This window comes from Phyllostomus hastatus, unplaced genomic scaffold (genome assembly GCF_019186645.2).
Source record: "Phyllostomus hastatus isolate PE091 unplaced genomic scaffold, TTU_PhHast_1.1 phas_contig_133, whole genome shotgun sequence".
Lineage (NCBI taxonomy): Eukaryota > Metazoa > Chordata > Mammalia > Chiroptera > Phyllostomidae > Phyllostomus > Phyllostomus hastatus.
In genome coordinates, this window is record NW_025333577.1 from 1,996,169 (window position 1) to 2,068,257 (window position 72,089).

The window sequence follows — 72,089 nt, forward strand, 5'->3', positions numbered from 1 at the left end:
TTGTTGTTGTGCTTATCAGTTTTCACTAGTGTTTGTGTATTTTATGTGTGGCCCAAGACACCAAAAGGTTGGATACCCCTGACCCTAAAGCAACCTTGTGGCCCTAAAACAAAGAACTGTTTGCAAAAATAATGAGAAACCAATCGTTATTATTACTGGACTCATGACTACCTGACTGAAAATTATAAACACTGTCTAGAATTAGTGTTATTATATTATGTAATCTGCACCAATAGCAATCCCTTCTTTCCACTGATGTAATTGTTCCCCTTCCCTTTCTCATAAATACCCCTCGCCTTTGTCTCCCAAAGGGAATATTACTTGGGCTTCTGTCTGAATCAGTGCTTCCAGAATAGCTATTGTCATTGTTCTCAAATAAACGCTTGTATCCTCTCACTTTGAAAAGCTTTTTGTTTTTAGGTTAGCAAGCAGATGTTCTTCAGGTAGTCACTTGCTCCAGAGAGCCCCAACCTCACTCCTCCTCCTTCCATTCCACAGGCCTCTATGGAGACAACTCTAAACTACTAACCAAACTGAATGTACCAAAACTAATTTAAAGCTTCCTTCCACACATATTTAAAGAAGAAGGACAGGCCTGGCTGGCGTAGCTCAGTGGATTGAGCACGGGCTGCGAACCAAAGTGTCGCAAGTTTGATTCCCAGTCAGGCCACATACCTGAGTTGCAGGCCGCGGCCCCCAGCAACTGCACATTGATGTTTCTCTCCCTCCCTTTCCTCTCTAAAAGTAAAAAAATAAAATCTTTGGGGAAAAAAAAAAGAACAAGGACATAGGAGTGAACTCAGCGACATTTCATGTGGCACTCCGATTTGGTTCTGTAGCTTTGGGAATATCTGAGAGAATACGTCCATAAACATTCCTTCCACCACGCGTAAGAGGAGCGAAGTGGAGGGACCACTTCCCAGCACCCATCGCGGTACCGGAGAGAGTCTGATTCAGGTACAATCCAGAGCGGACTACATTACCCAGAAATCTATGCGCCGCACGGTCGGGGAGCTTTGGTAGGCATTTCCAAGTGGGCGCAAGGTGCCTGGGCGGGACTTCCGGCGTCTTCCTCGCGGCGGACATCTTGTGGCTCTAGGATGGCACGGTTAGAAAGCTGTAGTTCAGTTCTGAGGTGACGAAAGCGAGGAGACCCCGTTGTCGCTAGGAAGAGTCTCTGCGGTCGCAGCGACCACGGGGATATGCGTCAGGACTCAGAATCCTCACAGCTCTACGCTGTCTAGACCGTGATGGGGGCGCCTGCGGGGAATGGGCCCGGCCTAGGTAGGTGCTGTGTCCCGGACCTTGATTCAGCCTGATTCTCATTTCCGAATACTAAGCCCTAGAATGAATGAGCGGTCGCTGTTGAAGTCACTGTAGCCCAGGCAGTTTGTGGATGGAGACTCCGTATACAACAGCTAGTCGGATGAGACGTGGGAGGAACAACCGAACCTGGAGCGTTCTAGAAACTGCAGTCCTGGCCTGTGCCAGAGTTGCAGCGTGTGAGCACTAGTCATGGCCGGCCGGAGTGGCAGGATGAGGCGAGTACTTTAATTGCGAGGACGCAAGTATTCCAACGGACTAGGGTGGGGTGGGGATCCTGAAGATGGAGGAGGGTGGCCGTGAGGAGGCAGCAGAAACCAGCAGTGTGGTGTTGGCAGTACCAGAGCAGGGGCAGGAGGGGTTGAGAGTGGGGAAGTCATTCAATCCTAGAGAGGTTTCCCAGATAGAAGCAACAGGATTTGCTACTGGGCCAGATAATGGCTGTGAGTGAAAATAGGGCATGAGGGGCTATTCCAAGTTTTTTTGTTGGTTTTTCCCCTGTACATCTGAAGACTGGGAATGGGTAAGTTGGAGCAGGGAGCACCTTTCAGGGCTATCAGGAGTTAGATTTTTGGACATGATAAGCCTGAGGTGTCTCACAGTGGAGGTGTTACATGGGCAACTGGACGTGCAATTCTGCAGAGTGAACTGTGCTGGAAACCTCTAAGGGATGAGGCCTCAGGTCAAACCCTGGAGATCACATTTAGGGGAAGAATATTAAGGATGTTATTTTATGTGGCCCCTGAGGTGAGAGATTTGAGGGCATGGGAGAAGGTATGGATATTCCTGAGATTCCTTCCGGAAAGAAGGGGTCCTGTCATTTGAAAGGGATCTGACAGATGTGAGCAGGAGAAGAGTGCTATAGGGTATTAGGAGCCTGACCTGGAGGGAGAGTAAGGTGTGAGGTGCTGTAGATTTGCCATGGTGTGGACTCATCATGCCCCATAAGCACTGCCTGTGGAGCAGAGGAGAAGTCTACCAGGCTAGTGGAGCAGAGAAAAAGTCTACCAGGCTAGTGGAGCAGAGAAAAAGTGTGCCAGGCTAGTGGAGCAGAGAAAAAGTCTGCCAGGCTAGTGGAGCAGCTCTAGCCCAATTCAGGGCCTTGGTACATCAGTTTCTTAATTTTGCGGGTGAGAAGATATGATGAACATCTGTAATGAAGGACCACTAGCAGGCTTACTTTCAGAGGTGTATGTGCCAGGTAGGCTGGTTTGGTGAAAGACTAGTGAACACCTGGCAAGTATACATGCATAAGCAGGCAATTAAATGTTAACATATGTAAATAGGATAAATCAGATTTATATCCATCCTTAATTGATTGAAGTTCTTTCCTCTAAATATCTCATTACAATGAGAGTCTCAAATATCACATTTCCTTAAAAGATTAAAAACAAACACTTTCAAAAATCACTTCATTTGCAACAAAACTGTTTGCAAGTGTTACGGACAGTAAAAGCTAATTCAAAGGTACTTAACCTGTACTAACATGTCTGATATAAAACAGCACCTCTGTTAGGTGGAGACCACTGTAATCACAGCTTTACAGATGAGGACACTGAGACACAGATCTTTGTTCAAGGTCACACAGATGGTAGCAGGTGACACTAAGATGTGAGTATCTGAAGTCAGACAGCCTGAAATCATCCTCACCAAAGGGCAGGGAGGAGTTAGGGAAATAGTCCATGTGACCCCACTGTGGAAACTCCCAGCTCCCTCATCCTTCAGGTTGCTGTGGCAGAAGTGCTCGAGATCCATGCATAGATGACTGGAGACTGTGCAGGTGGTCCTCATTCAACCCACCATCACCCATATATCTAACAACTTATTATAGTGAATGGTGTCCCAGGACTCTGAACCTATCTTCTATCTGCTACTGAGTTTGGGGCTCCCCATGTCACCAAAGGTCTTGAGCCCTGACTTTATTCTTGAATTACATGAAAGGGTTTCCATTTCTAGCAGTAATGGGATGAAGCTGGGAACAATGTCCCAGGCACAGGAACTAGAATATGCAAATGCATCACCTGAGGTTGCACTGGAGTGTTCAGAAAACCTCAGGTCTCCATTATGTTTGGTGTGATCAGAGAGTGGGCGACAAGATTCAGTTTTGGAATGACACCCTGTTGAGCTGGACTTATGTTCTGAGAGTGGTTAGAGCCATGGAAGATTTGAAACAGTGGAGGGAATGATTTTCTGATGTGGAGGGGAAGAGAAAGAAGGGAGGAGTTAGAGACCACCCTTCAGTTTTTGGCCTAATAAGCTGTAAGGATAGAAAAATTCTCAGTTGAGGTGGTGAAACATCTGAGTGGAGTTGTCAAATGGACAGCTAGACCCATGGGTTTAGAGTTCAGAGGAGGGATTCAAGTTGGAGACATCCACAAGGTAGCAGTCAGTATGTGTATTAGGATAGAGTTGTGTATTAGATTTGTATAGAGAACCTTTATGTTATGGTGGTATTGCCATTAGTGGTCTGGAAAGTAGATGGGCACAGAAGATTGGGAGTAGGAGTCACCTGAGAGACAAGAAATGGGGGGGGGGGTTAGTATTTGTGTTCGTGTGGGGGTTGGGGGGAAATACAGGTGGTGAAGTCTTCCAGAGAAAGAGTGGACATGAGATGCATGCTGGGGTGTGGTAGTAAAAGAGATGAAATGAAAGTGAGGCCAGAGCTGATGCTTATTGCCCTCTCTGTGCTTCCCAGGCTTTTGTGGTGACATTTGATGGGACGTGGAGTTTCAATTGAGCCGGCAAATTAGCTCAGGGGCAATTGAGTCGGTTGGTCCACAGTTGGTGGACCACTACTCATGGGATAGAAGGCCAGTAGGTGTGGCCTTAAATGAGTGTTTAGTGTTAAGCCTCTGACTGATGAATGATATAGCATCCTCAGTGTGCAACATCAAAGTACAAAAGGGCTGGATGTGTCTGATAGTGGTGCATGGTTCTGGATTGCTGAAGTTCAGTGAAGTAGCAGAGGATTGAATAGCTAGGTTCACAGGGCCTGAGTTGGTTAGAGTCTCAGCCTGATACATCACGGTTGTAGGTGACCATAGATAAAAGGGAAATGTGATCTGAACTTAGAGTGACCATACGTGGAGATGGAATCTTAATTTATGGTACTGAGGGTTTTAGGGGGAATGCTAAGCTCAAAATTTGTATATGAGAGGCATAATCTCTGGACTCCAGAGAAGGGTTGGGCCCTGCACGCCAGTCCCAAACTAGGCAGTGTCTATCTACCTGTCCACCAGCCTGGTCTAGGCTGGACAGAATGATTCATGGAAAATGAGGAAAGAGCAGGCACCAGTCACACAAAGGCCCTGTGTCTTGTTTGACTTGGGCAACTAGAGAGGAAGGTGAAATATGATGGATATACCAGTAGTCCTGGGGAGACAGGCTGCCCTCATCATGTGGGGTCATGTGACTTTTAAGGATGTGCTTGTGTTTTTCTCCTGGGAGGAGTGGGGATTACTTGATAAGGTTCAGAGACTCTCTTTGTGTGCTTTGCCTTTTTGGTCATCCTGGGTAAGATTCTCTGTGTTCTAGTTTTTGAGTCTGTGCTCTGCTCTTTTTTTCTCCTTTTTGTAGCTGAACCATGGGCACTGCTGTTTTCCCTCATTCCCTCACATGGGCCCTCAGGGTTTGGCTGTAATGTGTACCATGTACTGTCTCTTCCACTTCCTGTGCTCTCCAGCACCTGCTGCCCCAAACCATTAGCTGAAAGGGTGTCACGGTCAGGAGTTGTGTAGTCAGCCCAATGGATACTACCCTGCTTGACTTCTTCCAGGCTGAATTGCTTTGTCCCTGACCCCTTTCTTTAATTGATACTTTCCTGGACCTATCTGTGTCATGAAATACAGTCATGGTTATTACTTGTGGGACCCATTGGGTTGTTTCTTTAAGATACTGATTGCTGATGGGTAGGCTGCCCTGGGGAAGTACTTTCTCACTCAATGGCCCTTTTTCCTCTATGACTTGTATCTTCCAGATCATCTGTGGTTGCTGAATAGTAGCAAGGGAAAGAACTCTTTGAGTACCTGACTGACCTGAGGTCATGACTCTAGCCACAGCAGAGGGGGCTTGGATGGGCCCTGGTAAGTGACAGCCTGGGAAGTGTATGACTTCAGGGTTGGGTTCAAGTAGCACCAGAAAACTATTGTGTGCCCACTATTGTTTGGTGCCCAGGCCATACCTTATTTCTGTTTTTCCTCCCCATTGTGGACACTTTACATGCTTGTCATTTCTATTCTGACTTGTGACCCAGAGCTCTCCACCCCACTCACCAGTGTGCTCTATTGCTCCCTCTGTTGTCATCTCCCATATTGGACAATGCTCATGTATCGGAGATGTACAAGTATCTTTAAATAGTTCTTCACTACCAGTTACTAATTTTAAGTCAGGTTTTCCTGGGCCTAGACATACATTTCTGTATAGCACTCACTTGTTACTAATAGGCCCTTTTAAAAGTCAATTTGCAAGGAGGAAGTGGGAGATCCTGCCTGCTTCTCCCTAAGCTATGCCTCAGCCTTGTATCTTTGTCTTTTGTGAGACCTTCCCCATTCTGTGATCCTTAGAGGCTAGTAATGCCCAGCAGCTCTTTAACCTGATCCCAAATCTGTCTTCCTGTCAACCACTTATTTCATGGACTCAGTTCTGGGTATGCTAGACACACTTTTGTGATGGGGTTGTCCCTCTCACCAGTCAGTGTGCGCTTCAACGGTGTTTTTCTGCTCTCAGGTTGTTGGCTTGAAGTGAAGGATGAAGAGGCATCTTCTGAGCAGAGCAAGTCTGTGGAAGTGTCACATGTTCATAATACTTCCAAGGCAGGTTCATCAGTCCAGATGGCTCATCCTTGTAATATATGTGGCCCCATCTTGAAGGATGTTTTGTGCCTGGATGAACACCAGGAAACACACCATGGACTGAAACCTTACACATGTAGGGCATGTGGGAGACAATTCTTATTTGGTGCAAACTTCCTTCAGCACCAGAAGCAGTACAATGTAGAGAGATCCTTAAGGAGAGACAAAGGCAAGACCTCATTTGTGAAGAACTGCAGAGTTTGTGAAGAACCTCATCTGTCAGAGACATCATTTACATGTGCGGAGGAACAGAAAAACTTCCAGACCTGTTTGGGCAGTCACCAGCAAAAGGCAACCCGCGGCAAGAGGAAGACAAGTGGCAATGAGGGTAGGGAGGCCTTTCACATTGGACAGATGCCTTACAGCTGCAGTGAATGTGGGAAAGCCTTCAGCCGCAAAGACACGCTTGTTCAGCACCAGAGAATCCACACTGGAGAAAAGCCTTATGAGTGTAGTGAGTGTGGGAAAGCCTTCAGCCGCAAAGCCACACTTGTGCAGCACCAGAGAATCCACACTGGAGAGAGGCCTTATGAATGTAGCGAGTGTGGGAAATCCTTTAGCCGCAAAGACAACCTTACACAGCACAAAAGAATTCACACTGGAGAAATGCCTTATAAGTGTGGTGAATGTGGGAAATATTTTAGCCATCACTCCAATCTGATTGTGCACCAGAGAGTTCACAATGGAGCAAGGCCTTATAAGTGTAATGATTGTGGGAAAGTCTTCAGACACAAATCTACACTTGTTCAGCATGAGAGCATCCATACTGGAGAAAATCCATATGTTTGCAGTGATTGTGGAAAATCCTTTGGCCACAAGTACACCCTCATTAAACACCAGCGAATTCACACTGAGACAAGGCCTTTTGAGTGCACTGAATGTGGGAAATTTTTTAGTCGAAGCTCTGACTTTATTGCACACCAGAGAGTTCACACTGGTGAAAGGCCTTTTGTGTGTAGCAAATGTGGGAAAGATTTCATAAGAACCTCCCACCTTGTTCGGCACCAAAAAGTTCACACTGGAGAAAGGCCATATGAGTGCAATGAATGTGGGAAATCCTATAGCTTAAGCTCCCACCTCATTCGGCACCAGAAAGTTCACACTACAGGAAGGCTTTAGGAGTGCTGTCAACAGAACAGCACTCATATGGAAAGGGAATCTGTGATTTCCCTTTGAGAGGAAGGCATTAGTCAGATGTTGATCTCCATATATCTGAACATTAACATTGGGGAGATACTATATAACTGATGGGTATAAGGAAAGTTTTCAGGGGCTATATTGCACTTTCAGACCTGCTCAGGCTCCTTGCTAGATTTCTCAGTGTCAATGTCTGGTGGAAAACATTTTAGCTCTATCAGCTAAGTTGTCCTGATATCCTCAGAGAAGGCAGAATGTTGTTACTGTCTCCAGTCTCTGGGAGAATTAGGATAAACCTGAGTTAAGTGAGGAAGGGGCCTCATTTCCTCCCTGCTGACTGGTAAAGGTGTGAACACAACCCATCTTTAGCCAAGAGGACCTGAGTTATGTTCTGGTGGCATGAAAGGTTTACTTTCCTCATGGACATTGTTTGTCTTGTGATAGTTTTAATGGATTTTTCCAGCCTTCCAAGCGACTCAGCCTGAAGAACTACTTGCCTCATGTTGCTCTGATTTGTGTGATAATAAAGACATTATTTGAGCCACCTTTAGTTTTGGAGGTTGTTTTCAGTGTTTCAGTGGTTTGAAAACAATTAAGCTCTGCCAGATTGAAGAGGTGAAGAATGTAGATGCCTCCAACTTTGGGTGCCTCAAATGGGACTGGGACAGCAGGTTGGTAGAGAACACTTCTCAGTCCATCAGTCCGTCTCTGGTGTTAATTTCCATTGCTGAGAAAAGATTTTCTTTTTTAACAAATTCTCAAGAAGAAATACAAAATTTAAAAACAACATATTGGGCACTGGCTGGTGTGGCTCAGTGGATTGAGTGCTGGCATGCGAACCAAAGGGTTGCTGGTTTGATTCCCAGTCAGGATACGTGCCTAGGTTGCAGGCCAGGTCCCCAGTAGGGGGCACATGAGAGGCAACCACACACTGATGTTTCCTCTCCCTTTCTAAAAAGAAAGTCTTTTTAAAAAAATTGAGATTTTAGGATACAGATAAAGTAGGTATCATTACAATGAAAATGTGTAAAATAGCTAATTCCTAAAACAAACCAAGGAAAAGTGGGAAACAAATGTGACAAAAAATTACAGTAGTTCCCTGGCTGGTGTGGCTCAGTGGGCTGAGTGCATGCCTGCAAATCAAAAGTGGCCTTTGATTCCCAATCAGGGTACATGCTTGGGTCATGGGCCAGGTCCATGGTGGGGTCATAAAAGAGAGGCAATTATACATTGTATCTCCCCCTCTTTCTCCCTTCACCTCCCTCTATAAATAAGTAAACAATCTTTTTAAAAATTAGGAAAAAAGAATTAAGAAATGTGGAAGTGCTTTGAAAAAATAGAGAAAATAGTACTAATCAATAAAAAGGAGAAAGCACAAATATATGTAATTAGAATTAACAGTTAACCAAAGTAGAAGAATAGTATCTCATTGGAATTTCTAACCTTTTTTAAAACTAACCCTTACTCAAAATTAAATTGTTCACTATTTAGATATAGTGAAGAAAACCAGTGTAAAGAACTTTAATACTAGGTTGCCTAGAGAAACATTGGATAAAACAAGGTTTATCAGAGGGCAGAGTTGCCTCTTTTTTTTTTTTTAATTTATTGGGAGTGACGTTAATAAAACCTTACAGGTTTCAAGTGTACAAAACAGTTGCATACTACATTGAGTTCTCACTTCCCAAAGTAAAGTCTCCCCATTTATTCCTTTGCCTTCTTCCATTTGCCCTGACCACCCCCTTGCCCTTGGCGTTGTCTGTGCATCATATGTATGTATGTATATTTTAAATCACCTTTTCCACCCAACCTCCTTCCCCTCTGACAGCTGTTACTCTATATAGCTATTCTGTTTCTTTTTTGTTAGATTATTTTGTTCTTTAGATTCCACACATAGTGAAGTCATAGGGCATTTATCTTTCTCTGGCTTATTTCACTTAGCATAATACTTTCTAGGTTCATCACAAAAGGTAAGATTTCCTTTCCAATGGCTCAGGGGTATTCCAATATGTAAATGTACCACACAGTTTTTGTTTAATCTGTTCATCTACTGGTGAGCACTTGGGCTGTTTCCAGATCTTGGTTATTGAAAATAACACTGCAGTGAATATAGGGGTGCATATATCCTTTCAAATTAGTGTTTTGGATTTATCTGGATAGGTTCTCACAAGTGGTATTGCTGGGTCAAAGAGCAGTTCCACTTTTAATTTGCTGAGATTACTCCACAGTATTTTCCACAGTGGCTACATCAATCTGTTCTCCCACCAACCATTCATGAGAGTTTCTTTTTTCCACATCCTTGCCAGTGCTTGTTTGTTGATTTATTGATGATCACTATTCTGACAAGTTGTGAGGTGGTACCTTACCATTTTAATTTGCATGAGAAAAGCTTGTTAGGTGAGGATTCAGGGCTCGAACTGATGTTCTCTGCATTTCAGAATTATTTGAGAGCTCAGACATCACTTTAAGGAAGGTGCTGTTGTAACAACCTACAACATGTTTGGAAACAGCATGGATTGAGTGTCTTGTTTCTAGCATATGACCCATATCCCCAGCACTGTTGAGTATAAGCTGTCCTTTACAACCTGAAAAGCGTGATATGCCCTGAAGGCCAGAATCTGGTACACTGCCTGTAAGATCTGTTCTGTCCAGGAGGGAAACAATTGATACAGAAATGCTGAGTGTGAATAATTGGGATTGTAGAGACTGCAGCAAAAAGGAGTGGCTGTACCCTTTGTAAAAACACATTGGTAAACACATCTGTCACCATGGTCATATGAGATCTGGGTGTATGGAAATTCTCAGGACCTCCAGGCTTCTCACTCATGACTAAGGTCAGCAGCACGGTAAAGAACTGTGAAGTTTCCCTCAACACCTGTGCCTCCCTGGGCTGTACCCGATGTCTTGGCTGCAGGGGCAGGAACCCTGGGACTGAGAGTAGAGTGAAATTGTGGTCCAAGGATAAAGATTTTGTGACTAGCCAGTTTCTGGTGACTCACTGGAAACAGCCTTCATTTCTTATCAGTTTTTCTTGCTACTGAGGAAGAGATTCTCTTCACAAGGCATTTGGGATGAGATGGCAGAGTGACTATACTGGTGCTCAAACTTCTGGTTTTCCGGTAGAAATGGGGGACCCAGACTTCTAGGTAGAATAATTTTTTAATACTTTCTTTGAAATGTAGTCAACATACAATATGAAGTGCACAATTTAGTAAACCTTAGTATACACATGAAAGCATCCTAGCCATAATTCTGAACATAGCTATCACCTCCAGTGTCACCTCATGCCCCTTCATTTGTTTTTCTTCCAGATCCTAAATATTAAAAATAAAGCTGCTGCAAATACTCATGTACAAGTCTTTTTATGGACATTTAGCTCAGGAACTCAACAACAGTGTTGAAAATGACCTTGTGTCTTCTTACTGATTGTAGTAAAGTGTGACAGGGAAGAGAAAAGTATAGGGAGGAACTGTTGAATAGAAAAGACTTGATATGGGAAATTCTCAACCCATCTTGATTGCAAAAGGCATTGCAATGAAGAGATTTGTGGTAAAGAAAACATGTTCTAGAGAAATAGCCATGGATGTGGCTGTACACCTTTTGTAGTATCTCAGAAAGGTTTTTTTAAAAGTATTAATTCATATAAAAATCGGAGAGCATCCAGGAGGCTTAAAGGTGTCCTTTAACCATCTCAGTAAAAGCCAAAAACAGATACGGAATTACTTAGGGGGAAAAAAATCTGTCAACCAACCTTCTATATGATAGAGTGAATCTCTTGACATAAGACACCCACAAACTTCTTGAAAAGTTTATTGTGGTAGAAATACCTTGGATCTAAAGTGCTAGTATGAAGCTTTGGCTAGTTGACTTGGTTGGTTGTAGTGTTGTCCTGTGGACCAGAGGGTTGTGGATTCAGTCCCTGGGAGGCAGCCAGTCAATATCTCTCTAATTGATGTCTGTCTTTCCCTCTCCCTTTTCCCCTCCTATTCCCTCCCTTCCTTTCTCTCTAAAAGCAGTGAGAATATCTTGGTTGGGGAGGGAAGAATAAATAACTAAATAGTATGAAATTAAAGGCTGTTGACCTTCAATGCATATATGAAACTGGCTGAAAAAGATGAGCTGAAACCCTGTGTTACCTTTCGTGAAAACGGAAGCATGACTCAGCAGAGCAGAACCCAGAGTGGGAAGCTTCCAGCCCAGTGGGCAGGGCCCTAAACCACATATCATGTTCCCAGGGCTTGATCTTTAACATAGTTTGCCAAGCTTGCTTTCAAAATGTCTTGGGAATCACGTCTCCTTTTCCCTTCCATTTTTCTCCCCTTTTGAAACAATGTATGTAGCTATCATTCTTGGTCTGTTCTACCATTTTATTTTGGGAGCAGTTACCTTGATTTTTAGTATCAGACCCACAGAGGGGAGATAATGCACCCCAGTGTGCATTACAACCAGCATCTCACCATAACTGATTTTGACAGTTTAGATGATGAGGTGTAGGGTAAACAGTTAGTCTGAGTCCCTCACCCAGGTGTTTGGGTAACTAAGATAAGCAGTTTCCCATAAGTATGGGCCTGATAAACTGTTCCCATAACCTGGAGTGGGCCCTCACTCATAGAATGGAGCGCTGTTGTATAATGTTTCGGCACCTTGCCAGCTTTGTGTGCATGTAATATATAAGGGAGTTGGGACTTCCCGCTATGTGACATGCAGGAACATGCTGGGGGACACATGGCTTACAGTGTGCATGGATCGTCCCACCCAAGAATAAAGGCATGTCAGATATCCCGGCAGCTCTGTGAATTTTCTTCCACCTGCCTGAATCCAGAGTGAACCAGTATAGCCTTGAATGGTCTTGAAAAGGTCACAACACATGAGGTTTTGGACTTTGGGGCTCGTGAGGTTTCAATGTTGAGTCCACATTAGAAAGAGACCTTTTAGGACCTTGGGTTAGGTTTATTTTGCAAGCAGAACAGATAGGAATCTGGGGAATAGAGGATAAACTGTAGTAGACAGAATAATTGCTCCCAAAATGTCCATGCCCTAATCCCGAGAATCCGTGCAGGTCCCAGAATGGCCAATGGGACTTTGCATATGTAAGTAATGTTATGCTCGTTGCAATCAGACTTACCTCAATTGAGCTCAATGTAATCACACTGAGCTCCCTCCCAGCTGCAGGGAAAAGAATGCAGACAGAAGAGCCGGACACATGTATGATCAGGCTGTCTGATGCCCCCTTGCTGGTTCTGGGATACAGCTGTGTGCTAGGACTGCAGAGGAACCCTAGGAGCTGAGGCCAGCTCTGGTCAGCAAGATCAAAAGGACCGAGTTCAGACAGACAAAATGAAGAAAGTGACTGTGACTTCAAAACTCTGCTCCATATAACCAGAGAGCCTCTAGGGAGCTTAGAGACATTGTTTCCTACAAATACAAGGAACTGGATTCTGCCAATGACCCAAATGAGCAGAAATCTGAATTCCCCGGGGCCTCCAGAAAGGAACACAGCCCACCAACATCTTGGAATAGCTGGAGCCCCAGGGACTGCAAAAGCTCCACCCCTGCCTCTGGGTGTGAAATATTGCAGGGGCAGGCCAGGGGTTTTGGTCTTTAGTTAGGAAGGGAAGGAAGCCAGACCTTTGAAATCTCAAAACTGCTGGCTTAGGGAGTCGGTGTCATGCAGGGGGGTATCTAGACACAGAGCCCAGAGAGAGCTCTGGTCTAACTGGCTTAGGCCCCCTAGTGCTATCTCTTCTGGACTCCAGGAGCCAGGTTCTGCTGCCTTTGATGCCGGCAATCCTCAACAGCCTGCTTTTGGGGTCTCCACAGCCTGGGGAATTCAGTGTTGACTCCCTGGCCCTCTCTTGCACTCCTGATGTACCTGCGCTCATCGCTCCCCTGGCCTCTCCTGCATCCTGGCAGCTGGCTCCCTCCACAACCCAGCCTCAGCCCAGCTTTGGACTCACCATCCCCGCACTTTCCTTTCACACCTGCCACCTGTGTTCCCAAGGCAGCTAATTGCACCTGCTCCTGCACAGATGCCCACTGCACCTCTGGCTTCAGTGACTCACCTGGCATCTCCTGTTGCCTGGACTCCAGCTCAACCTGGTCTACAGTTCAACCTGGTCTCCAGCCTGGGCCCTCTGCTCTAGTTCCCAGTACCTCAAGTTTTCATTGTGGCTCCTCTCTGCCTCCCTGCCCTAACACAAAATCACTCCAAAATAACAAGAATTGTAGCTCTGTTAGGTCTGGAGTGAGAGAAGTTGGTGCAGATGGACCGGGAAGTGCAGACATCCTCTAGGTAAGCAATCTTGTGGGCAATCCTGGGCTGTATGGTACCAGTGTGAACAAGAGGCCTACATCTCATTCAAGGGTAGCAGCATCTTTTTCCAGTGCATGTTCACCTAATTCAGGGTGAGTTCTGGGGGAGACATTTTACTAGGTACCTTGAATAGGAAAAAGTGGAGGTCACCCTCGGGAAAATGCTCAAGACTTTCCCTCAGCAGCAAAAACTGCTCTCAGACTGTGACAATTTCATTTTCTGGTATTTAGTTTTTTCTGTGCCTGGCAAAGATCCTTGTTTATTTTGTTTCCTAGTTTTTTGGTCAAATTTTTGGTCTTCGTTTCTGGCTGTTCCTGGCTTCTTAAGAAATTCAGAAGTGGCCACTGGGACACTTTGTTTCCAGGAGGGCAACAAATGAATGGAGCCCTGTGATTGCCCTGCACATAGAGCCTAGGGCAGAAAAGGTGAAAGTCAATGTAACCAAAACTCAAACAGCTGAAATGAGAGGGTAGGGAGCTAGAGATGAGGTACAGCCCTGACTGGGTGGCTCTGTTGTTTGGAGCATCGCCCCATGCACCAGAAGGTTGTGGGTTCAGTCCCCAGTCAGGCACATACCTAGACTGAGAGTTTGATACCCAGTCAGTCAGCACACATTCAAGGGGGCAACCCATCAAAATTTCTCTGTCACATCAATGTTTCTCTTGCTCTCCCTGTCTTCTTTCCTGTGTCTCTAAAATTTAAAAAAAAAAAAGAGAGAGAGCGATGAGGGACACATGGAGAGACAAGAAGCAAAGAACTGAGGAGAGACCCACTGAAATTGTTGGCTGTGTCCTGATGCATACAAATGTGATGAGTGAAGTAGCTGAAGTTTGGAAAAGTATCAATAGAGGGCAGTATACCAAATCATTCCTGAAGATCACACAGACTGGAGAGGGGTTTGTTGTCTGCGGGGAATGGAAACACCTAGTAGTACAAATGTAGGACAGCAGGTAAGATCCTCAGAAATATTTCACCTAGAGAGTGAGGCTTAATTATACACAGAATCAAACCTGCTCTGGACCCACTCTGAAAATAATTAAAAGCAAGCATTCAGCCCTGGATGGTGTGGCTCAGTGGATTCTGTACCAGCCTACAACAAAAGGGTCGCTGGTTTGATTCCCAGTCAGGGCACATGCCTGGGTTGCAGGCCAGGTACCCAGTAGGGATCCCAGGAGAGGCAGACACACACTGATGCTTCTCTCCCTCTCATTCTCACTCCCTTCATCTCTCTCTAAAACTAAATAAATAAAATATTCTTAAAAAATACAAGAAAGCATCCAAAGGAAAAGTTGCAGTCCAGTGCCTTTACTGAAAACCATGTCAAAATCTGTCACTTTTTAAAGGTATACAAGCAAGTACACCACCCAATATACAGTTTTTCTTGTGTGGTATCCAATAAATAATTGCTGGGCACACAGAGAGGCAAAAATACGATGTATAGCATATTAGCATAAAAACCAATAGACACAAGCATAAAAAATAACAGAAATTATAACATTAGTAGACAAGTATGTTAAAATAGCTTTTATAAAATATGCTGTATTTTTTCTTGGAAGTATGGGAAAGGCAAGAACTTGATTAAGAGAGAACTAGATGTAGGCCCTGGTGGGATAGCTTAGTTGGTTAAAGTGTCATCTCAATATTGTGAGACAAGGTTGTGAGTTCAATCCCCAGTCAGGGCACGTATAAGAATCAACCAATGAATGTATAAGTAAGTGGAACAACAAAGCTATGTCTCTCTCCCTCCCTCTCTCTCTCTCTCTCTCAAATCAATTTTAAAAAGAGAGAAATGGATGTAAAAACAGATATAAATATAGACTTATATGGAACTTATAGGGAATACAATATCCAACACAAAAAATATACTTACTGCATGGTATGTATGAAAAGCAGATGAGATAATGCAAAAGAAGAGATAAGAGAATTTAAAGATATAGTCATAGAAATTATTCAAAACAAGCCACAAAGAAAGGGGGAAATGAATAAACAACAATAGCAATAGGGACTTGTAGGAAAATAACAAATGGTCTAATATACGTGTATTTGGAATGCCAGAAGCAAGAGCATACAAAGAGAAAGAGGGAGAGAGAGGGAAGGAAGGAAAGCAGAGATATTTCCCTATTTGTTTACAACTAAAACCTAGACAGGAACCATCTGAAACTAGGAAGAAGCAAGGAAGGAATCTTCTCTGACACCTTCAGAAGAAGCATGGCCTTATCGACATCTTCATTTCAGACTTCCAGCTTCCAGAACTGTGAGAGAATAAACTGATGGTGTTTTAAGTCATTCAGTTTGTAATAATTTTTTACATCAGCCATAGGAAACTAATATACCAACCAACTTGGTCTAATGGACATTTAGAGAGTCATTTTTTCTAAAAACAGCAGAATATACTTTAGGGTCCACAAAGAATATTCACAAAAATGGACCATATTCACTCTGGCCAGGTGGCTCAGTTATTTGGACTGTTGTCCTGTACAACAAAAAAGGTTGCAGCTTCGATTCAGCCAGGGCATAACTGACATTTCCTCATGGCTGACTGTGCCAGGAATTCATCACAACAGAATCACTACATAGTGGACCTGGTTGTTCTTACTCTACCTTCCTTGTGTGCTTAGGTGATCTCAACTGAGGCTTGCTGCTCAGCTGTCTGGGAGCCGTGTACTTGCAGAGCTGGGATTGTAGGACGAGCTCTGGTTCCTTCATAGGACACGGCATCACGGTCTCAGAGGAGCCTGGCTCTGACTGGGAGAGTCCTGACCTGAGGTGTGTTCAGATTACACCAGAAACCAGTCCTGAGTCCCCAGGTGGAGATGTTACTTGGCACACCTCATTTCTCCCTTTTCTTTCCCATACTTGACATTCTGTTGCTCTGTGGTTTCATCTGTCACTTCCGCCCCCTGGACATTTGCCTCTTCTTAACTCCAGTCTCATTTCTCACCACTGCTTGCTTTTCAGTGTTCTCCAGTTTCATTTTGTTTTGCTTTTATCCTCACCCAAGGATATGCTTTATTGATTTTAGAGAGAGAGGAAGGGCTGAGGAAAGGGAGACAGAGAAACATCAATGTGGGAGAGAAACATGGCTTGGTTGGCTCCCATACATGCCCTGACTGGGGATCAAACCTGCAACCTTTTGGTATACAGGACAAAGATGCTCCATCTAATTGAGCCACCCAGCTCAGCAGGGCAGTGTTCTCCAGTTTAGACTCACATTTTAAAAAATTTTGTGTAGGACACAAAACTACTTGAATGAATGTTACAGGAATCAACTTCTCAATGTTTCTCTCTCTCTCAGATCAATAAATGTATCCTCAGGTAAGAATTAAAAGCAAAAAATAGATTAAAAGTAGATTATCTTGCATTCAGGTAATTAAAATTTTTCAAAGTAATGCTATAATTACTTGTATGAAATATTGAAGCAAATGTCAAAATACTTAAGATATTAAGATCAGAATAAAGAGCAAAGACACACTATAGTCTAATAGAAAAAAACTACTGCAAATAATTCAGTTCACGAAATATGTATTTTCTTAAGTGGCATTCTTAAATTCCACTACTAACTTCAAGGTATTTTGAAAATTAATAAAAGTGAGCAAATTTAAAATATTTTAATGAAGAGAATTTGCCCTGATGATGTTAATGACACATTTTACTGCTATAGAAATCTACCTTTAGTTCAATGAAACAACAGGATATCTGTAAACACACATGCATACACAAATAGAAAGTCAGTTAAAATGTTAGTTGGGAAAACTATAACATATAAACTATATGTTAACTAACTAACATATATATATATAACTATATATAGTTATGTATATAGCTGTATGGGTATATATGCATATAGTTTATATATATTTTAAAGATTTTATTTATTTTTTTAGAAGGGAAGAGAAGACAAAAGAGAGGGAGAAAAACATCAATGTGTGGTTGCTTCTTGTGTGTCCCCTACTGGGGACCTGGCCCACAACTCAGGCATGTGCCCTGACTGGGAATTGAACAAGCAGCCCTTTGGTTTGCAGGCTGGTGCTCAATCTGCTGAGCTACACCAACCAGGGCAAACAATTTATATATTATTAAAATTTTAGTCTTAGTTTGAAAAAGTGGTAAATGTTGACATTATAGATTTAAAAACAAGATCTAAAAGTAAAGAATGAGAAATATACTAGATAAAATAGTATATTTTTTATAATCTGGGATAGTGGAAGTCATTTTCACTTATGGCACAAATCATAGTCCATTTTATTTCATAAACATGAAACAATGAAAATAGAAATAGGCCACAAATTAAAATTAAACCAGAATTAAATATGTAAATATGGAAAAAGTAAAAAAAAAAAAAAACAAACTATGGATAATCACTTCTAGCCAGTGAGAGAAATCATGAAGAAAATGCTGCCCTACATATGAAGAGTCAGTACTGAGAAAAGAATATGTCAATCTCACAACTCATCACAAATATTAAAAAATTGAAATACTAGTCTATTATTTTAAAGTAGAACATATGACTTGTCTTAAGTTTTATTGTAGGTTAAATACCTTGATAGGTGTTTTACATTTTTTCATTTCCAACTGAAAACCATATTTAATCAATTTGTTTACAACTGATAGGCCTTTAAAATAGGCTAAACATTTTAAAACATTGATAACCTGAGTACAGAAAACTCATGGATTTGTATATTTACACTTGTAGGAATTTACCACCCACTTTTAACCTCAGTGGCATTTCTTAAGGGCCTCAATTTTTGTTATAAATTCACTTACTTTAGGATTTATAGAAATAAATATTTTTATAATCATATTTTGGTATTTCCATTACATTATAAATTATATAATTGAAATAAAGAGGGCAATAAACATTAAAGTTTTGGGGGAAGTATTTGTGACTTCATAAACATGCAGTTTAACCAGCAGAAATTCCAGTGCAGGGCAGGGGAAGGGCCGACACTGTGTGGTCCATGGACATGACGTCTCAGTTATAACAAAAATATATCATAGAGCTAAAACAATGAATGGAAATAAGAAAAGGAAGAAGGGCAAGGACTAGGAGTCAATTTGAAAAGAAACTATAAAACGCATTTAAATAACAACATGTAGGCCATTAGACATGGTGTGGGAGGTAGTTTCCTTACATGAGAAAGACCACACTACTGTGGTATTGAACACTGCAGCCCTTGAAGAACTGGCATCATTCACAAGCAATGACAGCTTACAATTTCCCCTGGTCACAGGGGTTCTGTGGAGACACAGGGAGGATTCACTTAAGCACATCCTGCTCTCGAGGGTAGGTAGATGAACTTGCCTGTCAGTCAGGGTCTGTGGTCAAAATGTTTTGATTGAATACGAATCTTGTAATACTATAGGTAAGTGGATGGAGGAAGAGACAAATTTGGAAATTTGGAGGGGTGAATGACAAGAGCAAAGTATTTTAAAACACAACGAACTGAGGGGCCATTTTTAAAGTGTCTGATCTTATCACAATCTTTAGGAATATTTTTATACATGATTCAAATACCTGAAATGAGAAAGCAAATGAGACTTTCATTCCTCTAAATGACAATATCACGTAGACAGCCTCTGCTCAAGAAAGATGGAGACCTTTCCCACCATAAGAAATGCACATACCAGCACCTGTCACTCAGACACAAGGTCTCTGCTCAGTCCCTGAACATTATCTTACTGCTCTTCACATAGCTACAGTGCAAAATTGTTAAGAGTGAAGGGTGTTAGGTTCAGGGTGTGTACACGGAAAGAAGATTACAAAGAGGGTGTAACTGGAGGAGAGAAGGGATAATGAGCAGAGTCAGGGCTGGTGGAGAAGATTGGAGACAGGTCTGTTTCTGTCAGCAAAGATCTTCCCAAAATATATAAGATGTATGTGTGCTCCAACTCCAGAAATCAGAAAAATTTTACTGAGTTTTTTCTGAATTTTCTGACATAAAATTCTAAGAATGTTACTTCTCTTAAAAGAATCGCTACTTGCCCATTTGTCACTTGCTCTCAGAAAAGTAGGTACAGGGGTAGCATCTGAGCCTGTTCAGCAACTGATCACCAAGGTAAAGGATTTCAATGTCACAATACCCTGTCCTTTTGGGAAGTGATTATCATGTCACCTGTAAGTGCACTGACAGTGTCTGCATGGGGACTGGAGATTTTCTCTGAAAAACAGTTGTGAATTGTTTATATTTCTGAACACTTAAAATACATTTATTTATTTGTTAGAGAGAGGGGAAGGGAGGAAGAAAGAGAAAGAGAGAAACATGATTGGGTGCCTCTTGCAAGCCCCCAGCTGGGGACCTGGCTCGCAACCCAGGCATGTACCCTGACTGGCAATCGAACTAGTGACCTTCCAGTTTCTTGGACAGCACTCATTCCATTGAGCCACACCAGCCAGGGCCTCAACACTTAAAATATAATGATTGTCAACAGATGGGGCAAAACCTGGGAAATTTGTGGTGGAGGGGAGTTAAAAAGGGATAGCAAGACAGGTACACAGCAAACACTGAAATGTTAAATGAGAAAATGTAGCTGAGCAAATGACAGCTGTATTTACAAAATAGTAAATAGTAAATAGTAAATCTTCAAAATAGAAGATTTTTGTTTTCAAAATATGGGTTGTCAAGGATTTCATTTTGGGGAGTTATGACATGGCATTCTTCATTTTATTCTCTCTCTCTTTCTCTTTTTTGGCTTTGTGAACAATATATTCTTTTTTATTGTTTTTTTTTTCATTGCCATTCATGCCCCTTATACCCTTTCCCACATTTACTCTCTCCCCTCCTTTATAATCACCACACTGTTGTCCATGTCCATGAGTCCTTTTTCTTTTTTCTCCATCCTTCCACCCCCAAATCCTACTACCAGAGCTCTCAGCCTCCTCTCTAACTATGAATGTGTTTCTATTTTGAATGTTCAGTTTGTGCATTAGATTCCACATATGAGTGAATCATATGGTATTTGCCTTTGTCTGACTATATTATTTTACTTAGCATAATATCTTCCTTTTATTCTAATTGAGATTTCTTGAGCTTTTAACTTCCAACAAATTTGAAAATGTTTCAGCCATTATCTATTAGTTTTTTCATACCCCTTTCCTCCTAGTATTCCAAATCAGTGTATTTTTTATATTTCTACAAGTCACTCATGCTCTGTTTTTTTTCTCTCTCTCCTTCTCTGTGGTTCTATTCTCATAATTTCCATAGCTACATCTTCAAATTAACTCATCTTTTGTTACATACAGGTGTGGGCAAAAGTAGGCTTAGGCTTGTGAGTACACAAAACAGAGTTTATTCTTGTATTATAATTATTGTATTATTGATTTGCATTATTTGTCTTTTTCCATTGAAACAACTGTAAACCTACTTTTCCCAACACCGTATTGTGTCTTCTGCTGATCATCCCATGCAGCTTATTTTATAGTTTAGATATTTTGCTCCTTTAAGTCTCTGTACATTTGATTTAGGTCTGCTTTTACATCTTATATTTTTATCTTTATTAAATTCTCTTTTTCTCTTCTGGCTGGTGTGGCTCAGTGGACTGAGTGCAGGCTTGCTAACCAAAGGGTTCCCAGTTCAATTCCCAGTTGAGGCACATGCCTGGGTTTTGGGCCTTGTCCCTAGTGGGTGGTGTATGACAGGCAAACACACATTGATGTTTCTCTCCCCCTCTTTTTCCTTCCCTTCCCCTTCCTCTAAAAATAAATAGATAAAATATTTTTTTAAAAATTATCTTTTTCTCCCTATACTACCCCAAACAAATGTAAGCTATTATCATCTGTTATATTTGTGCTTGTTCCCATTTGATTTATTTCTGATGTTGACAGGTCTTGTGTTCCTGGGTATTTTTGGGTATAGGCATTCTGCATTGGATACCAGACATTTACCCAATGTATTTACACTGGTGGGTGTTGTGAGTCAAACCAGAAACAAAGATGAATCTCAAGTTAATTATTTTGTATGATTAAATGCAGATGAAAAAGAGTAAATAATTTTTATTCATTGATCAAAAAATTCTAGAAAAGCAAAATAAGTTAGTCAAAGATATCAATGATTGCTCAGGTTTTGGAAGCTGGAAAGGCAGAGAGACTTCTATCTTACTCAACTAAAGAAAGAATGGCAAATGAGCCTAAATCAAGCAGCAGAAACTACAAAAATAGCACCTAAATCAATGAAGTTGAAAACAAGTAAACAACAGGAAAAAGCAATGAATCCAAAAGCTGTTATTTTATAAAGAGACTATAGTGCTCACCTGAATCCTTGCTCTCAGGGTTTACTTCCCAGAGCTATTTCCAATATCTGAAAACCATTATTGCATATATTTTGTCAGGTTTTTTATTCGTTTGTGGTTAGTAGGCAAATCAGGTCCATTAGTCCACCATGGTTGGAATGAAAAGCCCTTACCTGAAGATACTTAAGTTACTTTTTCAAATAAATAGTAGGAAGTATAGGGACGGTTATGATCATTATTTTGAAAATTTCAGGTACACAAACCGATACATACACTAGTTTTTTCGTAACAGCTACCTGGGTGCCTGTAATGGGCTCTGGTTCTCTACTTCCATAAGAGGAAATATCTGTGCGACCAAGGGAACTTGCGTGCAGACTGACTCCCACTTTCAGACTATGTCCCGGTTTTGTGGGATGTCTGAAGCATTGGGCCAAATGTGCCCGGAGAGCACTCTTAGGGTCTTCACAGGCTTCTTCCCAGGCATGCCTTTTGAGGGCTGAAGGTACAGGTATGCACACATATAGGTGTTTATGGACACACCTGGGTGTATTCCTCACCGAAGAAGAACAATCAGGCAGGCTGGTGTTAAAGTTCTTCATGAGTAGTCTTTACCTGATTCAGGAAACATGAAGGCCAGGACTGCAAGTCATGAATTCCTCAGTGCTTTCTACCTGTAAGTCCTGCAGTGAACGGGAGGTGTCGCCAAAGCTCACAGCCAGTGATCAATGTAAGGCACCCCTCTGCTCCCTCCATTCAGGCGACCACTTGTTGTTCTTTCTCTTCTCCTTCTGAGCACAGAGCAAGGATGAAACGTCAAGAAATTTAGACAGAAGTGAAGAGTACAGCTGGTGTTCTAAAGAACACCAAGGACCTGTGTCAAAATGTTCAGGTTTACACCCTGACGTCGTTAGTTATTAACGGTGGAGCACCTCCACATGAGGTTTATACTGAGGGGCAGCTCAGACGTTTTCACGTTCTCTGCGTTCTCAAGCTGACCGTTTGGAGAACGCAGGGCTAAGCCCGAACATTCACGGACAGGCATAGGCGGATGACACTTAAGACATAACACAACCACTCGGCCCAGCTGCCAGAGGACAAACAGCGTAGTTAATGTGGGCCACATGGGCCCTGGAAGCAGGGCACAATCCTTGTAAAAGGAAAACTAGCAGTTTCCAGGCAACTGGTGCCCGGTTCTGGGATCCTCTCTCCGACCTCAGCAACCTCTGCCTCATATCAGGACACCCTCTCAGCGGGTGGGGCGGGCTATCCTCGCCTCCCACTAGACTAGCCGGCACAGTGCGCCTGCGTAGAGCGCTGCCGCCAACAGCTGAGGGAGAGTTCCGCGCAGTGCTGCACCCCAGCGCCAGTTCAGGAGGTAGCACAATACTTTCTGCTGGTGGGATTTTAACCGAGTCCGCAGTGTAAGTACCTGTTGTAGACCTGTGCAGGAGGAAGCCTTTGTGTCGGTGAACTCGATGTAACCACCAATAAATGAAGTTATTGGCATATTTCATAGCTGTCTGCAGGCCAGAACGCTCTGACTGGCTGTAGTGAGAGGGAAGGGCTACCAAGTGTCGGACCTGAAGGAAGCTACTGGGGGCGGGAACAGGCAGCGTTTAATTACCGGCTTTATCTTACCCTCTTCTGCGTAACCTGTACCCAAATCAGGGTATGAAAGTCAAAACGTCACAGTAGTGAATGTTGGAAAGGGTATTAGGGATCCTTTCCATTACTCACTAATACTGTAGTCATTAATTAGTAAATTCACTTTCAATAAATTTGTTCCTGCATCAGAAGTGTCTTTGCAAAGAGAAGCGATCGGGCCTTCTGGCCAAGATGGAGCTGTAGGTAGACATACTGTGCCTCCTCACACAACCGAAAGAAGGACAACAACAATTTAAAAACAAAAAATAACCAGAACTGACAGAAAATTGAACTGTATGGAAGCCCAGCAACCAAGGAGTTAAAGAAGACACATTCATCCAGACTAGTAGGAGGGGTGGAGATGGGCACCGGGAGGACAGGACTCCAGGACTGGAGGCAAGCCTGAAGGCAACAGCAGGTGGGCCCTGCAAGGTGGTGGATTGTGGACTAGGTGGTCCCACATTCACATGTAGATAAAATGGGAGAAAAAAACTAGGGAGCCAGATGGACTGTGCAACCCAGGGCCCCAGCATGGGTAAATAAAGCCTCAAACCACTAACTGAAAACACATGTGGGGATTGAGGCAGCAGGAGAAACTCCCAGCCTCACAGGAGAGTTTGTTGGAGAGACCCATAGGGTTCTAGAATGTACACAAACACACCCACATGGGAATCAGCACCAGAAGGGCCCAATTTGCTTGTAGGAAGCAGGGGAAGTGACTGAAATATGGCAGAGAGTGGAGCAAGTGCCATTATTCTCTCTCAGACCCCTTCCCACATACAGCATCACAACACAGTGACGTAGGTTACCCTGCCCTGGTGAATACCTACAGTTCCACCCCTCACTATGTAACAGGTGCGTCAAGACAAAAAAAATTTGGCCCAAACAAAAGAACAGATCAAAGCTCCAGAAAAAATACAACTAAGTGATGAAGAGATAGCCAGCCTATCAGATGCACAGTTCAAAACACTGGTAATCAGGATGCTCACAGAATTTGTTGAATTTGGACACAAATTACATGAAAAAATGAAGGCTATGCTAAGTGAAATAAAGGAAAATGCACAGGGAACCAATAGTGATGTGAAGGAAACTGGAACTCAAATCAATGGTGTGGACCAGAAGGAAGAAAGAAACTTCCAACCAGAAAGAAACAAGAATTCAAAAAAATGAGGAGAGGCTTAGGAACCTCCAGGACATCTTTAAATGTTCCAACATCCAAATTATAGCGGTGCCAGAAGGAGAAGAGAAAGAACAACAAGTGGAAAAGATATTTGAACAAATAATGGAGAACTTCCCCAATCTGGCAAAGGAAATAGACTTCCAGAAAGTCCAGGAAGCTCGGAGAGTTCCAAAAAAGTTGGACCACAGGAGGAACACACCAGGGTACATCATCATTACATTACCCAAGATTAAAATGAAGGAGAGAATCCTAGAAGCAGCAAGAGAAAAGGAGACAGTTACCTACGAAGGAGTTCCCATCAGACTGTCAGCTGATTTCTCAAAAGAGACCTTGCAGGCAAGAAGGGGCTGGAAAGAAGTATTCCCAGTCATGAAAATCAAGGACCTATATCCAAGATTGCCCTATCCAGTAAAGCTTCCATTTAGCATGGAAGGGCAGATAAAGTGCTACCCAGATAAGGTCAAGTTCAAGGAGTTCATCATCACCAAGCCCTTATTATATGAAATGTTAAAGGGATTTATCTGAGGAAAAGAAGATAAAAAATATGAACAGTAAAATTACAACAAACTCACAATCATTAACAGCCACATCTAAAACAAAAACAAAAGCAAAATAAGCAAACAACTAGAACAGGAACAGAAACACAGAAATGGAGATTACATGAAGGGTTATCAATAGGGGAGTGGGAGGGGGAGAGGGGGAAAAAGGTACAGAGAATAGATGGTAGGTAGAAAATAGACAGGGGGAGGTTAAGAATAGTATAGGAAATGTAGAAGCCAAAGAACTTATATGTATGACCCATGGACATGAACTAAAGCAAGGGGAATGTGGGTGGGAGGGGTGTGCAGGGCAGAGGGGAGTGAAGGGGGTAAATGGGACAACTGTAATAGCATAATCAATAAAATATATTTTTTTAAAAGGAGAAGTGATCTGTCGTGTTTACAAGGCAATGTACAACGGTGTTCACAATTGCAAGACAGCTGGATTCAGTTGTCAAATCCAAACTGCATGCTGAGTAAAACAAAGCCAAAAGATGAGTGAATTGCAAGGGTTTTGACTCACAAGCTGGGAAAATTCAAGGCTGTGGGATCAGTGAGTCCCAGGTTGATCACAGACCAAGGTGTTTTTCTGGAATAAGTGCAGAAGCTGGCTTTCAGCCAAGTGGTTGTCTCCCCTATTAGGATCCAGAGAGCTGAGTCAGCAATGAAGTCCAGCTGAGAGAGTGTATGTGGTGAAATGGCTGTAGCCCATAAGGGCTACACAGACTATCAGGGAGATAGTAAGACCAACCCCCAAGGGAGTTATGGCTTAGAACTGGAAGAAGGCTAGCTTGATTCAACATAGTGACAAATTTTCATTTTGGGGTAACCCCTATCTTCATTATATGTTCATGGTAATATATTAGTATACCAAAGGACACACCACACCTCACCGTGATAGGATACAGAGATCCCATACAAGTATGCAAAATGGCCGATGGTGGTCTTCTGAGAAGTCTCCATCCCTTTTCTGGAAATTCCTTAAGCTTCCTTCCCCTTATTGAATGCTCTAACCATTAATTAAATGAGCCTCAATAAGAGAAGTAAATCCCACTGCCTGTGGAGTAGCATCTCTGTCTCACTGCTTCACTAACAAACTCTTTCACTTTAAACTCTGTGCTGGCTTGTCTTAATTCTTTTATGAGCTGTGCCAAGAATGCACAGTGGATCTTGGACCTTTTGTCCCAGAACCCCTGGAGTGCCTGATTCATAGAGATGGGATGAGCATTTGAGGATTAGCTGGCATCCTCTGCTCATTTTTGAGAAGAGCTCTAAATTCCTGCAACATAAAAAAGGTTAAGATTAATTTTCTCAGATCTGCCTGATTTGGACAACTTGACATTGTCCCTGATTTAAGTGACTCTGTTTTAGTGTTAGTTCTAATGCAGTCCAGGAGAGAGGATTGATAAATGGGTTTCTCCACACAGTGGTACATCATCCCCAGACCAATAATTCTCAGTTCCATGGATGTCACAAGGGATTAAAAAAAATGTCACATTTCTTTATGCTACAGAATATTTCCTTTCCATGATTTGTGCCAATTCCATATGGTGACCAATAGGTTCTCAGTGGGATTGAGCTCCAGTTTTCCAAGTGGAAACCAGCTCACTAATGCATCCTAGATGACCTGCCAGAATGCCAGCCTTGGCCTCAGCTCTGCAAAGACCCCCTTTTTCCTCCTCCACACTACTCTTTCAAACTGGTTCTGGAAATAATCACACCCCCCGCACCTTTTGATAAAATTTATGAGAAAGACTTGGCTTTTCTGTGACCTATTTGCCAAGAAGTGCATTCCATGAATTTCACTCACCAATCTTATTCAGCACCTAACAGTTTATAGATATATGCTTTTAAAATTGAGATAGACTTGACATATAACACTATATTGGTTTCTGGTATACAACATAATGATGCAGTATTTGTATATATATATCCCAATGATCACCATATTGAATGTAGTTGTCACTGAAATCAAGGGGTTTGCCACTTGGGGTGCTCTATTCAAGAATGAGATGTGGTTGGAACAAGGTAACATTCTATTAATGCGATGTATTGTTTAAGTTCTGGGTGTTCATTTTGTTGGTGATTTCTGTATTTTTATTAATAAGGGATATTGTTTTAGAGTTTCTTTTTCTTGTGATTTTCTTGTCTTTAGTGTCTCTTGCCCTCATTGAATGAATTAAGAAGTGTCCTGTCCATCGTCTTTTAGTTTTTAGAATAATTTGAGAAGAATTCCATGTTATCTCTACTAGAAATGTTTGTTAGAATTCACCAGTGCAGCATGGTATTTTCTTTGTTGCTAGGTTTTTGTTACTGTTTCAGTGCATTTGTTTGTTGTAGTTCTGTCCATATCTTCTACTTCTTGAGGTAGTTTGGATATTTTATGTGTTTCAGGAATTTAGGTTATCTAATTTATTGGAGTACACTGATCACAGTGTTGACTTATAATTGTATTTATTGCTGCCAGATCAGAAATAATGACCCACTTTGATTTGTGATTTTAGTGACTTGAGCATTTACTCTTTAGTTCCCAGTCAGTCTAGTTAAAGGCTTAGCAAAGTTGTAGATGTGTTCAAAGAAACAGCTAGCATATTTCTTTTAAGTGCTTTTGACGTATGTCACTCAGGAGGCCATAGTAGCTGTGGGAATATTGTGAAGTGGACAAAACAGAGGGATGTCCCTAAGGTGATCCTACAGGGAGGATCACAGCCATAGTTCTGTGAGAACAAGGTTCATAATGTGCCTTCAGGAACCAGCAAGCCCCATGAGGTGGAGGGGAGTTGGGGATAGTGGGCAGGTAAGTTAATATGCTGCAATGTGCTTTTCCAAAATTTGACAGCTCTTTCTTCATTATACACTCCCCTGTGATTGTAAATTTTTTTAAAGATTTTATTTATTTATTTTTAGAGAGGGAAAGGAGGGAGATAGAGAGAGAGAGAGAGAAACATCAATGTGCAGTTGCTGGGGGTTATAGCCTGCAACCCAGGCATGTATCCTGGCTGGGAATCGAACCTGCGACACTTTGGTTCGCAGCCCACGCTCAATCCACTGAGCTACACCAGCCAGGGTGATTGTAAATTTTTTAATTAGATTTCAGATTTCTTGAATAGTTGATTCTGACCTTTTTTGCAAATTTAATCTTTGTTTTTGTTGCCGGATGAAAATTTCCAATTCCCCACTCCACCATTTTCGGTGATGTTGCTTTGTTGGTGAATTCCATTTGCTGCATACAGAGATTTAAAGTGAATGTGATGTGAAAGATACCAACTCCCTACCTCATGGTAAATAAGGAAAGGATTGGGTCAGGACCACTGGTGTAATAAAGCATACTTTTGGGCACAAAAATTCAAAGAAATTTTGTGAACTTTAATAAAGATTAGGTCATTGGTTCACACAATGACTCCCTGGACCAGCAGCATAGCATTCTCAGGAACTTGTTAAAAATGCAAATTCTTGTGTCTTGTCTCAGGCCAACACAATTAGAAACACTGGACTTGGGAGTCCACAGTCTGGGTTTCATAAACATTACTTTTCATTCTGATGCATATTTGATTTAGAAGACCACTATGATGCACTATGAACAAAAAGTGACATGACGGCTCCAGATTAAGAAAATTACATGAGCTCATAATTTTAGTGGAAAATAGAAAAGGTTATATAATTCCAGGAAATGAATCAAAATTCAAGATGTTATGTAACTAACTATAAAAAACCACTTTTGTAAAATATTTGATCTAGCATGAAAATTATATAGGTACATTAAAAGCCTCAGGAAAACTTGAGCAGCCTTAAGTGACAAGGAAATAATAGTCAGATATTTGCAAAAAAGATACTGTTGCATTTTATTCAGTGGTGGGGAAAAAGAAAGGGTAATTTAAGTTATACCAAAAGTTTTGACATTAATTTCCATCATGTGAGCATAGTACAGGGATATTAATTCACCAGACTTGACACTGAAGTGATTTATTTTTTAGTTCCAACTAATACAATTTAGAGATAAACTGATATTTATAAAAATGTAACTTTATAATATACATAATGTACTTAGTAGAATATTTACAAAAATAATTTATAGTAATCAGAGCTGCTGATGTTGTCCATTGATTAAACCTAAATTGGACTTGTCATTATTTTTACAAACAAAAGTAGAGTTCTTGGCTGGTTCTATAGTGTCTGTCTGAACTAGTTGTCATGTATATTTATTGCTTCATGTTGTATCCTAGTCTCCATCATTCTCCATATCAACACCAGACATGGTGAGGTTCATCAGATCTCTGAAAGCTTTTTGTGGCTTCTACTGAAGGGATCTTTTCAGGTGATTAATCTGTGTCCAAAACTACTAGATACAAGTATGCTTTAAAAAATCATAAATTCTTCAGGTAACTACATGAAAAATAAGTACAATACCCATCTTTATCACAAAATTTGATGCTTTGCACCTTTGTACACTCTCAACACTTTTCCAAGACTTTCCATTCATTATAAAGAAGCATAAGTACATGAAGTAAGTTTGATATAATTGAGTATACAATTTCAACTTCTGCTTAAGCTACAAATTCTAGGAAAGCAGAAACGTAATTAGTTTTATTCACCATTGTGACACACACTTCTAGCAGAATTATTAGCACCTAATAATTACCTACATTCATTAAAAGTTCTTAAAAACTGAATTCATTATTCATCCAACTGCAGAAGTCAGAAGAGTTATAGGTTTTTAACCAGATTAGCATTACATGAAATTTTGGCCCAGAAATTAAAGAAGAGTTGAGAGCTATGGATGTTACTGGTAATAAGCAAAAAGGAACTAAATGTTGGAAAGCATGAGTCCAGGAACACAGAAATGTCCACCAGCCACTGTCTTGGTGACACACTAAGAATAATGTAAAGAGTTGAAATGGAAGAGAGAGAGTAAAAGGAGACAAACATGCTCACCATGATCAGAATGATGCGTGTGGCTCTGACTTCGTGGGACAATCTGTGGGGAAATGTGTTGTTGTGAATGTGTTTGACTCGCTACTTGTGCCTAATCAGGAAAAAGACCATGGAGCCACTAGTCCACATCATGAGACCCAAACATGTAATATCAAAGGAAGATAATATAACTCCCTGAAGTAGGACTATAAATCTGTGTGACCTGAGTGAAAGACAATATCCAAAATGTGTTTTCACACTCAAATTTTTACTGTTTCTTGGTCCAACTATTAGCATGGGAATAAAGACATGTGTTAAGAGATTCAGGATCCAGCAGAAGGAACAGCAGAAAGCAATGCACTTTGGAGATCTCGTTTTATGCTCCATCCACCTATAGGTTCTGAAATAAAGTTTAATGGCCTGGAAGCCACTGAGGAGGCAGGCAGTGCTAAGCGACACCCCTCTGGCCACTCTGTGTAAATAGAAGACAAGTTTACATCCCACATCATCCAAGAAATATTTTAACCCAAAAGCTGCCATCGTGTGAGGTATCCCTTTAGAATAAAGAACCAGGTTGTTGGCAAAGACCAGCTGGTTGAGAATCAAGTTTATGGGTCTCAAATTGTGTCCAGTGAGCAAAGAGAAATTATAAAAACAAAGGAGGGAGGAGTTTCCCAGGATCCCAGCTCCAGTCTGCAGGAGGAAGATAAATCCTTTTTCCAAGTTGGCAGAGCCCATCACATCAGTATCTAGGAGACACTGATCTTAATTTGGAATCAAAATGTGGTAGAAACATAAAGAAACAAGAATGTGTTAACTTCTTCTGCCAGCGATTCCTAATGCTAAATCTAACACATTTAAAAAATTCTTTAAATAGTACGTTTTTCAAATCAAATGGACATTAAGAATAAGGGTTTATGGATTTGAAACAATAATTAGGGGTCCTATGTTGGAAACAAGTCAAATATTAAACTAAAAGAGGAACTTTAAATAGATAATGCACCATTAATATAATATCGCTACATCTATAAAAACTGAATGGAAAACCTCTCTATGCATGTGTATGAAGTTCTTTCTAGGATATATTTTATTAAATGAAAGATAAGACATGGGCAAGCAACTATCTAGTATGCCACTATTTTTGGATTCCTTATGATTCTGAATGAATGTGAATATGGATACATTTGTATGTGTGAATTCAGTTGTTTTAACACTCAAATCCACATAAGATGAATGATATAGAGATAAAGAGGCAATCTAGGTTGGAGGGATAGAAATGAAGACTAAATGTTTATGAATTGATCATGTGTTACAGTGTTTACTTTTAGGTAATGCAGCTATTTTACAAAACTATCTAACAATATCTTAAAATGTAATTAAAACAATCAAAATTCTAAGGCAAATTTATGATCAAATATATAAAGTTCATTGTTTGTTGTCTATCTATAGGAAGCAATAAAATTTTAAGTACCTTGAAAATCAGTTCGGACTAAGTACTTGTACTGAACTATATCAAAGCAAAAATACTTACAAAGGTGCAATACTTACAATACTTAAATTTTCCATAACCATATTGTTAATAAAAACAATGGGAAATATTCTGAAATTAGTGAGTAAGTATTTTAACGTAATTGGGAAATGAGGCTTTTTCTAAAAGGGAAAACTTAGACATAAAAATGCAAACGGTTTAAGGAAAACTTTTTAACTTTAATTTCATTTAGGAGAATCATCATTAATGTGATCTCTATTTTTCTGAAGCATGAATACATACTTCCATTGAATGCATCTGTATACTGTGACCACCTCCCAAGTAATTACCATGCTCATTATTCATACTGTATTCACAAAATGCAGTTCTCAATGAGAAGAAAATACATATCTTTCAAAAAATAAAAGAGGACTCGGGAATATTTTCTCAGATCAAACAAGGAAATTTTCCCAAACATCTAAAGACTCTTTGGAGCTCAGAGTGGTTTTGTTTTCAGGAAGTTAAGGAAAGGACTATTTATTCTGTAAAGTGATAAGGGGATGTTGAAGCAAAAGTAAGAACTGGTTTTATATATTAACATCAGGAAGAAATAACACTGGTTGTATATTTTAGGCTAAAAGGGGAAATCTCATATTACAAATAATTCATTTAACCTAAGTGTATTGATTAATATCATTCAAGTGGCAATGTAAATTTTTTACAATTTCAAAATATTAAAAATATAATTAATAAGATTTGAAGCTTGCAATAAAGAGAATTTTCTTTAACAGAGCCAAAGTCTACTACCTTTTATTCATATATAGAATTAGATATGGTCCAAAAGAGGAGGCCTGTAACTGATACACACACACACACACACACACACACACACAACACACATTATCTTCAATAAAAGTACATTAAAATTAGTTGGGAAAATAATTTTCCCCTTTAAATACACAGTATTACAAGATTATTGGTTCAAAACAAGTAAATTTTTACCTTACAACTGAGGAAGCTTTAAAATGATGGGTAGAATCTAAAATAATAACAAATCCCACAGATAAGCTGTTAGCTATATTTTTATAATCTTTGATAGAACACATCATTATTTGTATACTACAGGTAAAAAACTGTTTTCATAACAATGAAATTATAAGGAAGGCAGAAGAAATATATCACATATAAAGTTAACCTAAAGAGACTATTTAAATATATACAATATATTGTAAAAATGTCTCAATAATCACCTGCTAATATGCACAAACAGGCAGGCCTTATAAACATTAAAACTCATAACATGTCACAAACGATCAGAAAAATGAAAATGAAATTTAAATGACATTATTTATAACTATACCATTAATTTTACCCAAATTTTATTTTGGTTCAAATTCCTCTGAAAGAAGGCTTACATATTTTTTATTTTCTATAAAAACCATCATTAAGCATAATTGACAACTGGTAACTATTTTTTCTTGAGATATAATTGATATATAACATTGTGTTGGCTTTAGGTGTATGACATAACAATTCAATATATGTATATATTGTAGAATCGTCACCATAAATGTAGTTATAACATTCATCACCACACATAGTTACATTTTTTTTCTTGTGATGAGAAGTGTTCCAGTCTACTTTTTTAGCTACTTTCAAATATGCAGTACAGTGTTATTAACTATAGTCACCATGCTGTACATTACGTCCCTGGGACTTATTTATTGAACAACTGGTAATTCTTTATGCTACCTGAAAGCTCAGAACTTTGTATATTTATACATGTATGTCTTATCACCTACGGCTACCTTAAAGGCACTTAAAAAAAAACCTCCAATTTGGGTGGCATTTCATACAGGATTTATAGAAAAAACTTTTATATGACTTTTTGTACTCCTATTTTAGTTGTTATCAATAAATTAGTTATATAATTGGAATGAAGAGAGCAGCTAAAGTTTGGGAGAAGGAAACTGGCTCTTTTTTAGTTTATTGGGGTGACATTGATTAATAAAATGGTTTTACAGGTTTCAGGTATACAACTCTACAGCATGTAATCTGTACATTGTATTGTGTGTTTACCACACCAAGTCAAGTCTCCTTCCATCCTCAGAAAACTGGCTGTTGATAAAGGATACACACCAGCTTCTGGAGACTAATGGGCTGACCTGGGCAAGACCATGTTTGATCCATGGATACTGATTAGCATGGTACTTGAAGGGGATATGGAGAAATAATTCACTCAGCAGGAGGTCAAGCAGAAGGGAGCTACAAGAGATCTTGCAAAATCTTTGTAAACAAATGATTATGTGTCTGGAGGGATCCTCACCAATTGTAGATAGGGTTCCTTCCCTGGGTGGAGGTCCTGTAGGGGTAGCAGGGTAGTGTGTTAGAGTGACTATTTACATTAAATGTATACACACAGGTATTGTTCAAAATACTTGTAGAAGAAATGTAATGTTAATAACTTTTGTGAGATTAAGAAAATTTACAAAGGTACTAGTATAGTAAATATATATTCTAGACTAAAACAATGAGGCAAATAAGAGGAGAAGGAGAATAACAGAATCTTTGGAAGGTAAACTATATTGAATTTAAGTAATAAAAAGTAGGTCAGTGGGCATTAAAGGGTTTCTTTTTTTCTAAGATTTTATTTATTTGTTTTTAGAGAGAGGGGAGAGAAGGGAAGGAGAAAGAGAGGGAGAGAAACATCAATGTGTGGTTGCTTCTCACACATCCACCACTGGCAACACAGCCTGCAACCCAGGCATGTGGCCTGAGTGGGAATCAGACCAGCAACCTTTTGGGCTGCAAGCCGGCACTCAATCCAATGAGCAACACCAGCCACTGCTAAAGGGTTTCTTTAAAACAAGAATACCACATTGCTCTGATTATTGGCCACCCCACCACTGGAAGAACTGCAGTAATTCACAGGAAATAGAAGCTCATTCTTTCCTATTGATCACAGGGATATTGTGGAGCCACAGAGAAATCAGAATTCAGTGCCTCCTGCTTTCAGAAAGAGGGAGTGGAAAATATCCTTCAGCCAGGGTCTCTGGTCAGAATTCTTTTTCTTTTTGGAAAGAAAATTCTCTTATTAAAATAGGTGGAAAGAAGGGAGGGGAAAGGGAGGGAGCAAGAGACACCCAGACAAGTAGTGCAGGACTTGTGGATAGAGGTAGTATCATAGTTACGCAAGAGTGACAATGTCCAGGCACTTGGAGATTACCTACTGGGACAGTGATACATACAGCTCAAGATTTTTAAAATCCATTAAGTCCTTTATTAGTCTTTATGCCCCAAACCCACAATCTTTTTTTCCATATTAATCTGTGTATATTATTTGCATTTCAAGAATGGGAGAGAAAATTAGACTTTTATTTCTCTAAATGGCAGAAAACTATTAATCTATGAATGAAAAATAGAGAGAGATATATTATTGCAGACCCCACTTGACCCATCCATACTGCTCCCCCAGAACCTGTCATACAGGTATCAGGTGTGTGCTTGGCAGCTCAGAGTTGACTGTCTTTGAACGCTTGCCCACATGGCTGTGGTATGAAGCCTTTAGAGTGAGCACTGAGGGTGAGTGTGTGTTTCAGGGACAAGGGAGAGGTGATTTCAGAAAGGGCTGTAACTGGGAGGAGAAAGGGGACATGAGGAGTATCCTGAAGCAGGTAGATGAGGGTGGCAATATGCTCCCAGTTTTCTCAGCAGCAACCTTCCTATTGATACATATCTAACAGTACTTTTGTGCCTCATACTCAGAAAACATAGGCGTATGAGCAAGACCAGGTATCACTAGATTGTCTGAGATATTTCCTTTCTAGAATATGAAAGTTATATGAAGAGGAGATTTACTTACTTGGCTTGTATTACTGTCAGGACTGTGCGTTGCAGGGACAGCCTTGTCTGCAGATGTGGAGAGTGGACATTTGAACCTGAGATAAAGGATTTGGATGCCATGATGTCATCTCCTTGCTGGGAAGTGATTATCATTTCAACTGTAATTGTGCAGATAGTGTCTGCAAAGGGAGTGGAGGTGGTTTGTGAAAAACATTTGTGGATTGTGTATATTGCTGAAAACAGTTAATGCTGAATTATCAAAGATTCCAGTGGGAGTTACAAAACCCCTTATCTAGGAAGTATGAAAAAGTAAAAATAAAATTAATCTCAAGGGCAGGTGAATAGAGAACATTGAGATCTAACAAGAGAATTAAAGTGAGCACGTGGCTCTGATGGATGTTTAGCCATCTTGAAGGTTTTGACACACAATATCATCTAGTTCTTTTTTAATTATTCAAGACTACATTGAGATTTCTGAAATTGAAAGTAGAGACAGTGAATAAGTAGAGAAGGAAGATTTCCAGAGTAGTACAAGTGAATGGGAAATCTGTGTTCCAACAAATATTTATTGTGTGGACCCTGTGCATCTGGGACTTTTTGGTGTTTGAGATATAACACTACAGAAAAGTCTTAAAATAAATGTTCCCTGTGGAACTTACTCTGCAGTTGATGGAAACATAGAATAAATAAAACACCTCAGTTACTAGGTTCACAGTACATGAGAAGGCGATGGGACCTGTAGAAAACTGAAACGAAGAGCAGGATACAGGGGATTAGGGTGAGTTGAAATAGGGTTTCCAATCATAGTGAAGATGACATTTGAGGAAATAGTTGACATGGTGAGGAATGACAGCTTTATTTCTTCCTTTCCAATTGTTATATATGGATTGCTTAATAGATGAAAATAAAGATTATGTTCAAAAATAAAAAAACTTTAACATGTTGATATTTCATAAGATGCTTTATAGTGCAACACAATTTCAATTATTATCTGGCAGGCTTTTTTCATAGTAGAAGTTGACAGTCTTATCCTAATATTAAGATGGAAAAAACACAGGAACTAAGATAGAAAAACATAATCTTTGAAAAAAGAAAAGTATGGGAGGACTTATACTGGCTGATCATTACACTGACAATAAAGGTGTGGAGCCCTGGCTGGGTGGCTCAGTTGGTTGGAGCATCGTTCTGTGCACAAAAGGTTTCAGGTTAAATCCCTGGTCAAGGTACATACCTAGGTTGTGGGTTCAGTCCCAGGTCATGGTGTGGATGGGAGGAAATCAATGTTTCTGTCTCAGATCAATGTCTTTTCTCTCTCTCTCTTTCAAATCAATAAAAACGTACATTTTTTAAAAAGTTTAACCTATTCAGTTTCTAAGGGAAAACACATCAGAGTATCTTTGTGTAGTGAATGCAGGCAAATATTTCGTAGAAAGGACACATCAAGACAACCACAAAGGGAAAATTGATAGATAAACTTTTATAAAATGATAAACATCTCTACCAAAAGAACCACTGATACCATAAGGTAAAGATTAAGTATAGGAAAAAATATTTACAGAGCATGTATCTGATAGAGTAGAGGACTTGAATCTAGAGTATGTGACATTCCGACAACTCAACGGTAAAAACATACACACCCAATTTAATGTTCAGAATACTTGATGGACATTTTGGAAGGGAAGATATCTGAAAAGCCAAAAAACACTTTAATAAAGTTTTAACAGTATCAGTCACAAGGGAAATGCAAATGAGTTAAAACCTCCATGATGGTCCATTACAAATACAGCAGAAAACACAAAATGATAAACCCTGATGACACCAGACGTTGACAGGAATAGAACTACCTCTCACAGGTACTGACTGTGGGAGTATAAAATGGCCAAAGAACTTTGGGCAAAGGTTGTCACTTTAAAAAAAATTTTCCTTTGGTTTTATTTTCTGGGATTGAAAACCAAGTAGAGGCATAAATGTTTTTGACATAGTCCTCTTGAAGATACCTTTCAAATAATTTATGAAGTGACTTAATTCATTATGTCTCTTGATTTTCAGGATCCATCCATATCACTATCAGCCTTGATTAATGGGTTGAAGTTTTCAGAGCAGAAGAAGTAACTTATGAATATTTTCCCAACCCCTGAGAATCATAATCATCACAAACATTTTATCCTTTCATTGTAAATATCTGGAAAGTAGATGTGTTTGCTCATTGTTACTAGGAAGGAGAGGTGTCATAGGGGGTTAATGTGGGCAAACTGGCTTTCACCCACAGAGATGATTTTGAAAAATCATGGATATAAGTCAGGAAAAAAACCAAAGACACAGACCATTCTGCTGCAGTAGTGATCATGTGAAGCACATATACTTTAGTTGTCCCTTTTTAAAAATTCTCTACTGAGGACACTTTTTTCATTGCTTTTTAGGGAGAGAGAGAAAAGCTTCAGTGCGAGAGAGAAGCCTTGCTTGATTGCCTCCCATAGGAGCCCAACCAGGGAGGCACTTGCCCAAACTGGGGTTCAAACCCACAACCTTTCAGTTACTGACACACTCCAACTGAGTCACACCAGTCAGAGCTGGTTGCCACTTTTTAATAGAACAAATATATGACCTAGCAATTCTGCTTGAATGGATTTACCCAAGGGAAATGAAGATCAGTGTCCATATGAGGTTTATAGAAAATGACATGATGTACATAATTTTAGTGACCAGAACTGGAATTAACCCAAATGGCCATCAATATGATGACAGATAAACAGCTTTTGACAGGGACGAATTGCTGATGCTCTCATACATCATCTTTGTTGACTCTCACAGGAGTTACAAGAGCCAGGTCCAAAGGTGGTTCTGATGATTGTTCTCACATGAGTTCATAGAAGAAGTAAAACCTAAAGTGTGTTATGAAAATACCAGAAAAATGGTTGCCTGTCTAGTAGAAAAATGTACTGAAGACAAGCAAGTGGGAATTTTCTGTCATCATAGAATATTTTGTACTTCTACTTTTTTCCTTTTAAAAATGTATTGTTCCTGGCGGGCATAGCTCAGTGGATTGAGCTCGGGCTGGGAACCAAAGTGTCCCAGGTTCAATTCCCAGCCAGGGTACATGCCTGGGTTGCAGGCCATAACCCCCAGCAACCACACATTGATGTTTCTCTCTCTCTCTCTCTCTCTCTCTCTCTCTCTCTCTCTCTCTCTCTCTCTCCCTCCCTCCTTCCCCTCTCTAAAAAATAAATAAATAAAATCTTTTAAAAAAGATTAAAAATGTCTTGTTGTTTAGTTCTAGTGTCCTGCCTTTTTCCCCATTGCTCACTCTACCCCATCCCCCCGCCCATCATTGTAGAATTTTTGATGCCTATTTTGGGGAATGGATCACATGGGTACTAGCATTTCCCAAACTCTTCAAATTGTGCAATTAAAGTGTGGGCATTTTCCTTCATATTAACATTGCATTATAAAAAAATATGTATTTCTTGAACTCTGGCTAATGGTTTTGTTTGTGCCATTGGAAAGTTAGCACTTGTGCACCTCATTTCATTGCATCCTGAGAGTCTAGAAGCCATGGCTCACCCACCTAATACTTGGAACTTAGTTTCTCAGGAGTGTTCTCCACCAAACAAAAGCACGTAGAATTTCTGAGAGAAAAGGCTGATTCTGAGTGGAACTGCTAAGGATGGAAGTAATGTGGCCTAGTCCGGTTGGGGTTCTGCCCCTGCTGGGGGTTCTGCCCCTGCTGGGGCTTCTGCCAAGTAACTCAGCACCCTGGGCTGCTGGGAGAAGCTGCAGTGGGACCTGCAGCAGATTCCATGGAAGTGGAGGTCACAACTCCTAGCCATGGTGTGTCCATATTCCTGGTGGTATGGGCCAAGTTCAAGGGAAGATTGCTGCTTCAGAGACCTGGGCTGGTGAATACAGATGCCCCACACATCTGTGCCTTAGAGCAGAAAACCATGACCCCAGAGCTGTGGGCCCTTGAACAGCAGAAATAAGGGACCAGGACCTGGACAGCCATTAAATTACAAATAAAGGCTAATAAAAGAAGAAAAGGAAAGAAAGAAAAGTTTTGACTCTTGATCAGGCAAGGGAGTTAAAGGGTTGGAGTTATCTTGCTGTACAGAAAGACATGCCAGAAGAACAATGAGGACGTGAACAAAGGACAGAGAAACCAGTTTGGGAACATCAGAATAAATAACAAAAATCTCATCACCCTGGCCAGATAGCTCAGTTGGTTAGAGTATCATCTGGATATGCTAAGGTTGTGGGTTTGATCCCCTGCCAGTGCCCCTACTGGAATCAACCAATGCAAGCATCAATAAGTGGAACAAAACAATGTTTCCTTTTTCCCATGAAAACTTTTCAAAAAGGAAAATCGCATATTATAACTCACTGAAATATTTCAGAACCCATGAAACCATGTGCATAAATGAATTCATTGATAATAGGGGGACTGGAAATATCAACTAGTAACTAGAGACTCAGAAAGTTAGCAAATCATCAGTGGCTTTTAAAACAAGGGCTGAAAGATGGATATGGTCAGGATATTTATATTGTTTCAAATATATTCTATAATTATTTACTGAATATAATGGAAAACTAGTATGTTTAAAGTTGAGAGGCCTGACAAAATTAAAGTGATAAAAAGTAACATAATTAGTATTGAAAAACATGGAATATCATGTGCCTTCTGATACATCTTGATGACATATTGCCACTCTGATGTTTCCCAGTCAGATTTCCCAAAGCTTTTTGTAATCATCTGAAAGCATTTGAGAGACAGGGAACACTTTAAAACTAGTGAGCCTGTAATGTTCAAAAGTTGACAAGTTCAGAGAACTCAGCTGAAAGGTAAAGAACTTTTATTAAAGGAATGTTAAAGGAATCTAAAGTGACATGAAAACTAAATGCAACACATGAATTTGGATTTGGCCCTGCACAAATTGAAATACTCAAGAAGGGCCCTGTTGGGACAAATGATGGCAATGTATTATCTGTTGCTTCAATTACATTGTGCTCATGTTGAAATTCCTGCTTTTCTTATAGTTCCCCTGTTATACATAAGAAAGTTCCCGTGCTTTCCAGAATTATGCACTGAAGTATTCAGTGATAAAGAGGAGAAAACTTCCAAAATATACACCAGTTATTTGGAAGATATTATATATGTATGTGTGTTTATAAACATACAAATGCATGTGTGTGATGTGTTTTGGAAAGAAAGGGAGAAAGGATAAAGTAAATAGAGCAAAAAATAAACAGTTGTTTAACCTGTGAAAAATGTTTACAAGTGTAACTTGCTTTTTTAGATCGATTATTTGAACTCGTTCATGTTTCTTGAGCTAGGCCTATAATGCTATGAATTTCCATCTTAGGACTGCGTTCCCAGTGTCCCACAGATTTTTGGTTCATTGCGTTCTCATTTTCATTTGTGTCAATGTATCTTTTGATTTTTTTTGTTGATCTCATTGTTAGCCCATTCATTGTTAGTAACATGTTATTTTTTTTTTATATTTCCACTGTTGTTGTTTTCTTTTTTCTCTTTTTTAATTGTTTTTCAAGTACACTTGTCTCCATTTTCCCATCACCATTCCTCACCATCCCACCAATCCCTGCCTCCCACTGTTGATCCTACCCCCTTTGGTTTGTCCATGTGTCATTTATACATGTTCCTTAGTGACCCTTCCCCTATTTTTCCCATTATCCCTCCCCTCCTCTTCTCTTATTACTATCAGTCTGCTTTTTATTTGAAAGTCTCTGTTTATATTTTGCTTACTTGTTTGTTTTATTAATCAGGTTCTGCTTATAGGTGGGGTCACATGGTATTTGTCTTTCACCGCCTGGCTTGCTTCACTTAGCATAATGCTTTCCAGATTCATCCATGCTGTCAGAAAGGGTAGGAGCTCCTTCTTTCTTTCTCCTGGGTAGTATTCCATTGTGTAAATGTACCATAGTTTTCTTATCCATTCACTTACAGATGAGCATGTAGGTGGCTTCTAACACTTGGATATTATAAATTGTGCCCCTATGAACATTGCAGTGCATAGGTTCTTTTCAAGTGGTGTTTCAGGGTTCTTAGGATATAATCCTAGCGGTGGATTTGCCGGGTCAAAAGGCAGTTCCATTTTCAGTTTTCTGAGGAAATTCTGTACTGTTTTCCAAGGGACATAAAGGAAAGAGAAAACAAATGGGACTTCATCAAAATAAAAAGCTTCTGTATGGCTAAAGAAAACATCAGCAAAATGAAAAAGGAACCAACCACATGGGAAAATATACTTGCAAATGATACCTCAGACAAGGGTTTGATATCAAAATATATAAAGAACTCACACGACTCCACTCCAGGAGGACAAACAACCCAATTAAGAAATGGGCAAAAGACCTGGACAGACACTTTTCCAAAGAGGACATACAGAGGGCCCAGAGGCATATGAAAGGATGCTCAGCATCACTAGTCATCAGAGAGATGCAAATTAAAACCACAATGGGATACTACTTCATATAAGTGTAATTTTTTAAATCCTTGCCGCTTTTCTTGAACTTTGAAATTGTATCAAACTTTTTAAAATATAAAAATTGGCATGTGTTTGATTGCCAAGTAAGAAACTATATATATCATGAAATCAACTCAGGTGAATTAAATTATTTAATGTAATTTCAACCCTCCCTGACATTTTTAATTTTTTCTTTTTGTCATCACCTGAGGACTTTATTTTCTCATTGCTTTTTTAGAGAGAGAGAGGAAGTGCAGAGAGTAACATCCATGTGAGACAAGCATCTATTTGATGTCTTTGTACATACCCAGACCTGAAATCCATGCTGGGACTGCACTGGGGGCATGATGGGATAGTAGAGTGATGGGGCAGGGGGTGGGGGGGTGGGTAAGGAATTGTCACTGGTGTCCACTCCAGAAAGGGAATAAACCTAAGTATGTGCCCTGACCAGAAATCGAACTCACAACCCTTTGGTTATGGAACAATGCTCCAACCACTGAGTGACACTAGCCAGGACCTTCCTGACATTTTTTAAAACACACTAGAATCAGGAGGACTCTTCCTTAAACTTCTATAGGTACCAAAAACAACAGTAAAAAAAAATCCTACTGCAAGCACCACACATACAATCTATTATTAAAATATTTCACCTCAGTTCAGGGATGAAAGGAGAACAATTGCTCTATATATTGACCTCCAATGTTATTTCCTAAGGACTGTTTACTAGCTAACAGGAAAAATATGCATGTATATCATTTGGAAAGGGAGAAATAATCTTGGTTTTCTTCATCTCATTACAGCATTATCTCTCATGGCATCTTCAGTGTGAGTCCTACCAGGAACATCCTATTGAGTGTGCACCCAATGCCTTCTCCCATGTTTCACTACACCTGTGTCCTGTTCTGTCTTTTCCATAGAACCCACCAGCTTCTAATGACATACTGTATACCTTAATATCTTAGGAGCACCACTTATGGTCTGTTTCCCTGAACAAGAATGAAAATTCCATGAGGGCAAAATTATCTTAATGTTTTATGTGCAGATACATCTCCTATACCAAGAGAAGTGTGTGACCCACATAAGCTATAAAATTAATCTTCCTTGAAATACTGAATAAGTGTGTCACTGCAATACTTCTGTCTATTTGAGGTACTCTGGCTACTCCTAACTCCTGAGTTATTGTCCTCCCTTCAGTCTGATTTCCCACAGGGTCTTAGGAATTAAAAAAAGAACCATATTTTGAAGAGAAACCGCCAGGGTGACAAGGCAATTAAAAATCCAGCAGAGTTGGTGTTGACATCTCTCACTCACTAGATCTCTGTGTCCTCTACTGAACTTCCACTGGGATTATTATTGGTTTCAAATGGGTGGTCTCCCCTGGTCTTTTCTGCCACTTCACATGGGTATTTTCCTGCTTCACTTTAATAGCTTTCTGTACTTTCCACAATTAGCAAATGTTTTTCAGAGACACTCTCTGCTCCCCTTGCAGACATTGTCACTATAATCCCATATGGAATGATAATCACTTTCCAACAAGGAGATGAGATAATGAAAGCCACAACCTTTATAACAGGTTGAGATGCTACTTTCCACACCTGCACAGGTGCCTCCCGGGCACCCACTGCCCCAGCTGCAAATGCCAGCCAGATAAGTAGCAACTCTGTTCAGATAAGTATCCAATTCTGAGATGGACTTCTTTAGAAAATTCAGTGATAACATATGATAAATGATTCTGTGTCTTGGGATTGGAACATAAAACTAACACATACACACACACACACACACGTATATCTGGGACAGATTTATTTTAGGAAAGTGATGTCATATTGCCAGGCTCATTCACCTGTGTTGAGACTGTCTGATACCTCTCCTCCCTGTTACAGCTCTCTCTGAAGTCATCTCTTCTCTGTCCCTGACCGCACTCAGGGACCCACAGGATTTCACTGTCAGGCTTCATGTTCCAGGCAAGTGACAAACAGTAAGTCAGACAAGATGGGTTCTAGCTGCTGAGGCAATACTGGTGTCTGACTGACAGGTGCTGTATGTGAATTTGCTTTTCTTTTGTTTTGTTTGCGGGGAGAGTATGTTGGACTAAATGGAGTCTGTAAGAATATGTTCTAATGTTTCTTTCCTTATGAGGACAGGAACATTTATTTAGAGAAAAGGAATGCTCATTCCATCTCCCACATTAGGGACAAAAATAAAAAGCTTAATTAAGGAAACCTGTGGCTCAGTATTATACTTGACGAGGCCTTTTAGGGAGGTCTTGGATGTTTTCTGCCGCACACCCAACAGTGTTACTTCTCTCCAAGTTTTGCTTTCTTTTAGTGAGAAATGGCATTTATGTATCACAGTTAATTACTGTAGGTGGTCATTACCGAGGACCACCTAGTAGACTCTTTCAGGAAAGTAAATAGGGAATATATATGTGTTTTAAATTTATGTACTACATGCATTATTTCTTTTCAAATTTATAGGATTATAGATTTTGTTTAAAATTATATTTCATGCATATATAACCTTTTGTCTTACACAAAAAAATCTTATTTACCAGTTATATTTTTTAACTGAATTTATATGGATGACATTGGTTAATAAAATATATAAGTTTCAGGGGTACAATTCTATAAGACATTATCTGTATATTGTACTGTGTGTTCACTACTCCAAGGTACCAATTAAATTAATAGACTAATTCACATGTTTCAATTTAGTGATGTTAGGATAATTTGCAGTTTACCATTTTTTTTCAAGTGTTTCTGCCTTCATCTTTGCCTCTGATTTCCAGTAACTTGACCTTTTTCTTACAAGTACACATAGAATACCATGTTGATAGACAATCAGCATAATTTTTTCATTTCACTTTGAATTTTATGGATTCTAACATCTGATTTTTTATTGTTTTTCAACAATTGTGTGATATATTTATATTTCTATATGTCAAAAACAGAACTCAGACTACTTCATGAAGCCTAGCCTACATTTCCAGCCCTTTATCCAGATCATTTCTACCCCCAAACTTCTGTGTTTATATTCTTAAAAAATACTCTTACACATTTTCTGTATCTTGCCTTTTTAATGTGAGACTATATCGTGGGGAAGGGTGGTATCTGTATACAGAGTCTCCCTCCCTCCTCTCTGCCTCTGCAGGGAACCCGGTTGTGCAGTTGAGCCTCCTGCATTCACCCTGGACATTCATACCAAGACTGTTTAACATCCAAGTCTTTATTGAACTGCCTTTGAAACGTGAGCCAAAATTCTAATTGTCCAGTTCAAGTAAGAATATATGGAAGAGCATAAGCCTTAAAAAGTGAAGGACATGGTAATGGTGACACGTTTATCTTCCTTTTGCCCTTCATTTCTCTGACTTTAGTTAAAACCCATACCCTGCAGTTTCTGATGCAATGCTCTCCGCCAGCTTGGACATGAGGATTGTGTTCCTCACTCAGACAGGAATTGGCCTCCTGGGAAATATCTTCCTCCTTTGTCTTTATACCTTCACTTCCCTCACCCAACATAATTTTAGACCCACAGACCTCATTCTCTTGCAGCTGGTCTCAGCCAATTGTGTGACTCTTTTCTCTAAAGGCATCCCTCAGGCAATGGCAGCTTCTGGATGGAGGTATTTCCTGGATGATAATGGTTGTAAATGTGTCTTCTATTTTTACAGCATGGGCATAGGAGTTTCCTTAAGAACCATCTGTCTCTACTTTGGCTTCCAGGCCATTAAGCTGAACCCCAGTATTTGGAGGTGGATGGAGCTCAAGATTAGATCCCTGAAGTTCATTGCCTTCCTCTGTTCCCTTTGCTGGTTCCTGCAAATTTTGATAAATTCATTTGTTCCCATGGTAATAAATGGTCCCTTGAACGGGAAGAACTTCAGTGTGGAAAATAATTATGTATACTGTTCTTGGCATACAAATGAGGGTTTTGCAGGCTCATTTACTACAGTGATTTATTATTGCCCTCACTTTATGAGTTTGGGCTTCGTGATCTGGGCCAGTAGCTCACTGGTTCTTGTCCTGCACAGACACAAGCAGCGAGTCCAATACATTTGCAGCAGCAGACTCTCCCACAGACCTTCCTTTGAGGCTAAAGCCACATGCATCATCCTGATCCTGATGAGCAATTTTGTTACAGTGTATTCAGCCTATTTAATTTTGTCAGTTTATACAACTCTACCAACAAATCAAGGCCAGTGGATGCTGAACATCTCTGAGATTGTGGTATCATCTTTTCCAGCATTCTTCCCCTTTGTGCTCATCATCAGTGACACCCGGATCTCTCAGCTCTGCTTGCCCTGCTGGGATAGGAAATGCATTTCTTAATCTAGTCCTAGTTCCATCAGTCTCTTCTCAGTGTCATTAAATATTCATCCCAACATTTGTTAATGTTTGGGGACATCTGAAATGTAAGGAATGTGTGATGCTGTTGCAAATAAGGGCAGTCATGTGCCTGCCTGCATCAGTGCTAACAGGGAGCTAAAAGTGAACATCACATGTATAATGAAACAAAAAATCCTTATTCTAATTGTTATGTTCTTCAGTGGGGAAGGCCTGGACACTTAAAATGCAATAATGGAGGGAAATTCCTGAATTTAAGGCCCCTGGGAAGTCTATCTACTTTGGGCGTCTTAGAGAGCCCTGGAAACTGTTTTCTTTTGTTTTGTTTAAATATATTTTCAAACATTGTTGAGTTCATCTTTTTTATGACAGGGAAAAATTACCTGTGAAGACCCATGTGAGAAAGACATGTACAACCTCATGGGAGTGAGATGAATCCTGAATGTTGGGAGTGTGGATAGATGGGAGCACAGCAGAACTGAAGGTGATGGATGTTCTGGGTAACTGCTGAGGACAGTCTGAGAAGTCCCAACTTTCCTTTGAGAACATTATGGACAGAGAAGGTAAACAATCTAGTGGGTAAAAAAGACGTGCTTTTAATTTCAAATTATATATAAACTCTAAATAAACTAATCTTGTTTTTCTAGTAATACTATAACTATTATTTAGCTCAAATGAAAAGTGTTTCATATGAATTAACTCTCAAAGGAAACACATGATCAGTTTCTCATGGGTCATTTTAAGTATCTAAATAATTTAAATTATTTTTCTCATCTACATTCACCTAAATCAAAAAGTTCAAGACTTTCATATCCTAAAATAACAGCTGTATTTTTCCAGGTCTGATTATTTCTGTCTAGAAAATTAAGCATGGTCTTCAGTACTGTAAAAGATTTATGTATCATTCATTATCTATAATTTCATCTACTCATTCAAATTTAATATATTTTATAGCAATGTCTGTAGTTATGCCTATCAAAATATCAATAGTGTTTTTAGTACCAAAGCGTAAGTCTTCATACTTTGCTTAATTCTAAAATTTTGAAATCTTCTTATTCCTTTTTAAAATAAATACATATGCTATAACTATATCTTATTTATTTTGAAGGAAATGATCTGTGAGGGATCTTTGTCATTCATATTGCCCTACTTTTCACCAGATTTAACATTAGTTATAGGGTTCGCTGATTTGGATATCACATTCCCAAAGTATGAACAATGATCTGAGTTAAAAATTAAATCAGTCATATGGAGTACAATCAATATTTTTAACTTTATCCAGTGATAGATGGTCACCAGACTTTTGCAATCATTGTATAAGGTATATAAATGTTAAGTACTCTGTTGTACACCCACAACTAACATAATACTGTAGGTAAAGTATACTTTACTTTAGCAATCCAGAATGTAAATTTTAAAAAAATTAAGGTGGTGATAAATAGATATAGATTTGTCTTTTTTGGTTACTTTCTTAGAATGAAACTTTCTTGAAGTGAGTGGTGGGTGACATTGCAGAAGGGATTTTATCTTTTGTGATCAATTGGCCTGTAATGAAAACCTTTAGCACCTTAAGTTAGGAGTATACTTAAGGAATATTTTAGAAGTCATCTCAGTCCTGGTCCATGTGGCTCACTTGGTAGGAGTATCATTCGATGAATGAAAGGTTGCCAGTTCAATCTCTGGTCTGAGCACGTATGATCCATGGTTCAGGCATGTCTGGGAGGCAATCAATCAATGCTCCTCTCATGCATTGATGTTTCTTTTCCTCCTTTCCTCTCTCTCCAAAAGCAATGAAAAAAAATGTCATTGGGTGAGGATGAAAAAAAAATTAACTAACTCACCTGAATTCCTAAGTGATATGGCTCAGTTGGTTGGAGGTTGTCCTACAAAGCAAAAGGTCACAGGTTCAATTCCCAGTCAGGGCACATTCCGGGTTGCAGGTTCCTGGATGGGTGCTTACAAGAGGCAACTGATTGATGTTTCTCTCTCACATGGGTGTTTCTTTCCCTCTTCCTATCCTTCCCTACTTCTCTCTCTAAAAATAAGTAAATAAATAAAAAGTTACCACAAGAATATTATATCCTTATTTACATGGGTTTATACAGTCATGAGAAAGTTTGAAGCTTGTGCAAAAATATGAGGCCCTATGATACTTTAAATATTGGTCTTTTTTTAAGAATTCCTTCCTGAGCAGAGAAGTAGGAAATGCCTCTGAGTCAGTTCAGTCTGTCCTGCTCCTCCTCTCCACTAAAAAGTAAAATTCCAAAATACTTCCTTCCAAAGCCTGAAGGCCAGTAATATAAGTTCCCTAAGTGTTTTCTACATATAAGGCTGTTTTCCATAGACCATCATAGCTGAGTGAGGGTCCTAATTCAAGACTCAACCCTGAGGGGATAGCCATGGCTGAGACCTGCCCTATCCAATAAGATCTGTACTGATATGTCCTCATTTGCGCCTAGTAATTGGTCAGTCAGAGCAGTTTCATAACAACCAATCAGAATGCACAATTTGAACCAGTCAGGACCATGCTACAAAATTGGACCAATGAGAATTGTATGATTTGAATTCCTCATTTGTATAAACATGGACCAAACTCAAATAAGGGAAGGAATTTTGTAAGTGAGCCTCCCCCATGTTGCAATGAAGTACAGTTTCATTCTCCTCTGGAGGCTTCCTCTTCCCAGTGTGTAAATGGTTTACCTGATTAAATTTCTTTTTTACTGTAGCCCAGACTGGAGACTCCTGCTGGTATCATGTTGATGGCAGCAAACTTTTCTTGACAATCATCATTTTGTACATTGTATCCCTAGTACTTAATTATTGCATCTCTTAATAACAAATACCTTTATTGCTATGAATGTAAGTAGCCCCAGGAAGAGCCAAAGCATGAGTATGGGATCAACCTTTGTAGACCGCATTCCTCACAATTTGCAGAAATGTATGTATTCTCACTACATCACAACAATTTGTTTCAAGGGGCATAAATGTTCATGGAAAAAATACAATCAAACCACATTGTTTTTGTTATTGAGGTTTTGTGTTTGGTCCTTATAGTCTGGACCAGTGACCCCATGGTTCTTGTCCTGCATAGGAAAATGCAATGGGCCCTTGAAATTCACAACCACAGTCTTTCCCACAGGTCTTTTAATGAAACTATGGCAAATGCACCATCCCGATCTCCATGAGCTCTGCTTTGACTCTCTAGCTGCTGTTTTGTTATCGTGGACAACCCAGATTGTGAACCCAAGTCATTGTCTGATGAACACCTCTGTATGGGTGTCTTCAAGCTCACCCTCTTACCATTCCTTGTCAGTAAAATCCACGTCTCAGGGCTGCACTTTGCCAGCTAGGCTAGGGAGACATATATTCCAGGTAGTGCCTCTGGATACAGGTTTCCTCCAGAACAGCCCATGACTTATTTAAACACCTTTGAACACTCTTTGCAGGCTTTTGTGTTATGTTGTTTCACATGCAAAGTCACTGAGATTCCATATTGACAGAGATGGTGGCATTCTGGCATTGTTTTTTCTTAACTGGGGAACCTTGTGTGAATTTCAGGTATGCAATAAAATTCACTCAGAAAGTTCATGCTAACAAACTTCAGATAGCTACTCTGCAGTGCCATGCAAGTCATCCATTGCCCCCGGTCAGGATAGTTACCACCAGTGTTGGTCCCAGAGGCTGAGTTGTGGCTCCTCCCAGCACAGGCTTAGTGCAGTCCATGGGGCCAGAGTCCCCATTCAAGCACCGCCTGATTCTGCCAGCCTCCAGCAGGGTCCCTCCAAGTGGGATCCCCTGTAGTCAACTGCTGGTGGCACAAGGGTCAGGGACAGTGGAAGCAGCTCTGAGGCTCAGAACTTTGAGGCAGAGCTTTCCAGCATCCAGACCCCACATGTGATTGTGCACCCTGTAAGATGCCTACCAGGGAGGCCAGTGAAGGGGGCCATGCAGGGACCCAGCCCAGAGCAACTTCAGATAAGAAATGAGCTCCTGGGCAGGATATGGCCGGGACTCCACGGCCCTTGCTATAGGCCTCTGGGGCTTTAGACATCGTGCAGATGAGACCCTGGCCTGCCACCAGGTCTGACCAGCCTGGAGTCTGCTCCTTCCCATCCTGACCTGGCCCAATGAAGGGTTGTGATGACAGCACATGAGGAACAGTCAGATGACATTTGCTCACTTCCAGGTTCAGGGTTGCAGGTGTGGCTGAAAGATGCTGGAGTGGCTGACCACATGGGTCTGAAACTCTGAGAGTGGCTAAAATAATGTGTTCGTCCTCTCAGAGCATTTGAGCAAAACTGGTGGTCACTTAGCCCCCCCACCCCAAATCACCCCCTAGAAGGACAAGTTTCTTCCTCCCAGTGCAAGAGACAAATGCCAGCTTCCAGGCTCCTCCCAGTGCTCGGGCATGTGTTTGAGCACTTCCAGGTATCAGACACTCGAGTCCCTGTGCTGTGTCAGGTGAAGGGTGCTGGAAAAAAGTCCTGTTTGTCCAGATGGGGTGGGACCTTCAGGGTCCTCCCTGGGTTGATTAGTTTGACCTGGGCTCCTGAGCTCTGGGCTATAACCAGAGGACGGGACAGAGGGGGCATTTTTCTACTGAACAGAATCCATTCTGAGGTTCTGAGACATTGCCTGGGGAACCAAGAAATTCCCATGACTACTGTTATTGTGATATTTGCTCTATTGCAGTTGGTCTGTAACCAAACCCATATTGTCTCCAAGGAATGTAATAGGTGTGGAATAGGGTCCAGAACTTGGGGTGTCGAGGAATGTAGGATATCCCCCATAAACCTGGCTATGGGATGAGAGACTTGGAACAGGGCCATTGAGAGTTACTTTGCATATCAGTAACAGTAGGCTAGCTTGATAGTGATGGTGAATAAACAGACTGCCTGGGCCAGGAAGATGGGCATGACTTTCACCTGTTATGTAGGTGGGAGGCTGTTCCTTTGCTTACAACACCTGTGAGAGAGCTTGGAAACAGTTCGGTTTGCTCCAGCCACGGGGCCATACCTGCCTGGACTAACAATGGCGGCCAACAAAGACAGAAAATACCAGAGTGCTAGCAGGTGTAGGCCATTGTGGGAGGTGTGAGAAGTGGGGATACAGAGGAGGAGCAAGGTTGGGGTTTAAGGTAAAAGGCAGGCATCCATGTGCAGCAAGACCACGCATGTCAAAAAGGAGAGAAGGGCCTTAGGCAGTGCCACGTGGTTTTGGATTAAGAACTGGAGATGGCAGCAACTAAACCAGACTGGCCAGAAAGCCTGTAGTAGATGACTGCCACTCGGAGCCATTGAACGCTGAGGAAAGATGCTTCCCTTCCACACAAGGCTTCTCCTGGGGCGGGTGGTTGGGACTCCCTCTTGACTCACGGGCTGCTAGGCGCGTGGCCACTGAATCTGGTGAAAATACGAACCAGGAAGGCGGGGGGAGGGGGGGGCGGGCGGCGGGCGGGGATAGCGGGCAGTTGTCTGCACTGCACAGACGCAAGTGAGAAGTTCCACTGCGAAGCCCCCTGGTGACCCCCCGCTAGGGGCTGGGTCACGGACCAACCCCGCCGCCGCTCCTTCCCGCCTAGCCTACGAGGTCCAGGTCCGCTGGGGGCCGCCCCGCTGTGGTGCCCCGGTGCGCCGAGTGCTGGTCTCTGCAGCCCTCGCCCCACTCCCCACCGAGCCCTGCAGCCCCGGTGCGGGGCGCCCATCACATCCTGCTGCCCAGGCCACGGCGTTTGGGACCGCGAGGCGCACGTGGGGGTGGGAGAGGGTGTCCCGCTGAGGGTCCGCGGTGTGAACGCGAGCAGGGCCTTCTGACACAGGAGGATATGGGGACCCGGCTCCTTGCATCTTCAGGGGTCCGAGAGTGTGAGGAGTGGCTCGTGGACTAGCAGGTGAAGGGCTGTACCTTTGTTTTTAGGACACTGGAAGACATGGGGGTTGTTTGGAGGAGGACACGGTCTGAATTAAGCTTTAAAACTTCAGCAAGAACTGCACAGAGGAAGGGTAGACTGGTTGGTAATAATAGTTAGGAAATCATCAGTGGTTTTTTAAAGCGAGGGCTGAAAGATTGATATGGGTCAGGATATTTAAACAGGCTCAAATTTATCCTACTAATTGTTTACTAAATGTAATGGAAAACTGGTATGTTTAAAGTTGAGAAGCCTGACAAAATTAAAATGATAAAAATTAACATAATCACTATTGAAAAACATGCGACATCATGTGCCTTCTGATACGATATCTTGACAACGACATAGTGTCACTCTGCTGTTTCCCAGTTAGATATTCCAAAGCTTCTTCTAGTCATTTGAAAGCATTTGAGAGACAGGGAAGATTTTAAAACCAATGAACCTGTAATCTTCAAAAGTTGACAAGTTCAAAGAACTCAGTTGAAAGCTAAAGAACTTTTACTTAAAAAATATTAGAGGAATCTAAAGCCACATGAAAACTAAATGCAACACATGAATTTGGATTTGGCCCTGCACAAATTAAAATACTCAAGAAGGGCACTGTCTTGACAAATGATGGCCATGTGTTCTCCATTGCTTCAATTAAATTATGCCCATGGTGAAATTCCTGATTTTATTATAGTTCTCTGATTGTATACAAAAAAAGTTTCTGGCCTAGCTGGTGTAGCTCAGTGGATTTAGTGTGGGCTGAGAACCAAAGGGTCACTGATTTGATTCCCAGTCAGGGCACATGCCTAGGTTGTGGGACAGGTCCTCAGTGGGGGCCACATGAGAGTCAACCACATATTGATGATTTTCTCCCTCTTGTTCTCCCTCCCTTCCCCTCTCTCTAAAAAATAAATAACTAAAATCTTTAGAAAACAAGAAAGTTTCTGTGCTTCCAGGAATTATGCACTGAAGTATTCAGTGGTAAAGAGGAGAAACTTTCCAAATTACACATCAATCATTCAGAGGTTATAGTATATGTATGTGTGTATATAAACATACAAATACATGAGTATGATGTGTTTTTATAAAGAAAGGGAGAAAGGACAAACTAAATGGGACAAAAGAGAACCATTTATTAAATTGTATAAAAGTGTTTATGAGTGTAACTTTTTAAATCCTTGCAGCAATTCTTTAAGTTTGAAATTATATCAAAATTTTTAAAATACAAAAATCATGTCATTTGCTTGCCTAGTGGGAAACTAGATATATCTCACAATCAACTCAAATGAATTAAAGTATTTAATGCAATTTCAGCCCTTCCTGACAGTTTAATTTTTTTCTTTTGTCCTCTCCCAAGGACATTTTTTTTCATTGCATTTTTAGAGAGAGAGGAAAGGTAGAGATAAACATCCATGTGAGACAAGCATCTATTTGATGTCTTTGTACACACCCAGACCTGAAATCCAAGCTGGGACTGCTTGGGGACAGTGGGGGTGGCACAGGATGCGGGTGGGGGGATGAATTGTCATGGCACCTATGCCCAGAAGGGGATAAACCCACAACCCAGGTATGCGCCCTGACCTGAAATCAAACTCACAACCCTTTGGTTATGGAACCATGCTCCAACTACTGAGTCACACTAGCCAGGACCTTCCTGACATTTTTAAAACAAACTATAATTAGGAGGACTCTTCCTTAAACTTCTGTAGGTACTAAAAACAACAGTAAAATATCCTATTGCAAGCACTACACATAAGATTTATTATTAAAATATTTCACCTCAGTTCAGGGATGAAAGGACAACTACCACTCTGTATATTGACTTTCAGTGTTAGTCCATAGGGACAGTTTAGTCAATGATAGGGAAAATACGCATGTATATGGTTTGGAAAGGGAGAAATCATCTTGGTTTTCTTCATCTCATTAGAGTGTTTTCTAACATGGTGTCTTCAGTGTGAGTCCTACCAGGACATCCTTTTGAGTGTGCACCCAATGCCTTCTCCCATGTTTCACTACACCTGCGTCCTGTTCTATCTTTTCCATAGAGCCCACCAGCTTCTAATGACATATTGCATGACTTAATATCTTGGAAACATCACTTATAATCTGTTTCCCTGAACCAGAATAAAAATTCCGTAAGGGCAAAATCATCTTAATGTTTTATGTGCAGATACATCTTCTATACCAAGAGAAGTGTGTGACCCACATAAGCTATAAAATTAATCTTCCTTGAAACACTGAATAAGTGTGTCACTGCAATACTTCTGTCTATTTGAGGTACTCTGGCTACTCCTAACTCCTGAGTTATTGTCCTCCCTTCAGTCTGATTTCCCACAGGGTCTTAGGGAATTAAAAAAGAACCATATTTTGAAGAGAAACCACCAAGGTGACAAGGCAATTAAAAATCCAGCAGAGTTGGTGTTGACATCTCTCACTCACTAGATCTCTGTGTCCTCTACTGAACTTCCACTGGGATTATTATTGGTTTCAAATGGGTGGTCTCCCCTGGTCTTTTCTGCCACTTCACATGGGTATTTTCCTGCTTCACTTTAATAGCTTTCTGTACTTTCCACAATTAGCAAATGTTTTTCAGAGACACTCTGCTCCCCCTTGCAGACATTGTCACTATAATCCCATATGGAATGATAATCACTTTCCAACAAGGAGATGAGATAATGAAAGCCACAACCTTTATAACAGGTTGAGATGCTACTTTCCACACCTGCACAGGTGCCTCCCAGGGCACCCACTGCCCCAGCTGCAAATGCCAGCCAGATAAGTAGCAACTCTGTTCAGATAAGTATCCAATTCTGAGATGGACTTCTTTAGAAAATTCAGTGATAACATATGATAAATGATTCTGTGTCTTGGGATTGGAACATAAAACTATAACACATACACAGACACACACACATGTATATCTGGGACAGATTTATTTTAGGAAAGTGATGTCATATTGCCAGGCTCATTCACCTGTGTTGAGACTGTCTGATACCTCTCCTCCCTGTTACAGCTCTCTCTGAAGTCATCTCTTCTCTGTCCCTGACCGCACTCAGGGACCCACAGGATTTCACTGTCAGGCTTCATGTTCCAGGCAAGTGACAAACAATAAGTCAGACAAGATGGGTTCTAGCTGCTGAGGCAATACTGGTGTCTGACTGACAGGTGCTGTATGTGAATTTGCTTTTCTTTTTGTTTTTGTGGGGAGAGTATGTTGGACTAAATGGAGTCTGTAAGAATATGTTCTAATGTTTCTTTCCTTATGAGGACAGGAACATTTATTTAGAGAAAAGGAATGCTCATTCCATCTCCCACATTAGGGACAAAAATAAAAAGCTTAATTAAGGAAACCTGTGGCTCAGTATTATACTTGACGAGGCCTTTTAGGGAGGTCTTGGATGTTTTCTGCCGCACACCCAACAGTGTTACTTCTCTCCAAGTTTTGCTTTCTTTTAGTGAGAAATGGCATTTATATATCACAGTTAATTACTGTAGGTGGTCATTACCGAGGACCACCTAGTAGACTCTTTCAGGAAAGTAAATAGGGAATATATATGTGTTTTAAATTTATGTACTACATGCATTATTTCTTTTCAAATTTATAGGATTATAGATTTTGTTTAAAATTATATTTCATGCATATATAACCTTTTGTCTTTTACACAAAAAATCTTATTTACCAGTTATATTTTTTTAACTGAATTTATATGGATGACATTGGTTAATAAAATATATAAGTTTCAGGGGTACAATTCTATAAGACATTATCTGTATATTGTACTGTGTGTTCACTACTCCAAGGTACCAATTAAATTAATAGACTAATTCACATGTTTCAATTTAGTGATGTTAGGATAATTTGCAGTTTACCATTTTTTTTCAAGTGTTTCTGCCTTCATCTTTGCCTCTGATTTCCAGTAACTTGACCTTTTTCTTACAAGTACACATAGAATACCATGTTGATAGACAATCAGCATAATTTTTTCATTTCACTTTGAATTTTATGGATTCTAACATCTGATTTTTATTGTTTTTCAACAATTGTGTGATATATTTATATTTCTATATGTCAAAAACAGAACTCAGACTACTTCATGAAGCCTAGCCTACATTTCCAGCCCTTTATCCAGATCATTTCTACCCCCAAACTTCTGTGTTTATATTCTTAAAAAATACTCTTACACATTTTCTGTATCTTGCCTTTTTAATGTGAGACTATATCGTGGGGAAGGGTGGTATCTGTATACAGAGTCTCCCTCCCTCCTCTCTGCCTCTGCAGGGAACCCGGTTGTGCAGTTGAGCCTCCTGCATTCACCCTGGACATTCATACCAAGACTGTTTAACATCCAAGTCTTTATTGAACTGCCTTTGAAACGTGAGCCAAAATTCTAATTGTCCAGTTCAAGTAAGAATATATGGAAGAGCATAAGCCTTAAAAAGTGAAGGACATGGTAATGGTGACACGTTTATCTTCCTTTCGCCCTTCATTTCTCTGACTTTAGTTAAAACCCATACCCTGCAGTTTCTGATGCAATGCTCTCCGCCAGCTTGGACATGAGGATTGTGTTCCTCACTCAGACAGGAATTGGCCTCCTGGGAAATATCTTCCTCCTTTGTCTTTATACCTTCACTTCCCTCACCCAACATAATTTTAGACCCACAGACCTCATTCTCTTGCAGCTGGTCTCAGCCAATTGTGTGACTCTTTTCTCTAAAGGCATCCCTCAGGCAATGGCAGCTTCTGGATGGAGGTATTTCCTGGATGATAATGGTTGTAAATGTGTCTTCTATTTTTACAGCATGGGCATAGGAGTTTCCTTAAGAACCATCTGTCTCTACTTTGGCTTCCAGGCCATTAAGCTGAACCCCAGTATTTGGAGGTGGATGGAGCTCAAGATTAGATCCCTGAAGTTCATTGCCTTCCTCTGTTCCCTTTGCTGGTTCCTGCAAATTTTGATAAATTCATTTGTTCCCATGGTAATAAATGGTCCCTTGAACGGGAAGAACTTCAGTGTGGAAAATAATTATGTATACTGTTCTTGGCATACAAATGAGGGTTTTGCAGGCTCATTTACTACAGTGATTTATTATTGCCCTCACTTTATGAGTTTGGGCTTCGTGATCTGGGCCAGTAGCTCACTGGTTCTTGTCCTGCACAGACACAAGCAGCGAGTCCAATACATTTGCAGCAGCAGACTCTCCCACAGACCTTCCTTTGAGGCTAAAGCCACATGCATCATCCTGATCCTGATGAGCAATTTTGTTACAGTGTATTCAGCCTATTTAATTTTGTCAGTTTATACAACTCTACCAACAAATCAAGGCCAGTGGATGCTGAACATCTCTGAGATTGTGGTATCATCTTTTCCAGCATTCTTCCCCTTTGTGCTCATCATCAGTGACACCCGGATCTCTCAGCTCTGCTTGCCCTGCTGGGATAGGGAAATGCATTTCTTAATCTAGTCCTAGTTCCATCAGTCTCTTCTCAGTGTCATTAAATATTCATCCCAACATTTGTTAATGTTTGGGGACATCTGAAATGTAAGGAATGTGTGATGCTGTTGCAAATAAGGGCAGTCATGTGCCTGCCTGCATCAGTGCTAACAGGGAGCTAAAAGTGAACATCACATGTATAATGAAACAAAAAAATCCTTATTCTAATTGTTATGTTCTTCAGTGGGGAAGGCCTGGACACTTAAAAATGCAATAATGGAGGGAAATTCCTGAATTTAAGGCCCCTGGGAAGTCTATCTACTTTGGGCGTCTTAGAGAGCCCTGGAAACTGTTTTCTTTTGTTTTGTTTAAATATATTTTCAAACATTGTTGAGTTCATCTTTTTATGACAGGGAAAAATTACCTGTGAAGACCCATGTGAGAAAGACATGTACAACCTCATGGGAGTGAGATGAATCCTGAATGTTGGGAGTGTGGATAGATGGGAGCACAGCAGAACTGAAGGTGATGGATGTTCTGGGTAACTGCTGAGGACAGTCTGAGAAGTCCCAACTTTCCTTTGAGAACATTATGGACAGAGAAGGTAAACAATCTAGTGGGTAAAAAAGACGTGCTTTTAATTTCAAATTATATATAAACTCTAAATAAACTAATCTTGTTTTTTCTAGTAATACTATAACTATTATTTAGCTCAAATGAAAAGTGTTTCATATGAATTAACTCTCAAAGGAAACACATGATCAGTTTCTCATGGGTCATTTTAAGTATCTAAATAATTTAAATTATTTTTCTCATCTACATTCACCTAAATCAAAAAGTTCAAGACTTTCATATCCTAAAATAACAGCTGTATTTTTCTAGGTCTGATTATTTCTGTCTAGAAAATTAAGCATGGTCTTCAGTACTGTAAAAGATTTATGTATCATTCATTATCTATAATTTCATCTACTCATTCAAATTTAATATATTTTATAGCAATGTCTGTAGTTATGCCTATCAAAATATCAATAGTGTTTTTTAGTACCAAAGCGTAAGTCTTCATACTTTGCTTAATTCTAAAATTTTGAAATCTTCTTATTCCTTTTTTAAAATAAATACATATGCTATAACTATATCTTATTTATTTTGAAGGAAATGATCTGTGAGGGATCTTTGTCATTCATATTGCCCTACTTTTCACCAGATTTAACATTAGTTATAGGGTTCGCTGATTTGGATATCACATTCCCAAAGTATGAACAATGATCTGAGTTAAAAAATTAAATCAGTCATATGGAGTACAATCAATATTTTTAACTTTATCCAGTGATAGATGGTCACCAGACTTTTGCAATCATTGTATAAGGTATATAAATGTTAAGTACTCTGTTGTACACCCACAACTAACATAATACTGTAGGTAAAGTATACTTTACTTTAGCAATCCAGAATGTAAATTTTTAAAAAAAATTAAGGTGGTGATAAATAGATATAGATTTGTCTTTTTTTGGTTACTTTCTTAGAATGAAACTTTCTTGAAGTGAGTGGTGGGTGACATTGCAGAAGGGATTTTATCTTTTGTGATCAATTGGCCTGTAATGAAAACCTTTAGCACCTTAAGTTAGGAGTATACTTAAGGAATATTTTAGAAGTCATCTCAGTCCTGGTCCATGTGGCTCACTTGGTAGGAGTATCATTCGATGAATGAAAGGTTGCCAGTTCAATCTCTGGTCTGAGCACGTATGATCCATGGTTCAGGCATGTCTGGGAGGCAATCAATCAATGCTCCTCTCATGCATTGATGTTTCTTTTCCTCCTTTCCTCTCTCTCCAAAAGCAATGAAAAAAAATGTCATTGGGTGAGGATGAAAAAAAATTAACTAACTCACCTGAATTCCTAAGTGATATGGCTCAGTTGGTTGGAGGTTGTCCTACAAAGCAAAAGGTCACAGGTTCAATTCCCAGTCAGGGCACATTCCGGGTTGCAGGTTCCTGGATGGGTGCTTACAAGAGGCAACTGATTGATGTTTCTCTCTCACATGGGTGTTTCTTTCCCTCTTCCTATCCTTCCCTACTTCTCTCTCTAAAAATAAGTAAATAAATAAAAAGTTACCACAAGAATATTATATCCTTATTTACATGGGTGTATACAGTCATGAGAAAGTTTGAAGCTTGTGCAAAAATATGAGGCCCTATGATACTTTAAATATTGGTCTTTTTTTAAGAATTCCTTCCTGAGCAGAGAAGTAGGAAATGCCTCTGAGTCAGTTCAGTCTGTCCTGCTCCTCCTCTCCACTAAAAAGTAAAATTCCAAAATACTTCCTTCCAAAGCCTGAAGGCCAGTAATATAAGTTCCCTAAGTGTTTTCTACATATAAGGCTGTTTTCCATAGACCATCATAGCTGAGTGAGGGTCCTAATTCAAGACTCAACCCTGAGGGGATAGCCATGGCTGAGACCTGCCCTATCCAATAAGATCTGTACTGATATGTCCTCATTTGCGCCTAGTAATTGGTCAGTCAGAGCAGTTTCATAACAACCAATCAGAATGCACAATTTGAACCAGTCAGGACCATGCTACAAAATTGGACCAATGAGAATTGTATGATTTGAATTCCTCATTTGTATAAACATGGACCAAACTCAAATAAGGGAAGGAATTTTGTAAGTGAGCCTCCCCCATGTTGCAATGAAGTACAGTTTCATTCTCCTCTGGAGGCTTCCTCTTCCCAGTGTGTAAATGGTTTACCTGATTAAATTTCTTTTTTTACTGTAGCCCAGACTGGAGACTCCTGCTGGTATCATGTTGATGGCAGCAAACTTTTCTTGACAATCATCATTTTGTACATTGTATCCCTAGTACTTAATTATTGCATCTCTTAATAACAAATACCTTTATTACTATGAATGTAAGTAGCCCCAGGAAGAGCCAAAGCATTAGTATGGGATCAACCTTTGTAGACTGCATTCCTCACAATTTGCAGAAATGTATGTATTCTCACTACATCACAACAATTTGTTTCAAGGGGCATAAATGTTCATGGAAAAAATACAATCAAACCACATTGTTTTTGTTATTGAGGTTTTGTGTTTGGTCCTTATAGTCTGGACCAGTGACCCCATGGTTCTTGTCCTGCATAGGAAAATGCAATGGGCCCTTGAAATTCACAACCACAGTCTTTCCCACAGGTCTTTTAATGAAACTATGGCAAATGCACCATCCCGATCTCCATGAGCTCTGCTTTGACTCTCTAGCTGCTGTTTTGTCATCGTGGACAACCCAGATTGTGAACCCAAGTCATTGTCTGATGAACACCTCTGTATGGGTGTCTTCAAGCTCACCCTCTTAGCATTCCTTGTCAGTAAAATCCACGTCTCAGGGCTGCACTTTGCCAGCTAGCCTAGGGAGACATATATTCCAGGTAGTGCCTCTGGATACAGGTTTCCTCCAGAACAGCCCATGACTTATTTAAACACCTTTGAACACTCTTTGCAGGCTTTTGTGTTATGTTGTTTCACATGCAAAGTCACTGAGATTCCATATTGACAGAGATGGTGGCATTCTGGCATTGTTTTTTTCTTAACTGGGGAACCTTGTGTGAATTTCAGGTATGCAATAAAATTCACTCAGAAAGTTCATGCTAACAAACTTCAGATAGCTACTCTGCAGTGCCATGCAAGTCATCCATTGCCCCCGGTCAGGATAGTTACCACCAGTGTTGGTCCCAGAGGCTGAGTTGTGGCTCCTCCCAGCACAGGCTTAGTGCAGTCCATGGGGCCAGAGTCCCCATTCAAGCACCGCCTGATTCTGCCAGCCTCCAGCAGGGTCCTCCAAGTGGGATCCCCTGTAGTCAACTGCTGGTGGCACAAGGGTCAGGGACAGTGGAAGCAGCTCTGAGGCTCAGAACTTTGAGGCAGAGCTTTCCAGCATCCAGACCCCACATGTGATTGTGCACCCTGTAAGATGCCTACCAGGGAGGCCAGTGAAGGGGGCCATGCAGGGACCCAGCCCAGAGCAACTTCAGATAAGAAATGAGCTCCTGGGCAGGATATGGCCGGGACTCCACGGCCCTTGCTATAGGCCTCTGGGGCTTTAGACATCGTGCAGATGAGACCCTGGCCTGCCACCAGGTCTGACCAGCCTGGAGTCTGCTCCTTCCCATCCTGACCTGGCCCAATGAAGGGTTGTGATGACAGCACATGAGGAACAGTCAGATGACATTTGCTCACTTCCAGGTTCAGGGTTGCAGGTGTGGCTGAAAGATGCTGGAGTGGCTGACCACATGGGTCTGAAACTCTGAGAGTGGCTAAAATAATGTGTTCGTCCTCTCAGAGCATTTGAGCAAAACTGGTGGTCACTTAGCCCCCACCCCAAATCACCCCTAGAAGGACAAGTTTCTTCCTCCCAGTGCAAGAGACAAATGCCAGCTTCCAGGCTCCTCCCAGTGCTCGGGCATGTGTTTGAGCACTTCCAGGTATCAGACACTCGAGTCCCTGTGCTGTGTCAGGTGAAGGGTGCTGGAAAAAAGTCCTGTTTGTCCAGATGGGGTGGGACCTTCAGGGTCCTCCCTGGGTTGATTAGTTTGACCTGGGCTCCTGAGCTCTGGGCTATAACCAGAGGACGGGACAGAGGGGGCATTTTTCTACTGAACAGAATCCATTCTGAGGTTCTGAGACATTGCCTGGGGAACCAAGAAATTCCCATGACTACTGTTATTGTGATATTTGCTCTATTGCAGTTGGTCTGTAACCAAACCCATATTGTCTCCAAGGAATGTAATAGGTGTGGAATAGGGTCCAGAACTTGGGGTGTCGAGGAATGTAGGATATCCCCCATAAACCTGGCTATGGGATGAGAGACTTGGAACAGGGCCATTGAGAGTTACTTTGCATATCAGTAACAGTAGGCTAGCTTGATAGTGATGGTGAATAAACAGACTGCCTGGGCCAGGAAGATGGGCATGACTTTCACCTGTTATGTAGGTGGGAGGCTGTTCCTTTGCTTACAACACCTGTGAGAGAGCTTGGAAACAGTTCGGTTTGCTCCAGCCACGGGGCCATACCTGCCTGGACTAACAATGGCGGCCAACAAAGACAGAAAATACCAGAGTGCTAGCAGGTGTAGGCCATTGTGGGAGGTGTGAGAAGTGGGGATACAGAGGAGGAGCAAGGTTGGGGGTTTAAGGTAAAAGGCAGGCATCCATGTGCAGCAAGACCACGCATGTCAAAAAGGAGAGAAGGGCCTTAGGCAGTGCCACGTGGTTTTGGATTAAGAACTGGAGATGGCAGCAACTAAACCAGACTGGCCAGAAAGCCTGTAGTAGATGACTGCCACTCGGAGCCATTGAACGCTGAGGAAAGATGCTTCCCTTCCACACAAGGCTTCTCCTGGGGCGGGTGGTTGGGACTCCCTCTTGACTCACGGGCTGCTAGGCGCGTGGCCACTGAATCTGGTGAAAATACGAACCAGGAAGGCGGGGGGAGGGGGGCGGGCGGCGGGCGGGGATAGCGGGCAGTTGTCTGCACTGCACAGACGCAAGTGAGAAGTTCCACTGCGAAGCCCCTGGTGACCCCCCGCTAGGGCTGGGTCACGGACCAACCCCGCCGCCGCTCCTTCCCGCCTAGCCTACGAGGTCCAGGTCCGCTGGGGGCCGCCCCGCTGTGGTGCCCCGGTGCGCCGAGTGCTGGTCTCTGCAGCCCTCGCCCCACTCCCCACCGAGCCCTGCAGCCCCGGTGCGGGGCGCCCATCACATCCTGCTGCCCAGGCCACGGCGTTTGGGACCGCGAGGCGCACGTGGGGGTGGGAGAGGGTGTCCCGCTGAGGGTCCGCGGTGTGAACGCGAGCAGGGCCTTCTGACACAGGAGGATATGGGGACCCGGCTCCTTGCATCTTCAGGGTCCGAGAGTGTGAGGAGTGGCTCGTGGACTAGCAGGTGAAGGGCTGTACCTTTGTTTTTAGGACACTGGAAGACATGGGGGTTGTTTGGAGGAGGACACGGTCTGAATTAAGCTTTAAAACTTCAGCAAGAACTGCACAGAGGAAGGGTAGACTGGTTGGTAATAATAGTTAGGAAATCATCAGTGGTTTTTTAAAGCGAGGGCTGAAAGATTGATATGGGTCAGGATATTTAAACAGGCTCAAATTTATCCTACTAATTGTTTACTAAATGTAATGGAAAACTGGTATGTTTAAAGTTGAGAAGCCTGACAAAATTAAAATGATAAAAATTAACATAATCACTATTGAAAAACATGCGACATCATGTGCCTTCTGATACGATATCTTGACAACGACATAGTGTCACTCTGCTGTTTCCCAGTTAGATATTCCAAAGCTTCTTCTAGTCATTTGAAAGCATTTGAGAGACAGGGAAGATTTTAAAACCAATGAACCTGTAATCTTCAAAAGTTGACAAGTTCAAAGAACTCAGTTGAAAGCTAAAGAACTTTTACTTAAAAATATTAGAGGAATCTAAAGCCACATGAAAACTAAATGCAACACATGAATTTGGATTTGGCCCTGCAAAATTAAAATACTCAAGAAGGGCACTGTCTTGACAAATGATGGCCATGTGTTCTCCATTGCTTCAATTAAATTATGCCCATGGTGAAATTCCTGATTTTATTATAGTTCTCTGATTGTATACAAAAAAGTTTCTGGCCTAGCTGGTGTAGCTCAGTGGATTTAGTGTGGGCTGAGAACTAAAGGGTCACTGATTTGATTCCCAGTCAGGGCACATGCCTAGGTTGTGGGACAGGTCCTCAGTGGGGGCCACATGAGAGTCAACCACATATTGATGATTTTCTCCCTCTTGTTCTCCCTCCCTTCCCCTCTCTCTAAAAAATAAATAACTAAAATCTTTAGAAAACAAGAAAGTTTCTGTGCTTCCAGGAATTATGCACTGAAGTATTCAGTGGTAAAGAGGAGAAACTTTCCAAATTACACATCAATCATTCAGAGGTTATAGTATATGTATGTGTGTATATAAACATACAAATACATGAGTATGATGTGTTTTTATAAAGAAAGGGAGAAAGGACAAACTAAATGGGACAAAAGAGAACCATTTATTAAATTGTATAAAAGTGTTTATGAGTGTAACTTTTTAAATCCTTGCAGCAATTCTTTAAGTTTGAAATTATATCAAAATTTTTAAAATACAAAAATCATGTCATTTGCTTGCCTAGTGGGAAACTAGATATATCTCACAATCAACTCAAATGAATTAAAGTATTTAATGCAATTTCAGCCCTTCCTGACAGTTTAATTTTTTTCTTTTGTCCTCTCCCAAGGACATTTTTTTTCATTGCATTTTTTAGAGAGAGAGGAAAGGTAGAGATAAACATCCATGTGAGACAAGCATCTATTTGATGTCTTTGTACACACCCAGACCTGAAATCCAAGCTGGGACTGCTTGGGGGACAGTGGGGAGTGGCACAGGATGCGGGTGGGGGGGGATGAATTGTCATGGCACCTATGCCCAGAAGGGGATAAACCCACAACCCAGGTATGCGCCCTGACCTGAAATCAAACTCACAACCCTTTGGTTATGGAACCATGCTCCAACTACTGAGTCACACTAGCCAGGACCTTCCTGACATTTTTTAAAACAAACTATAATTAGGAGGACTCTTCCTTAAACTTCTGTAGGTACTAAAAACAACAGTAAAAATATCCTATTGCAAGCACTACACATAAGATTTATTATTAAAATATTTCACCTCAGTTCAGGGATGAAAGGACAACTACCACTCTGTATATTGACTTTCAGTGTTAGTCCATAGGGACAGTTTAGTCAATGATAGGGAAAATACGCATGTATATGGTTTGGAAAGGGAGAAATCATCTTGGTTTTCTTCATCTCATTAGAGTGTTTTCTAACATGGTGTCTTCAGTGTGAGTCCTACCAGGACATCCTTTTGAGTGTGCACCCAATGCCTTCTCCCATGTTTCACTACACCTGCGTCCTGTTCTATCTTTTCCATAGAGCCCACCAGCTTCTAATGACATATTGCATGACTTAATATCTTGGAAACATCACTTATAATCTGTTTCCCTGAACCAGAATAAAAATTCCGTAAGGGCAAAATCATCTTAATGTTTTATGTGCAGATACATCTTCTATACCAAGAGAAGTGTGTGACCCACATAAGCTATAAAATTAATCTTCCTTGAAACACTGAATAAGTGTGTCACTGCAATACTTCTGTCTATTTGAGGTACTCTGGCTACTCCTAACTCCTGAGTTATTGTCCTCCCTTCAGTCTGATTTCCCACAGGGTCTTAGGAATTAAAAAAGAACCATATTTTGAAGAGAAACCACCAAGGTGACAAGGCAATTAAAAATCCAGCAGAGTTGGTGTTGACATCTCTCACTCACTAGATCTCTGTGTCCTCTACTGAACTTCCACTGGGATTATTATTGGTTTCAAATGGGTGGTCTCCCTGGTCTTTTCTGCCACTTCACATGGGTATTTTCCTGCTTCACTTTAATAGCTTTCTGTACTTTCCACAATTAGCAAATGTTTTTCAGAGACACTCTCTGCTCCCCTTGCAGACATTGTCACTATAATCCCATATGGAATGATAATCACTTTCCAACAAGGAGATGAGATAATGAAAGCCACAACCTTTATAACAGGTTGAGATGCTACTTTCCACACCTGCACAGGTGCCTCCCGGGCACCCACTGCCCCAGCTGCAAATGCCAGCCAGATAAGTAGCAACTCTGTTCAGATAAGTATCCAATTCTGAGATGGACTTCTTTAGAAAATTCAGTGATAACATATGATAAATGATTCTGTGTCTTGGGATTGGAACATAAAACTATAACACATACACAGACACACACACATGTATATCTGGGACAGATTTATTTTAGGAAAGTGATGTCATATTGCCAGGCTCATTCACCTGTGTTGAGACTGTCTGATACCTCTCCTCCCTGTTACAGCTCTCTCTGAAGTCATCTCTTCTCTGTCCCTGACCGCACTCAGGGACCCACAGGATTTCACTGTCAGGCTTCATGTTCCAGGCAAGTGACAAACAATAAGTCAGACAAGATGGGTTCTAGCTGCTGAGGCAATACTGGTGTCTGACTGACAGGTGCTGTATGTGAATTTGCTTTTCTTTTTGTTTTGTGGGAGAGTATGTTGGACTAAATGGAGTCTGTAAGAATATGTTCTAATGTTTCTTTCCTTATGAGGACAGGAACATTTATTTAGAGAAAAGGAATGCTCATTCCATCTCCCACATTAGGGACAAAAAATAAAAAAGCTTAATTAAGGAAACCTGTGGCTCAGTATTATACTTGACGAGGCCTTTTAGGGAGGTCTTGGATGTTTTCTGCCGCACACCCAACAGTGTTACTTCTCTCCAAGTTTTGCTTTCTTTTAGTGAGAAATGGCATTTATGTATCACAGTTAATTACTATAGGGGGTCATTACCGAGGACCACCTAGTAGACTCTTTCAGGAAAGTAAATAGGGAATATATATGTGTTTTAAATTTATGTACTACATGCATTATTTCTTTTCAAATTTATAGGATTATAGATTTTGTTTAAAATTATATTTCATGCATATATAACCTTTTGTCTTTTACACAAAAAATCTTATTTACCAGTTATATTTTTTAACTGAATTTATATGGATGACATTGGTTAATAAAATATATAAGTTTCAGGGGTACAATTCTATAAGACATTATCTGTATATTGTACTGTGTGTTCACTACTCCAAGGTACCAATTAAATTAATAGACTAATTCACATGTTTCAATTTAGTGATGTTAGGATAATTTGCAGTTTACCATTTTTTTTCAAGTGTTTCTGCCTTCATCTTTGCCTCTGATTTCCAGTAACTTGACCTTTTTCTTACAAGTACACATAGAATACCATGTTGATAGACAATCAGCATAATTTTTTCATTTCACTTTGAATTTTATGGATTCTAACATCTGATTTTTATTGTTTTTCAACAATTGTGTGATATATTTATATTTCTATATGTCAAAAACAGAACTCAGACTACTTCATGAAGCCTAGCCTACATTTCCAGCCCTTTATCCAGATCATTTCTACCCCCAAACTTCTGTGTTTATATTCTTAAAAAATACTCTTACACATTTTCTGTATCTTGCCTTTTTAATGTGAGACTATATCGTGGGGAAGGGTGGTATCTGTATACAGAGTCTCCCTCCCTCCTCTCTGCCTCTGCAGGGAACCCGGTTGTGCAGTTGAGCCTCCTGCATTCACCCTGGACATTCATACCAAGACTGTTTAACATCCAAGTCTTTATTGAACTGCCTTTGAAACGTGAGCCAAAAATTCTAATTGTCCAGTTCAAGTAAGAATATATGGAAGAGCATAAGCCTTAAAAAGTGAAGGACATGGTAATGGTGACACGTTTATCTTCCTTTTTGCCCTTCATTTCTCTGACTTTAGTTAAAACCCATACCCTGCAGTTTCTGATGCAATGCTCTCCGCCAGCTTGGACATGAGGATTGTGTTCCTCACTCAGACAGGAATTGGCCTCCTGGGAAATATCTTCCTCCTTTGTCTTTATACCTTCACTTCCCTCACCCAGCATAATTTTAGACCCACAGACCTCATTCTCTTGCAGCTGGTCTCAGCCAATTGTGTGACTCTTTTCTCTAAAGGCATCCCTCAGGCAATGGCAGCTTCTGGATGGAGGTATTTCCTGGATGATAATGGTTGTAAATGTGTCTTCTATTTTTTACAGCATGGGCATAGGAGTTTCCTTAAGAACCATCTGTCTCTACTTTGGCTTCCAGGCCATTAAGCTGAACCCCAGTATTTGGAGGTGGATGGAGCTCAAGATTAGATCCCTGAAGTTCATTGCCTTCCTCTGTTCCCTTTGCTGGTTCCTGCAAATTTTGATAAATTCATTTGTTCCCATGGTAATAAATGGTCCCTTGAACGGGAAGAACTTCAGTGTGGAAAATAATTATGTATACTGTTCTTGGCATACAAATGAGGGTTTTGCAGGCTCATTTACTACAGTGATTTATTATTGCCCTCACTTTATGAGTTTGGGCTTCGTGATCTGGGCCAGTAGCTCACTGGTTCTTGTCCTGCACAGACACAAGCAGCGAGTCCAATACATTTGCAGCAGCAGACTCTCCCACAGACCTTCCTTTGAGGCTAAAGCCACATGCATCATCCTGATCCTGATGAGCAATTTTGTTACAGTGTATTCAGCCTATTTAATTTTGTCAGTTTATACAACTCTACCAACAAATCAAGGCCAGTGGATGCTGAACATCTCTGAGATTGTGGTATCATCTTTTCCAGCATTCTTCCCCTTTGTGCTCATCATCAGTGACACCCGGATCTCTCAGCTCTGCTTGCCCTGCTGGGATAGGGAAATGCATTTCTTAATCTAGTCCTAGTTCCATCAGTCTCTTCTCAGTGTCATTAAATATTCATCCCAACATTTGTTAATGTTTGGGGACATCTGAAATGTAAGGAATGTGTGATGCTGTTGCAAATAAGGGCAGTCATGTGCCTGCCTGCATCAGTGCTAACAGGGAGCTAAAAGTGAACATCACATGTATAATGAAACAAAAAATCCTTATTCTAATTGTTATGTTCTTCAGTGGGGAAGGCCTGGACACTTAAAATGCAATAATGGAGGGAAATTCCTGAATTTAAGGCCCCTGGGAAGTCTATCTACTTTGGGCGTCTTAGAGAGCCCTGGAAACTGTTTTCTTTTGTTTTGTTTAAATATATTTTCAAACATTGTTGAGTTCATCTTTTTATGACAGGGAAAAATTACCTGTGAAGACCCATGTGAGAAAGACATGTACAACCTCATGGGAGTGAGATGAATCCTGAATGTTGGGAGTGTGGATAGATGGGAGCACAGCAGAACTGAAGGTGATGGATGTTCTGGGTAACTGCTGAGGACAGTCTGAGAAGTCCCAACTTTCCTTTGAGAACATTATGGACAGAGAAGGTAAACAATCTAGTGGGTAAAAAAGACGTGCTTTTAATTTCAAATTATATATAAACTCTAAATAAACTAATCTTGTTTTTTCTAGTAATACTATAACTATTATTTAGCTCAAATGAAAAGTGTTTCATATGAATTAACTCTCAAAGGAAACACATGATCAGTTTCTCATGGGTCATTTTAAGTATCTAAATAATTTAAATTATTTTTTCTCATCTACATTCACCTAAATCAAAAAAGTTCAAGACTTTCCTATCCTAAAAATAACAGCTGTATTTTTTCCAGGTCTGATTATTTCTGTCTAGAAAATTAAGCATGGTCTTCAGTACTGTAAAAGATTTATGTATCATTCATTATCTATAATTTCATCTACTCATTCAAATTTAATATATTTTATAGCAATGTCTGTAGTTATGCCTATCAAAATATCAATAGTGTTTTTAGTACCAAAGCGTAAGTCTTCATACTTTGCTTAATTCTAAAATTTTGAAATCTTCTTATTCCTTTTTAAAATAAATACATATGCTATAACTATATCTTATTTATTTTGAAGGAAATGATCTGTGAGGGATCTTTGTCATTCATATTGCCCTACTTTTCACCAGATTTAACATTAGTTATAGGGTTCGCTGATTTGGATATCACATTCCCAAAGTATGAACAATGATCTGAGTTAAAAAATTAAATCAGTCATATGGAGTACAATCAATATTTTTAACTTTATCCAGTGATAGATGGTCACCAGACTTTTGCAATCATTGTATAAGGTATATAAATGTTAAGTACTCTGTTGTACACCCACAACTAACATAATACTGTAGGTAAAGTATACTTTACTTTAGCAATCCAGAATGTAAATTTTTAAAAAAAATTAAGGTGGTGATAAATAGATATAGATTTGTCTTTTTTTGGTTACTTTCTTAGAATGAAACTTTCTTGAAGTGAGTGGTGGGTGACATTGCAGAAGGGATTTTATCTTTTGTGATCAATTGGCCTGTAATGAAAACCTTTAGCACCTTAAGTTAGGAGTATACTTAAGGAATATTTTAGAAGTCATCTCAGTCCTGGTCCATGTGGCTCACTTGGTAGGAGTATCATTCGATGAATGAAAGGTTGCCAGTTCAATCTCTGGTCTGAGCACGTATGATCCATGGTTCAGGCATGTCTGGGAGGCAATCAATCAATGCTCCTCTCATGCATTGATGTTTCTTTTCCTCCTTTCCTCTCTCTCCAAAAGCAATGAAAAAAAATGTCATTGGGTGAGGATGAAAAAAAAATTAACTAACTCACCTGAATTCCTAAGTGATATGGCTCAGTTGGTTGGAGGTTGTCCTACAAAGCAAAAGGTCACAGGTTCAATTCCCAGTCAGGGCACATTCCGGGTTGCAGGTTCCTGGATGGGTGCTTACAAGAGGCAACTGATTGATGTTTCTCTCTCACATGGGTGTTTCTTTCCCTCTTCCTATCCTTCCCTACTTCTCTCTCTAAAAATAAGTAAATAAATAAAAAGTTACCACAAGAATATTATATCCTTATTTACATGGGTTTATACAGTCATGAGAAAGTTTGAAGCTTGTGCAAAAATATGAGGCCCTATGATACTTTAAATATTGGTCTTTTTTTAAGAATTCCTTCCTGAGCAGAGAAGTAGGAAATGCCTCTGAGTCAGTTCAGTCTGTCCTGCTCCTCCTCTCCACTAAAAAGTAAAATTCCAAAATACTTCCTTCCAAAGCCTGAAGGCCAGTAATATAAGTTCCCTAAGTGTTTTCTACATATAAGGCTGTTTTCCATAGACCATCATAGCTGAGTGAGGGTCCTAATTCAAGACTCAACCCTGAGGGGATAGCCATGGCTGAGACCTGCCCTATCCAATAAGATCTGTACTGATATGTCCTCATTTGCGCCTAGTAATTGGTCAGTCAGAGCAGTTTCATAACAACCAATCAGAATGCACAATTTGAACCAGTCAGGACCATGCTACAAAATTGGACCAATGAGAATTGTATGATTTGAATTCCTCATTTGTATAAACATGGACCAAACTCAAATAAGGGAAGGAATTTTGTAAGTGAGCCTCCCCCATGTTGCAATGAAGTACAGTTTCATTCTCCTCTGGAGGCTTCCTCTTCCCAGTGTGTAAATGGTTTACCTGATTAAATTTCTTTTTTTTACTGTAGCCCAGACTGGAGACTCCTGCTGGTATCATGTTGATGGCAGCAAACTTTTCTTGACAATCATCATTTTGTACATTGTATCCCTAGTACTTAATTATTGCATCTCTTAATAACAAATACCTTTATTACTATGAATGTAAGTAGCCCCAGGAAGAGCCAAAGCATTAGTATGGGATCAACCTTTGTAGACCGCATTCCTCACAATTTGCAGAAATGTATGTATTCTCACTACATCACAACAATTTGTTTCAAGGGGCATAAATGTTCATGGAAAAAATACAATCAAACCACATTGTTTTTGTTATTGAGGTTTTGTGTTTGGTCCTTATAGTCTGGACCAGTGACCCCATGGTTCTTGTCCTG

The 72,089-nt window shown here is 40.5% G+C and overlaps 3 protein-coding genes and 2 pseudogenes across 4 annotated transcripts; 4 read left to right on the forward strand and 1 right to left on the reverse strand.

Annotated features, from left to right (window-relative positions):
- The first annotated feature begins 1,058 nt into the window (after positions 1-1,058).
- On the forward strand, positions 1,059-7,856 carry LOC123826076 (zinc finger protein 134-like). Of its 2 annotated transcripts, none has more exons than XM_045849899.1 (3): positions 1,059-1,541; positions 5,300-5,405; positions 6,049-7,856. In XM_045849899.1, the coding sequence occupies exons 2-3, from the start codon at positions 5,366-5,368 to the stop codon at positions 7,290-7,292; spliced, it is 1,284 nt and encodes a 427-aa protein (XP_045705855.1). In that variant the 5' UTR covers positions 1,059-1,541; positions 5,300-5,365; the 3' UTR covers positions 7,293-7,856. The 2 variants fall into 2 exon arrangements, with proteins under 2 accessions (XP_045705855.1, XP_045705846.1); XM_045849890.1 differs by having other exon boundaries at positions 1,059-1,284.
- Positions 7,857-29,913: 22,057 nt separating this feature from the next.
- LOC123826869 lies at positions 29,914-30,858 on the reverse strand (annotated as a pseudogene).
- A 14,453-nt stretch (positions 30,859-45,311) lies between these two features.
- On the forward strand, positions 45,312-46,235 carry LOC123826895 (vomeronasal type-1 receptor 1-like). The gene has a single exon (XM_045851139.1). The coding sequence runs from the start codon at positions 45,312-45,314 to the stop codon at positions 46,233-46,235; it is 924 nt and encodes a 307-aa protein (XP_045707095.1).
- A 10,444-nt stretch (positions 46,236-56,679) lies between these two features.
- LOC123825996 (vomeronasal type-1 receptor 1-like) lies at positions 56,680-57,609 on the forward strand. Its single transcript, XM_045849672.1, has one exon. The coding sequence runs from the start codon at positions 56,680-56,682 to the stop codon at positions 57,607-57,609; it is 930 nt and encodes a 309-aa protein (XP_045705628.1).
- A 10,443-nt stretch (positions 57,610-68,052) lies between these two features.
- On the forward strand, positions 68,053-68,983 carry LOC123826003 (annotated as a pseudogene).
- The last annotated feature ends 3,106 nt before the right edge of the window (positions 68,984-72,089 follow it).

Coding starts and splice junctions, on each gene's coding strand:
- LOC123826076 (XM_045849899.1), top strand. CDS start 5,366: ATGACTCTAGCCACAGCAGAGGGGGCTTGGATGGGCCCTG. Junction 5,406..6,048: donor GGGGGCTTGGATGGGCCCTG/GTAAGTGACAGC, acceptor TTCTGCTCTCAG/GTTGTTGGCTTGAAGTGAAG.
- LOC123826895 (XM_045851139.1), top strand. CDS start 45,312: ATGCTCTCCGCCAGCTTGGACATGAGGATTGTGTTCCTCACTCAGACA.
- LOC123825996 (XM_045849672.1), top strand. CDS start 56,680: ATGCTCTCCGCCAGCTTGGACATGAGGATTGTGTTCCTCACTCAGACA.